The sequence below is a fragment of the Homalodisca vitripennis genome, chromosome 3, assembly GCF_021130785.1.
Source record: "Homalodisca vitripennis isolate AUS2020 chromosome 3, UT_GWSS_2.1, whole genome shotgun sequence".
NCBI classification, from domain to species: Eukaryota; Metazoa; Arthropoda; class Insecta; order Hemiptera; family Cicadellidae; genus Homalodisca; species Homalodisca vitripennis.
Genome location: NC_060209.1, coordinates 5860055 through 5932143, shown reverse-complemented (window position 1 = coordinate 5932143; position 72089 = coordinate 5860055). Strand labels below are relative to the sequence as shown.

The following is a 72089-nucleotide window of genomic DNA, read 5'->3' as shown; positions in this document are numbered from 1 at the left end:
TTAATATCTTTGTAAATAGAGCAACCTTTATAGTTGGCTGGGTGCTCACCACCACATAATACACATTTGGGAGGAACATTTACAGATTTATTACAGCTGCTAGTATCATGATCTGAGCCGCATTTTACACAGCGGTTTTGGTACCAGCAGTAAGCCTTTGTGTGCCCATATCTTTGACACTTTTTGCACTGCACCACATCATTACGTTTGTAAGGGGGCTCAAGTACAATTTTGGCATTTAGTAGGAATTCAATTTTAAAAATGTCTTTGTTGTTTGATGCTGGCTCTAAGTCTACAAAAAAAAATTGACAGTGGATCTTTAGATTTGCTACTTCTAAGGTTCGACACATTCCTAACTTTGTGGTTATAAGCTTCTATAGCTGTTTTAATTTCCTGGGGTTCCGTAGAGAAGTGCATATTCTTAAGCACTACTCTATAAGCTCTGTCACCCTTTATTTGGTATGTATGGAAGTTTACTTTCATGTTAGTTAAATGTTTGACTAATGCGCGGTAGGCTTCAATAGTATCAGTGTTAATTTTTACTTTATCTCTAGCTATGCATTTAAATGAATATGACTCTTTTTTAATTACTTGTTCAATGTTTACCATCATTTTACTTATGTTGACAATGTTGGGGACAAATATAGGTGGAGGCCTCACCTTCGTCCTACATTTGTCGTCATTCATCGTTTCTTCTTCAGAGCCTAGGTTGGCGTTACTCAGCATTTCAAATCTGTTGTGCAATTCAATAGGTCTAGCAGTTTTTGCAACGTTCTCTGTAGGTCTACAAGGTTTCTTAACATCTGAAACGTTGGCTGTTGACAAATGTCTTTTGTTTCTAGTTGTTTCGATTTGCCACTCGTTTTGATTATTGACATCGTCATTAGAAATAGTTTTTCCTGAAATGATGTTCATTGTTTGCTTATTAGAACAATAATTGTGATCATTAGTTATGGTATCAAAATCCAAACAGTTTGAGTTGTTTGAAGGGGCAAATTTTAAGTTGTCCATTACCTTCTCACTTGAAAAACTACTAATAGTAAACAAACACTGAAAACAATTAAAGTTAACGGGTAAGGTTAGTTGTAGGAAAAGTACTGGAAAAAAAAAAGATTACGAAAAAAATCTAAACATTTTTATGTAAATTATGAACAAAAATGTTTTAAGAACTGTTTTATATAGTTTTAACCACTAATTGGGTAAAAAAAACTACATTTTAAATTAAAATAAAGGACACAACACTGAAACAGCACAGCTGGGGTTCACAGTCTCTCTGTTAGTACTCTAATATTGACAGTAACAGTTCATGATTTACAGTATCAAAGGCTCTAGTAAAATCAAGTAACATTAACACAGTCAATTGCCTTTGATCCATTGCTCTTCTTATGCCATCGGTTACTCTAATCAAAGCTGTTTGTGTGCTAAATGAGGCTCTATATCCAGACTGATATTTATATAAAATATTGTTATCATTTAAAAAACTTATATACTTGTTGATACACTAACTTATCTAATACTTTACCTAAAACACATAATAAGTTTATTGGTCTATAATGCTTACACTCTACTGGATTTTTTATTTTAAGAAGTGGTACTAAGGAATATTTCCACTAACTAGGATATACACATTTCTCCAATGAATAATTAAAAATATGACACAATACAAGTTGTATCTCTTCAAAAATTAAATACTTGGTATCCACATGTGAGTTAAATTGACCTAATGTTATTTTGTCGGGCTGCATTCCTTATGGCTTACCAAAACTATTTATATTTTATAGCAATGAATAACAGAGCAATCTAGTCTAATTGACCATTTTGAGAAAAAGTTACAGAATGCAGTCAACAGAATTTGTGTTTCTAGTAGAATGATAAATAGAATAGATGAATTTGAATTTGTACCACTAGCCAGGCATGGTACCACTCCATGAGAGACTGCGATGAAAAAAATTTAGCACCGACATTTAACATGGACTTTTCACTCCATTTAAACTAAGTCATAAAACTAATACATATGATTACGCAATTTTAAATGTATATAACAGCTTTACACAGTGCGTGACAGTACCATGATGAACTGCCGCAGCTCCCACTAATTCAGGTCAATGATTCCATGATTTATTCAGCCATTCAGTACAAGGTGTAGGGTACAAAAAACCAAATATTAAAAAGACCATGCGTTATTGTAAAGTATTTGTCTAAACTCAATATGAAAAATAACAAGATGCACTCCATGCAGGATTACTCGTGAATGCGAGATATTAACTCAGGATTAATTTATATCCAGAGATACAAAATCTAATTCACAAAATTCATTTCACCGTACAACAAATGTCACGTAACTAATGTTTTAATTCATTAAATAATTTATTTTTAAGCAGGTTTCTGAACTTATTTGGAAAATGCCAAACATTCATAAATTTGAAACAGGAAAATAATTTAATCAGAATCAAGGCCGGAGGCATTCGTCATCAGACCCTCTTAAATTTTAAATGTTATCTAGAAGGTTTCGTGATAAGATTTTTAGTGGTAATTAACGTTTACGGCTTTAGGAATACTGTACAGACGGTATTAAATTGCTATCGGCTTCACAGATGTCTTAAAGTTAACTTCATACTTATACTATTATCCCCTTTATCTATATTGAAAAAGTTAATATAAATTACAGTAAAAAGAAACTTCCAAATTAAAGAGCAGCTAGGTATTAGTGTATAAATCAAAGCCTGTAATATGTCGATACAAAAAAACGACCATTGAAAAAGAGGTTTAATTTAGTAAATACTAGTTTTTTTTTTTACTTTAATTTATTTACAATCTGTTTATATACAACAAACAATAAGTAAATTTGATGATAAATCTTAAGGACATGGTTAATCAAAGTTCATTAACCTTAATTAACATAAACATTTAAGAGATTGTTCATCTTTAAAATCGATCAGCTAAGTTTAAGAAATCATGTCTTTTTAGCCGAAATTTATGGTCACTGTTGTCCAGCAGATTAATAGCCAAGTAGTTAGGATGAGAGTTTAATTTGTTTTGATACTTGATGCAGAACTTTGGAATTTCTTCAGTAACAAAAGGGATATTCGTGTCTCTGTGAATGACTTCATTACGAACATACCATGGGGCCTGTAATATCTTTCGGAGAACTTTAGATTGGAAACGCTGTATAATTTCAATATTTGATGTAGAAGCAACTCCCCACAGTTGAATTCCGTACGTCCAGATGGGCTTTAGAACAGTCTTGTACAACAACAGTTTGCTTTCTATTGATAAATGGGATTTGTTCCCAAAAAGCCAATTTAGTTTTGAAAATTTTGAATTTAATTGGAGCCTTTTGTTCCATATGTGTGGTTTCCAAGTCAGCTTCCTATCGAGATGTACACCCAGATACTTAGCTTCATTTCTTTGAGGAATTTGAATGTTGTTTAAAAACACTGGTGGACAGGTGTCATGTTTCAACGTAAATGTGACGTGAACAGATTTAGTTTCATTCACTTTAATTCTCCAAGTTTTAAGCCAAACTGTGATAGAATTTAAGTTAGTTTGTAGAATTTGTGATGCTACAACATGGTTGGAGTGGGATGCCAGTACGGCAGTGTCATCGGCGAATGTTGCTGTCAAAGAATTTTGATTAGTTGGAATGTCTGCAGTGAAAATTAAGTACAGCACTGGTCCTAGTACACTTCCCTGAGGTACACCAGAGTTTATTTCATTCAGATCTGAAAGACAATCATCAAACTTGATTTGAAAATACCTTCGTTCTAAATAAGATTTTATAATGTTGTAAACAGTGTGAGGTAGATGACTTTTTATTTTAAATAGAAGCCCTTCATGCCACACTTTGTCAAAGGCTTGACTCACATCGAGAAATGCTGCAGAACAAAATTTTTTTGATTCCAAATCTTGCCTTATTATATTAGCTACTCTATGGACTTGTTCGATAGTGGAGTGGTGCACTCTGAAACCAAACTGATGATTGGGAATTAAATTGCATTCAGTTATAAAAACCTGAAGTCGTTTTAAAAATAACTTTTCGAATAATTTAGAAGGTATAGGTAGTAGACTGATTGGCCTGTAGGACATTACTTCGTTTTGAGGTTTTCCTGGCTTAGGAACAACAATAACTTGAGCCACCTTCCATTGTGATGGGAAGTATTCAAGCCTCAAAATAGCATTAAATACGAAGGTAAGAAAGAGTATGGCTTTCCTAGGAAGCTCTTGTAGTATCTTACCTGTTATTAACTCATAACCAGGGGCCTTTTTGGGATTAAGATTTTTAATCTCATCATATATTTCAGATGGTTTAAAGGAGCCAATAGGTAGTGAGAGTTGGTTAGGTGAATCAAGAAACTCCTTTACAACATGTCTATTATCAAAGTTGTTATCTACAGGGTATGGTTTGAAAACATTACTAAAATATGCAGCAAACAAATCAGTTTTCTCTCTGTTACTTTTCGCCCAAGAACCATCTGGTTTAGATATTGGAGGAATGGGCACTTGCGGTTTCTTTGTGCTTTTTGTTACTTTCCATAAAGAATAGTCTGTTGCTTCAGTTGGGGAGAGATTTGAAGTGAATTCTTGAAACCATATGTTTTTTAAGTTTTTAAGCAAAATCTTTAACTGTCTTGATGCTCTGTTAAACATTGTTTTATCTCTTACATTTCTAGAATTTTGCCATATTCTTCGTAAGCGAGGTTTTTGAGCAATGTGCTGCTTAATATATATTGGGTAATTGATATTGCCACACGTTGTATTATTAAGTTCAGGCGTTGCACTCCAAGCAGATTTCTGAACAGTATAATTAAAAATTTCCACAGCGTTGTCTATTTCCTCTCTTGTTTTAAGTGATATATTAAGACTTAAACTGTCATTTAACGTTTCACGAAACTTCACCCAGTTTGTGCCTTTATTCGATAAGGACGCTGCCTTTTCTTTCAATACAAATGATGAACTTATTGATAGGATGACCGGAGAGTGATCGGACGACAAATCAAGAGATGAAACAGCCTCCATATAGTTAGGAGAAATACCTCCCGTAACAAAGAAATCAAGAAGATCTGGAATTTTGTTGGGATCTGAAGGCCAATAGGTTGGTTCCCCTGTAGATACGTAACTCAAGTGATTGTCATTCATGCAATTTAACAAATTTCTACCTCTAGGGTTAATCAACCTTGAACCCCACATGACATGTTTGGCATTAAAGTCACCACCTGCTACAAAACGAGGCCCTAAAGTTTCGAAAAATTCGTTGAATTGAAGTTTGGTAATATTGTGCCTCGGGGGACAGTAAACACCAGAAAATGTAAGTGGTCCCATCCAGTCCTCAACCACTATGCTTGTAGCTTGAATATGATCTTCTTGAAATCTAGGTAATTCATAATGTTTTATTTGTTTTCTGATTAGCACAGCGCTACCTCCATGCGCCGTATTGTCAGGGTGGTTTGTAGAATAAAAAGTAAAATTTGGGATTTTGAAAAAATTTAAGTTTGTAAAGTGGGTCTCAGAAATTAACATAATATCTATTTTGTGTATTGAAATAAAAAGTTGAATATCTTGGCCATGTCGGGCCAAGCCATTGGCATTCCAGAGTCCAATCCTATAAAATCTATTCATTTTAGTTTTGATATGACAGTTGTCAATAGGTTAATCAATGTACCTATTTGCTGGGCTTGTTGAGACATCATCATTTCGAACTTATTTAAAAATCCATCAATTATTTGATTCAGATTGTGATTTGCTTCTACATTTGATTGACCTGATGCCACTCTAGCATAAGATAAGGTTGGTGATACTGGTTGAGACTGATTACCTGTTGAATTTTGAGTACGAACAGATATAGGTCTATCTACTTCTCGATCTTGCACTGGAGGAGGAGTGTCTTTTTTTAACGCTGGTCTTAGAGGTGGAAAAGCCTTTTTCTTAATATCTTTGTAAATAGAGCAACCTTTATAGTTGGCTGGGTGCTCACCACCACATAATACACATTTGGGAGGAACATTTACAGATTTATTACAGCTGCTAGTATCATGATCTGAGCCGCATTTTACACAGCGGTTTTGGTACCAGCAGTAAGCCTTTGTGTGCCCATATCTTTGACACTTTTTGCACTGCACCACATCATTACGTTTGTAAGGGGGCTCAAGTACAATTTTGGCATTTAGTAGGAATTCAATTTTAAAAATGTCTTTGTTGTTTGATGCTGGCTCTAAGTCTACAAAAAAAATTGACAGTGGATCTTTAGATTTGCTACTTCTAAGGTTCGACACATTCCTAACTTTGTGGTTATAAGCTTCTATAGCTGTTTTAATTTCCTGGGGTTCCGTAGAGAAGTGCATATTCTTAAGCACTACTCTATAAGCTCTGTCACCCTTTATTTGGTATGTATGGAAGTTTACTTTCATGTTAGTTAAATGTTTGACTAATGCGCGGTAGGCTTCAATAGTATCAGTGTTAATTTTTACTTTATCTCTAGCTATGCATTTAAATGAATATGACTCTTTTTTAATTACTTGTTCAATGTTTACCATCATTTTACTTATGTTGACAATGTTGGGGACAAATATAGGTGGAGGCCTCACCTTCGTCCTACATTTGTCGTCATTCATCGTTTCTTCTTCAGAGCCTAGGTTGGCGTTACTCAGCATTTCAAATCTGTTGTGCAATTCAATAGGTCTAGCAGTTTTTGCAACGTACTCTGTAGGTCTACAAGGTTTCTTAACATCTGAAACGTTGGCTGTTGACAAATGTCTTTTGTTTCTAGTTGTTTCGATTTGCCACTCGTTTTGATTATTGACATCGTCATTAGAAATAGTTTTTTCCTGAAATGATGTTCATTGTTTGCTTATTAGAACAATAATTGTGATCATTAGTTATGGTATCAAAATCCAAACAGTTTGAGTTGTTTGAAGGGGCAAATTTTAAGTTGTCCATTACCTTCTCACTTGAAAAACTACTAATAGTAAACAAACACTGAAAACAATTAAAGTTAACGGGTAAGGTTAGTTGTAGGAAAAAGTACTGGAAAAAAAAGATTACGAAAAAAATCTAAACATTTTTATGTAAATTATGAACAAAAATGTTTTAAGAACTGTTTTATATAGTTTTAACCACTAATTGGGTAAAAAAAACTACATTTTAAATTAAAATAAAGGACACAACACTGAAACAGCACAGCTGGGGTTCACTTTCCGTGTTTTCGTCTCAATTGACGGCTTGAAACACATCTTTGTAAATTGATATATACATTGGAAAACCTTTTTTAACTATATAGTTAACTTGCTCAGACCACTTAAAATTATTACTTAATCTTAAACCTAAATTAACAATACATTTTCTCATAGTTTAATGATTCCTCATTAATTTTTACTGACACTATATTATTACAATCAATGTTATTTAAAATTCGTGAATATACAATAGTTATAGGTTTACATTTTGATACATTAAGATGTAAATCCCATGATTTATACCACCATCTATACACAATTTTAAAATATTTGTTAATTAATTCAACAGCATTATTAATATTCACAATTACTATGAATATAAAGCTGCATATCATAAGTGTACAACATGGTTTTACTAAACACTACCGAATCTCCTATTCTATTAACATAAATGGAAAACAAACATTTGCTGATAAAGTAGACCCCTGGGGTACACAGACACTATTCAATTTCCAATCCGAAAAAATTGCCTTCAGCTGTTTTGGCCCTTTGGTATCTGTCACAAAAGTAAGCACCAAACCACTTTATTGCCATCAAAACTAAAGTTATATCACTCTAATATTGACACTAACAGTTCATGATGATTTACAGTATCAAAGGCTCTAAGTAAAATCAAGTAACATTAACACAGTCAATTGCCTTTGATCCATTGCTCTTCTTATGCCATCGGTTACTCCTAATCAAAGCTGTTTGTGTGCTAAATGAGGCTCTATATCCAGACTGATATTTATATAAAATATTGTTATTCATTTAAAAAACTTATATACTTGTTGATACACTAACTTATCTAATACTTTACCTAAAACACATAATAAATTTTATTGGTCTATAATGCTTACACTCTACTGGATTTTTTATTTTTAAGAAGTGGTTCTAAGAAATATTTCCACTAACTAGGATATACACATTTCTCCCAATGAATAATTAAAAATATGACACAATACAAGTTGTATCTCTTCAAAAATTAAATACTTGGTATCCACCATGTGAGTTAAATTGACCTAATGTTATTTTGTCGGGCTGTATTCCTTATGGCTTACCAAAACTATTTATATTTTATAGCAATGAATAACAGAGCAATCTAGTCTAATTGACCATTTTGAGAAAAAGTTACAGAATGCAGTCAACAGAATTTGTGTTTCTAGTAGAATGATAAATAGAATAGATGAATTTGAATTTGTAACCACTAGCCAGGCATGGTACCACTCCATGAGAGACTGCGATGAAAAAAAAAATTTAGCACCGACATTTAACATGGACTTTCCACTCCATTTAAAAACTAAGTCATAAAACTAATACATATGATTACGCAATTTTAAATGTATATAAGGCTTTACACAGTGCGTGACAGTACCATGATGAACTGCCGCAGCTCCCACTAATTCAGATCAATGATTCCATGATTTATTATTCAGCCATTCAGTACAAGGTGTAGGGTACAAAAAACCAAAATATTAAAAAGACCATGCGTTATTGTAAAGTATTTGTCTCAAAACTCAATATGAAAAAATAACAAGATGCACTCCATGCAGGATTTACTCGTGAATGCAAGATATTAACTCAGGATTTAAATTTAATATCCAGAGATACAAAATCTAATTCACAAAATTCATTTCACCGTACAACAAATGCCACGTAACTAATGCTTTTAATGCATTAAATAATTTATTTTTAGGCAGGTTTCTGAACTTATTTGGAAATTGCCAAACATTCATAAATTTGAAACAGGAAAATAATTTAATCAGAATCAAGGCCGGAGGCATTTCGTCCATCAGACCCTCTTAAATTTTAAATGTTATCTAGAAGGTTTCGTGATAAGATTTTTAGTGGTAATTAACGTTTTCGGCTTTAGGAATTACTGTACAGACGGTATTAAATTGCTATCGGCTTCACAAATGTCCTTAAAGTTAAATTCATACTTATATTATTATCCCCTTTTATCTATATTGAAAAAGTTAATATAAATTACAGTAAAAAGAAACTTCCAAATTAAAGAGCAGCTCATTTTGGCGAGGATAAACCACCTCCGATCTTCGTACCCAACGTTGTAAACGTAAGAGCATTATAACCGCTATTGAAAACTGTTATCCCAAATGACAACTACACATTTAAATGCCTCAGACAAAACAAATTCAAAGTTAATACAACAACTATTGACGGTTATCGGAAGCTGGTGCACAAACTAAAAGAGTTGCAGGTCACCTTTCATACCTACCAAATCAAACAAGAGAAAAGCATATCGCGTGGTTTTAAAAAATATGCACTTTTTCCACTGATGTGTTGCGGACATTAAGATTGCTATTGAATCCTGTGGGTTCCAGGTTCGCAACGTAATGAATATGAGACAGCATAAAACCAAAGCACCTCTTTCAATGTTCTTTGTTGATCTGGAACCAAATCCGTGTAACAAAGATATATTTAATATCGAGTACCTCCTTAATGCAAAAATTACCTTTGAACCACCGCTCAGGAAATCCGAGATCGTTCAGTGTAAGCGATGTCAAAGTTATGGACACACCAAAACGTATTGCTGGCACCCTTACAGGTGCGTTAAATGTGGCCAGAACCATGACAACACGGGCATGTTTGAAATCCAGTGATTACCCCACCCACCTGCGCTCTATGTGAGGGGAACCACCCGGCGAACTACAAAGGTTGTTTTGTGTACCGCGAACTTAAACAAAAATCGTTTCCCCCCCGATCAGACCCAAGGTACCTGAAAGTAAAACTCATGATCAATCACCTCGGGGAGCCCAAGAAGTGGTAAGAACCTCCCAGTCCATCCACTTTTCGAATCCTGCCGGGACGATCATATGCACAGGTGGCATCCAACTCGATGTCCTGAAAGATAACAGTACTCAAAAACGCTTTAAAGTAAAACACTTAACGACTTTTTCAGCAAATTTGAAAAAAATAATGATACAACAGGCTGAACAGATAGGTACTTTAATGAAACCTATTGTCTTCCGTCATTTCGAAGCTAAAATGAATATTTTTTTATAGAATAGCACTTTGGAACGCCAATGGCTTGAGTAACCATACTCAAGAGGTTAAAATATTTCTTGGTCTTCATAAAGTTGATATTATGCTTATCTCCGAAACTCACTTCACAGATATGACACATTTCAAAATTCCTTTTTACTCTCTGTATCACTGTAATCATCCAGATAATACTGCTCATGGTGGTAGTGCGGTAATTAGTTAAAAATAGTATAAAAACACCATGCCATACCTGCTTATATAAGTATAATTATATTCAAGCTTCCAGTGTTGTGATTGAAGACTGGTCAGGTCCACTCACGGTATCTTCTGTGTATACCCCTCCTCGTCATAACGTTTACATACCAGCAATACAGCGACTTCTTCAATACCTTGGGTTGTAGATTTATTGCGGGGGGTGACTTTAATGCGAAACACACCATGTGGGGCTCTCGGCTGTGCAATCCCAGAGGCCGTAATCTCCTTAAGACTATCAACGACAATACTATCAATATTTTTCTACGGGAGAACCGACTTATTGGCCTACTGATCCCTTAAAAATTCCTGATTTGCTTGATTTCTTCGTGACTAAAGGTATTTCCCAAAACGTAACACACGTGTAGAATCTTGTCTTGATTTATCCTCAGACCATTCTCCATTGATCTTCACTTTAAGTTCATATGTCATTACTACAGAGGGTCCACTTTGCGGTTAAGTTCTAAATATACTGACTGGGACCAATTTCGATCTCTTCTTGATGAAAACTTGCATTTTACACGTTTCCTTGAAGGACAAATGGTGAAATAGATGAAGCTGTTGAATTGTTTAACAGGACAGTCCCAGAAGTGTGCTTGGCAATCAACGCGCATCAACGAAATGGAACCACTAATGGCCTGAACTACCCTCTTAGCATCAAGAAAAAAAGATTGCTCAAAAAAGAAGACTTCGTAGGATTTGGCAAAATTCCAGGAATCCCTCGTGATAAAAAACAACTTCAATAGAGCGGCGCGGGGATTTGAAACGTTTTTGTTATCTAACTTCTAATAATGAAAGGTTTTCAGGTTTTTTTACTGCAAGTCTAAACTCCTACAGAAGACACGAAATATCAATGTGGAAAACTACTAAACACATAACTAGTCCAAGAGTGCCCGATTCCTCCGATTTATCTTGCCAGGTGGTGGCTGGGCCAAGAACAACAAGGAGAAAGCTGAAGTATTTCGCTACGCACTTACGCGATGTGTTCAAGCCCAGTGACTCAGCTCAAGCTCCTGACCCAGAAATTGAATACTTATTAGAATCACCAACCCAACTATCACTTCCTGTTCAGCCCTTTACTCTCTCTGAAGTAAACTGAAATAATTGTGAAACAATTGAAGCCGTACAAAGCTCCTGGGTATGACCTCATTACAGGAAGGATTTTAAAAGAACTGCCGAGGAAAAGCTATTATGTTTTTTGACTTTTGTCTTCAACGCAATATTGAGAATTGAGCATTTTCCAGCACAGTGGAAATTATCGGAAAATTGTCATGGTAGCTAAACCTGGGAAGGCCTCCACATCAGGTTAGTTCTTATAGGCCCATAAGTCTATTGCCTGTGACTTTCAAAAAGTTTTTGAGAAGCTTTTTCTAAAACGATTTCAGCAAGTTATTGATAGCGGCAACCTTATCCCCAACCATTCAGTTTGGTTTCCGCCAGAAGCACTCTACCATTGAGCAGATTCATCGTGTGGTCAATGTAGTGAAGGAAGATCTGGAAGCAAAAAGATACTGCTCGGCTGTCTTTCTTGATATCAGTCAGGCTTTTGATAAAGTTTGGCATGAGGGTCTCCTCTATAAATTAAAACTACTAGTTCCTCATTCTTTCTTTAATGTCATCAAGAAATTGTCAAAACAGGTTTTTTTTCGAGTCAAATTTCAAGACGAATACTCCGACCTCCACAAAATTGAGGCGGGGGCGTTCCACAAGGCAAGTGTATTGGGTCCCATCTTCTACACCCTCTTCACATCTGACATACCTGTACGAGCCGATGTCACCATGGCCACCTTTGCTGATGATACCGCTATACTAGCCTCTCATGAAGTCCCAGGAATTGCATCCCAACGACTACAATCTGAGCTGGATGACTTGTCGGAGTGGCTTGTGTGAGATGGAGGGTGAAGGTTAATGAAAACCAAGTCCACCTATGTAACTTTCACAACAAGGCCTGCTAACTGCCCACCTGTCTCTTAATAATGTCCTCCACCCCCCCAATCTGAAGAAGTGAAATATCTGGGTATGCATCTAGACCGAAGACTAACTTGGCGTTCTCATATCTGGCACAAAAGATTATTTTAAACTCAAAATTCAAAAAAATATCCTGGCTTTTAAACAAGAGGTCGAAATTTATCATTAAGAAATAAGTTGTTAGTATACAAGGTGATTTTGAAACCTGTTTTGGACTTATGGTATACAGCTTTGGGGTACAGCCAGTAACTCCAACATCGAAATTCCTCCAACGTTTTCAGTCTAAAGTCCTTCGGAAACATCCTGGAAGCTCCGTGGTATTAACTAATCAATTAATACATCAAGACACCAAAATTCCCACAGTAAAAGAGGAAATAACTCGCTACAGCAAGAAGTACCAAGACGAGCTGTATTTCTCATCCGAACTATCTTGCGATGAACCTGTTTGATAATAGTGCGTCAGTTACACGTCTGAAGAGGACACTCAATCCTGGACTTACCTCTTAGGTTCTAATTTCAAACTTTCTTTGTTTATTTGTGTTAGCTCTATCGCTGGATAGAGTCCTAACTCGTGTTAATTTATTATTTTATCTAATTTACTTATTGTTCTAAGAATGTCTGAACAGATTGTAAATAAAAATTGTCAAAAAAAAAAAAATTACTTGTTACAAGAATGCTTAATACAGAATCGAATACTTAAAGGAATCGAATACAGTGTATTTAAAAAGCAACATTTATTATTTTTATATTATTATAATATATATATATATATATATATATATATATATATATATATAGTATTCATTGAAGGGTTTTATATATATATATATATATATATATATATATATAGTATTCATTGAAGGGTTTTATATATATATATATATATATATATATATATATTATATATATATATATATATATATATATATATATATATATATATATATATATATATATAATTCTTTGAATACTTGAAGAGTATTACTTATATATATATAGTATAACATGGGCCTTCAATGAATACTTGAATATAAATTAATACAACTATAGCTCTTGAATATTTTATTTTAATACTATTAGTTCAAACGAATGAATACTGTAAGTTTGAATTCGATTCTTTTACAGAAATCATATTCACGTCAAAAGTATCCGAATTCATTTTGAGGTATTCGGATATGTGAATACCCAGGTTGTGTTCGAATACTGTTCGATTCTGTATTCGATTATCCCACCAACATTAAAGCAATAAAGCATATTGTAGAGACTATCGGGTAGACCGCAGTGAACAGTGAATAGTGATGTCAATTTGAATAAAAGTTTTTTTGAATTTTGGAAGTTTGAACAAAGCTGCAAAACAATATCTGAGAGCGAAAATGGTAAGATCATAATATTTAAATAGGTTATTCCAATCTCAATTAATTTAAGGCCTTCCTTAACTTATTTATACATGTTAGGTTATTGTTTACAAGTTTCATTCACATGTTTTGTTGATGTTTTGAAATAAAGAAGTGAATAGGATAGAAATATTAATTAAACGAAAGTGAAGAAAGGCAGATAAAACTTAAAAGGGTAGAAAATCCTTTTGGGTATGGTTGTAGGCTCTCGGGAAGGGAGTTTGCACTAGGTAGGCATGTAGGATGGTTTGCATATGTAGGATGGTTGGCTCTTAGCCCTATAGCTGGTAACTACAACTCCTGTAGTGGCAGCTATGTTTGCTTCATTTACAAGCACTTATTCTAGATTTTATCTATACTTTAACTATTGTGTTACTGAATAATAACACAGTAATTGTAGACTCAGCAGATGAGAATCATGACTCATGAGAAACAATGACAAATTGAACAACTGCGATTCAGCTTGTCATTCAAAAGTAATGACTGCCAACTCCAAGGTTAACTAGAAAGGTAGGCCGTGAGGTATATGGCATATAGCATTAAGGTAGAATGGTAAACCCTCAGGAAGGGGGATGGTTCTTCCTCTAGTTATGCCAGAGTACGTGCACTCTGACTAAGTTAATGAGGTTAGGTAAAATTTTCTTGGCTGCAATATAATAAGCGGCCACCACTAGAATAGAACAAAATATTGTTTAGAACAATTCAAATGCTGTCAGTCTTGTTTAAAGTGAAGATATCTTATTTTACCAGGTAAAGTTAGGGGTAGGGTACGATAAGCGGACCCGGACCCGGTTTTTTATATCGAAGAATGTAATCATCGATACCTAGTATTCGCATCTCAAATCCTAGACTATCAATCGATATAAAAGTATCTATAGTCCTCAATAACAATCATATATTTTAAATTAAAATATGAATTTAATATTTACAGTGACCAAACAAATTATTGTAACCAAAATTAGGAAAACTGAAGACGACCATAGTTGCTCCTCTCACAGTTACAGTTGTTTCTTTCCCACAAATTTCACATAATGGGTTTTTCGGGACGAGTCCCACATGTTCAAGTCACGAAAAAAATGTCTTATCATCTTTCAAAGCAATGTCATGTAGTTTTCTAAAATTGACTGCCATTTTTAATAATCAAATGTTACTTATATAAAATTGAAATATTACATTACTAGTATTATTTGAAAGTGTTTACAGCATTTGATACAGATTATTAAAAGTTAATTGTTCAAAATAATTAATCAGTATCGATTGGTTATATCTATGGTTATGATTAAGTAATATCGTTTGTCAATTTCGATATAAAAAACCGGGTCCGCTTATCGTACCCTACCCAAAGTTAGGGCCTCGAAGCCATCTCTAACACAACCTGGGGACCAACAGCTTAAAGGTGACTTCCGAACCAGCATGTTTACCGTGTAAAGTAATAATTGTAAATACTATGCTGCTCAAACTTAGTATAAATAAAGTTAGGTATCAGTGGGGTTAACAGCCGGAATAGCCAATCGAAATTTCAACGTTATTAATGTATTCTACTAATCCTCAGGAACAAATATATATATATATATATATATATATATATATATATATATATATATATATATATATATGGTTTTAGGGGGTGGAAATCCATATTTAAATTACTAAATATAAATTTGTGGCTATGTTTGTGTACTGTGCTTTTTGTTATCTATGATTTTCAACGTTATCTGCTCCCGATAGCTTATCTGAGTGTACTGTGGTCAGAACAGCTTAGTTATTCAATCGTCTCATGCAATACCCTTCATTGGCTGTTAGATGCCATCTATTACATAATCTCAGTGTGTTAACTCTAATACAGTTAAAGTTATAAACCTGTTTGATTGCGGATTACGTGAGCAGCTAAAATATTAGGAAATTAATTTTATTTAAATTTAAAAATTAATTTTATTATTCAGTTTTAATTGGTCATCTTGTTTTTTCAGAGTAAAAGTAGGCTATCATAGGTTCTTTGTGTAATCATGTGTTATTTTTAAATCAAGAAAGCTATTTTTATATGATCGGAAGTTACCACTTGGTATGTAAATACTTAGTATTAGTTGTTTGGTTTTTACATCGTTTGTAGAAAGTTTAGGTAGGTACTTTCTGATTAAACGAAGGCCACCTATTCAAAGCACGCTGCGACTGATGGTAAGGTGATTTAGGTTTACTAACCTAACCTAACCTTTAGTATTTATTATATAACTGCCCACCAAAAGTTGCTAAATCCTGTTTATTATTGGTGGCCTCCTTTTAAAGTACCAAAGTTTAATTCAATTTTCTAAGTAATTTTTATTCACACTGGAAACGAGATTCTTGTTACTAAGCTGTTACAATTGTCCTACTGAACAACACAGTATCAGATTTTAGGGCATGAAAATGATAAATAATGAATTTTAGAACATTTTAGAATTGGAACTACTTTTCTTGCAAGATAACTATTTAGGAAGTTATGGTTAGGTGAATTTACAATTTTTATTTGTGTTTTCAAGTTGTGTTTCCAATAAAGCAGTAATGGCTAGAGGCATTCGTGATCAGACCATTTAAAATTTTATTTTTTTACTAATAGGTACTACATTGAAGGACGTTTTTGGTATGTCACCATCAGCGTGGGGTGCGAGGTTGGTGTACGATCATAACAAGACCACTTGATGCCTATAGAACTATAAAAATATTACTCTGCGCGAGAAAAGTAGTTTCACTTTTAACCCTGCAACTGGCTTTAAGCGATTATCGACGCATTAACTATAGTCTCAAAATGGCACTAAGCTATTTTCGACGCATTAACTATGTCGTAATATGATCTCTCACAGCAAGTCTATTTTTACTTTGTTTGAAGTAAAATATACGTAAATCTAAAGATAAAGATACAAGGTTTCATATTATATCATAAAACGCTCTATAGTTAAGTTAAATCTTTCATTATAAAATTCTAAACTTGGATGTTCACATTTCCGATTGCCATTTGTTTGCGTGATTTCCGAACACGCTAAAATTACCGTATGTTTGTAAAAATTCCCTATCGTGAGTTTATGTTCTACACGATAGTAAGTGTCGTTATTGAAAACAGTGTATTCTTGGCTTTCAGAAACATCTTTTCAATAGCCAGTAGGAAAATAAATGTTTATAAAATAAGCGTTTGAAAAGCTCGTGTTTTGTAAAATCCCAAAATGCCTAATGCGTCGAAAATAGCTTCATTAAATTTTGTTATTTTTGTTACTTTATCGTTGTCTGGAAATAGTGAAAATCATATCAAAACAAAGAAGAAGAATTGCTCTAAGCAACAGTATAATAGACAACGAAGACTATGAACTAGTATTTTATTTTTGTTCTGTTGCGCAATCACCGACTCAGCCAGTACAGAAGAACAACGCATCGCATGGTTGCGGTGTTTATTTCTTTGTTGTTATTACGTCATTGCCGGTATTAGTGTATTGCTTGCTATTTATTTGGATATTTTAGACTTTTCGTTATTTAGTGTGTATAAATAACAGTTTGTTTATTGTTTTTTTTTTTTAATTAGTGAAGTGAAAAATGTAGAGGTTAGGTTAAGTTTTAGCGAATATGTTGGATTTTTGTGAAACTGAAAATAAGCCTATGTTCACATAGGTTCAGTGTTTTATTATTTTGTAGACAATTTAATTTTAATTATAATAAAATTTTGATTTAAATTTATGCAAAGGTATTTATTATAAAAGTAAAAAAAAATTTTACTTTTTCTGAAGGTATTAGCGTTTTATTTCTATGACCATCGCTTGTTTTACTTTTTTAACAAAAAAATAATAGAGATAAAAATACACTGTTGTACATTTTTGTAAACTTCAATAAACGTTCTATCTTTATAAATAATATTTGGATGAAAAGAAAATTGTTAGCTAAAAAAGTTAGGCATTTATTTCACAATTTTGACTTTTGTAAAAATAGAAAAAAAGATTTTGTTGCCATAAAAATATCTTATACAATGTAAACTTCTATAAATATCATATTTTTCTCTTCTACATATATTTATCTCTTAGAAAAAAATATTTGTTCATCCAATAGATTCCAAAATGTCACAATGTTATACATAATAGTGCTATACAAACTTTTTTCAGATTTTGTAGTTTTTATAGATATATTATCCAAAAGTACCAGTAAACTTCATTTACCTAAATATTTTTTTTGTAATTTGTAATTGAGGTATATAAGCAAACTTTTGCATATTTTAGAATTATTCTAAAAATATTCATATTAACTGAGAAGGTGCTATACATTTTGAGAAAAATTTATTCTTTACTAATATTTTTACGTTAATCTGTAAAAAAATAAAAATATATTAAATGATTCAACCTTTAATATTTTTTTGGGAAACTGCATTTATTTCCAAAGATATTGATGTTTTTCAAATGTTTGTATCTTAAAAAATAGATGAGCAGTGATTAAAATACAAAACCCTTACAAAATCACCAAAAAGTGCCTGCCATTTTGGGAAAAATGATGGCCAGTTCCAGGGTTAATGTTCTAAAATTCATTATTTGTCATTTTCATGTACTAAAAACTTACATTGTTTTGTTCAGGAGGGCGATAGGAGTACAATAAAGCAAAACTTGTATTTTGCCGGTTCGGTCGTTAACTTCACAATGACCTAAAGTTGTATTATTTTCTATAATCTAAAATAATTATGTGTATTTCTTTTACATATAAAAATATAGCTTCACTATAATACAATCTTAAATGCCTATAACGTATTTCAGATCGACATTATTGTTCAAAATTAAATCATGCGTATATTATTTGAGCTTATGACTACATGTACTATTTGTTATTAGACTGTACATACATGCATATTATAAATATAAAAAGTTAAACATAACTTTTACAAGTGTTCATATGATCTGAGTTTCAATTTGTAGTTTGTAAAAGAAATGTATACCATAATATTGTGCATGTTTAAACATTTACTAATAGTTCAAGAACCTTAAAACTAAGTTAACTAACTTCTTCATACATGTTAATCCAAGAATTATCATTCCATGCATTAATTTCCTGTACAAACAATATCCTGGGAATTTATAGAACTGAAAAGATTTTGATTCCTAAACCATTAAAAAAACCAAACATTTTTATCAAGTAATTTCTCCTTGAAACTCATGTTCAAACATCCTACGTCTAAAATATTAAAATCCCAATTTTGTTTATAAATTATGATAACTATAGGAAGACTATTAAAATCACAAATTGAAAGCTTTATTTCATGAAATTTCTTTGGAGAAAAAGTTTGATTCTTTGGTATTATCCAGAGGCCACTATTTTTGGAAGAGTTTTTCAGTAAAACTCTTGACAAGCCTATCAGACCCTAGGCATACTTAAAGTACCCACGTTCTATATCTATGAAGCCATTTTATATGTAGACAAACGAAACCTGTAGACTAACATGAACTTCTGGAACTTGACTGAAAACAGACTGAATAGCTTGCTTCAAAAATACCCGCTGAAGAATACTGTGTACACTATTAAAGAATTCATGGACTCCATGAACAATACAATTCCTTGATTCTACTTATTGTAATTTGACAAATTACTGTTATTAATCATCATTTTATAAATAAATACAAAAATTACACTTTCATTAAATGATAAATTAAGTGACAAGAAAGGGATCATTTAAAAATTGTTAAGGAAATACCTTTTTAGTCTACTAGAGCTAAGAGAAATAGAAAAGATGAAGATTGTGAATGAGAAAACAATAGATAATTGTAAAACAATGAAAAAAAAAACAAAAATTTAACCTTTACATTACACATTATGGATATGGTTTTATGAAGAAAGGAACAAAAGGTATTGATTTGGTCGGAAGGTGAGTTTAGGACTATTACTACAGTGTCCGACTTGAAAGAATATCAGGTACGATGAAAAACTAAGTTTGATAATGATGCAATAAAGAAGTGCTTTAAATATTTACAAATCAGTAAAGACATTTAATTGATGTCAACCAGATATATAACTTCCTTGTTTGAGGTATGTTTTTGACAATGGAAGGATTGTGAAGGAAATAGGATTTTTCTAGACATGTGCTGCCATCATTCAGTGTTACAAAACATCAGTAGGTAGCACCTTGTTTCTAGATCTGCAGTCTGACCTCTCCCTCAGGTGAATCATTGAGCATTGTGACACTCATAAGTTAGAAATCACAACAACCATGTTAATGTGTTAATGTAGTGTTACTGATTTTTTTTGTATTACTAAAAGATGGCAAATGTCCGGAAAAATCCTATTTCCTTCACTGATATGTAACATTTTGAGACTAGGTTAAATTATAAAATGTGAACAACAAAAACACTTGATGTATCAAATGATAACACGGTTTAATGATTTTTGCTTCTAGTCTATTATTTATAGGAAGAACACTCTACTTGGTTTGTCATTGTTTTGTCATTGTTTTTTCATGAGATTATACCTTTTTAAAAACTTAAAAGAGTATAAAAACAAATCCTTTGAAGAAAACTTACCAATCAAATCAGTGTTGTCAATCACATTTTCTAGTGTGCGCAGATGTATTATTCAGTACGATGTACTTCCGATCATAACTATAGACCCTCAGTCTCGTACCTTCTTTAGTGTGTACAGATGTATTATTCACTGTGCTGTACTTCCAATCATAACTATAGACCCTCAGACTTCCACCTTTATAGTGTGTGCAGATGTATTATTCACTGTGCTGTACTTCCAATCATAACTATAGACCCTCAGACTTTCACCTTTTATAGTGTGTACAGATGTAGCGTTTAGTACGCTGTACTTCCAATCATAACTATAGACCCTCAGTCTTCCACCTTTATAGTGTGTGCAGATGTGGTGTTTAGTACACTGTACTTCCAATCATAACTATAGACCCTCAGACTTCCACCTTTATAGTGTGTGCAGATGTGGTGTTTAGTACACTGTACTTCCAATCATAACTATAGACCCTCAGTCTTCCACCTTTATAGTGTGTACAGATGTAGCGTTTAGTACACTATACTTCCAATCATAACTATAGACCCTCAGTCTTCCACCTTTATAGTGTGTGCAGATGTGGTGTTTAGTACACTGTACTTCCAATCATAACTATAGACCCTCAGACTTTCACCTTTATAGTGTGTACAGATGTATTGTTTAGTACGCTGTACTTCCAATCATAACTATAGACCCTCAGACTTCCACCTTTATTGTGTGTGCAGATGTATTATTCACTGTGCTGTACTTCCAATCATAACTATAGACCTTCAGACTTTCACCTTTATAGTGTGTACAGATGTATTGTTTAGTACGCTGTACTTCCAATCATAACTATAGACCTTCAGACTTCCACCTTTTATAGTGTGTACAGATGTATTATTCACTGTGCTGTACTTCCAATCATAACTATAGACCTTCAGACTTCCACCTTTTATAGTGTGTACAGATGTATTGTTTAGTACGCTGTACTTCCAATCATAACTATAGACCTTCAGACTTCCACCTTCTCTAGTGTGTACAGATGTAGTGTTTAGTACGCTGTACTTCCAATCATAACTATAGACCTTCAGACTTCCACCTTTTATAGTGTGTACAGATGTATTATTCACTGTGCTGTACTTCCAATCATAACTATAGACCTTCAGACTTCCACCTTTTATAGTGTGTACAGATGTATTGTTTAGTACGCTGTACTTCCAATCATTTAACTATAGACCCTCAGACTTTCACCTTTATAGTGTGTACAGATGTATTGTTTAGTACGCTGTACTTCCAATCATAACTATAGACCCTCAGACTTTCCACCTTCTCTAGTGTGTACAGATGTATTGTTTAGTACGCTGTACTTCCAATCATAACTATAGACCCTCAGACTTCCCACCTTCTCTAGTGTGTACAGATGTATTGTTTCAGTACGCTGTACTTCCAATCATAACTATAGACCCTCAGACTTTCACCTTCTCTAGTGTGTACAGATGTATTGTTTAGTACGCTGTACTTCCAACCATAACTATAGACCCTCAGACTTCCACCTTCTCTAGTGTGTACAGATGTATTGTTTAGTACGCTGTACTTCAATCATAACTATAGACCCTCAGACTTTCACCCTTCTCTAGTGTGTACAGATGTATTGTTTAGTACGCTGTACTTCCAATCATAACTATAGACCTTCAGATTTCCACCTTTATTGTGTGTGCAGATGTATTATTCACTGTGCTGTACTTCCAATCATAGCTATAGACCCTCAGACTTTCCACCTTTATAGTGTGTACAGATGTATTTATTCACTGTGCTGTACTTCCAATCATAACTATAGACCTTCAGACTTCCACCTTTATAGTGTGTGCAGATGTTATTATTCACTGTGCTGTACTTCCAATCATAACTATAGACCTTCAGACTTCCACCTTTATTGTGTGTGCAGATGTATTATTCACTGTGCTGTACTTCCAATCATAACTATAAACCCTCAGACTTCCACCTTTTATAGTGTGTGCAGATGTAGTGTTTAGTACACTGTACTTCCAATCATAACTCTAGACACTGAGACTTCCACCTTTTATAGTGTGTACAGATGTATTGTTTAGTACGCTGTACTTCCAATCATAACTCTAGACACTGAGACTTCCACCTTTTATAGTGTGTACAGATGTATTGTTTAGTACACTGTACTTCCAATCATAACTATAGACCCTCAGACTTCCACCTTTATTTTGTGGGCAGATGTATTATTCACTGTGCTGTACTTCCAATCATAACTATAGACCTTCAGACTTCCACCTTTATTGTGTGTGCAGATGTATTATTCACTGTGCTGTACTTCCAATCATAACTATAAACCCTCAGACTTCCACCTTTATAGTGTGTAACAGATGTGTTATTCACTGTGCTGTACTTTCCAATCATAACTATAGACCTTCAGACTTCCACCTTTATAGTGTGTGCAGATGTATTATTCACTGTGCTGTACTTCCAATCATAACTATAAACCCTCAGACTTCCACCTTTATAGTGTGTACAGATGTAGTGTTTAGTACGCTGTACTTCCAATTCATAACTATAGACCTTCAGACTTCCACTTTATAGTGTGTACAGATGTAGTGTTTAGTACGCTGTACATCCAATCATAACTATAGACCTTCAGACTTCCACCTTTATAGTGTGTACAGATGTAGTGTTTAGTACGCTGTACTTCCAATCATAACTATAGACCTTCAGACTTCCACCTTTATAGTGTGTGCAGATGTATTATTTACTGTGCTGTACTTCCAATCATAACTATAGACCTTCAGACTTCCACCTTTATTGTGTGTGCAGATGTATTATTCACTGTGCTGTACTTCCAATCATAACTATAAACCCTCAGACTTCCACCTTTATAGTGTGTACAGATGTGTTATTCACTGTGCTGTACTTCCAATCATAACTATAGACCTTCAGACTTTCCACCTTTATAGTGTGTGCAGATGTATTATTCACTGTGCTGTACTTCCAATCATAACTATAAACCCTCAGACTTCCACCTTTATAGTGTGTACAGATGTAGTGATTAGTACGCTGTACTTCCAATCATAACTATAAGACCTTCAGACTTCCACCTTTATAGTGTGTGCAGATGTATTATTCACTGTGCTGTACTTCCAATCAATAACTATAGACCCTCAGACTTCCACCTTTATAGTGTGTACAGATGTAGTGTATTAGTGACGCTGTACTTCCAATCATAACTATAAACCTTCAGACTTCCCACCTTTATAGTGTGTACAGATGTAGTGTTTAGTACGCTGTACTTCCAATCATAACTATAAACCCTCAGACTTCCACCTTTATAGTGTGTACAGATGTAGTGTTTAGTACGCTGTACTTCCAATCATAACTATAAACCCTCAGACTTCCACCTTTATAGTGTGTACAGATGTAGTGTTTAGTACGCTGTACTTTCCAATCATAACTATAAACCCTCAGACTTCCACCTTTATAGTGTGTACAGATGTAGTGTTTAGTACGCTGTACTTCCAATCATAACTATAAACCTTCAGACTTCCACCTTTATAGTGTGTACAGATGTAGTGTTTAGTACGCTGTACTTCCAATCATAACTATAGACCTTCAGACTTCCACCTTTATAGTGTGTGCAGATGTATTATTCACTGTGGCTGTACTTCCAATCATAACTATAGACCTTCAGACTTCCACCTTTATTGTGTGTGTCAGATGTATTATTCACTGTGCTGTACTTCCAATCATAACTCTAGACACTGAGACTTCCACCTTTTTATAGTGTGTGCAGATGTATTGTTTTAGTACACTGTACTTCCAATCATAACTATAGACCTTCAGACTTTCCACCTTTATTATGTGTGCAGATGTATTATTCCACTGTGCTGTACTTCCAATCATAACTCTAGACACTGAGACTTCCACCTTTTATAGTGTGTGCAGATGTAGTGTTTAGTACACTGTACTGTACTTCCAATCATAACTCTAGACACTGAGACTTCCACCTTTTATAGTGTGTACAGATGTATTGTTTAGTACGCTGTAAACTTCCAATCATAACTCTAGACACTGAGACCTTCCACCTTTTATAGTGTGTACAGATGTATTGTTTAGTACACTGTACTTCCAATCATAACTATAGACCCTCAGTCCTCCTACCTTCTCTACTGTGTACAGAGAGATGTATTGTTCAGTACGCTGTACATCCTATCATAATTGTAGATTCTCAGGTATGTGCCTGAGTTTTTAATAACTGTTTTAAATTTTACCAAAATTACGGTTTAAAATGATTAAACCTGTCACCAACATAACACCACAGAGTGGGCTTCTTGTGTTGTCATGTGTACTATCAGACACTAATCCTTGTTCTGGTAGTGTTAAGTAAAACTTGATGATTATTTAAGGAAATGTATTATGTGTATAAATATGCTATATAATAGTATTTGGTGAATCGGTAAAATTTCGTACTGTATATAGAAGATGTCCGTCTAAATATCATTTTCAACTCTTAAACTAGATTTAATCAGTAAAAACCAATTATTTTTCAATATTAGTTTTTATTTTTGGGATGAAGCATTTTGAAATCAAAGGTTGAATCCACTAATGAAATCTGTGGTTTCGAAGAGCCTTGCCTAAAAAAATATATTGATTATATATTGAATAAAATTGATATTGGAAAAGAAATGTTATTACTGACTAAACCTAGTTGTAAATTATCATGTATTTGATCAATGCCTTCAATCAAAAACTCTTGTCTCAGTATGTTATTAATGTTTTTTATTTGCAGGGGAAATCAACAAGAACAAGAAAATTTGCACAACAAAGATTTGCTCAGATGAAAAAAATGATAAGTCTAAAGGATGCAAGAATGTAAGTTAATGTCTCTTCTCATTACACCATTTCAACACCAGTTTTTGTCCTGTCATTAGCACATCATGTACAACAGTGGCTCGGTCAGCTGAAAGTGGCTTTTATTTCCAAATCAGCTGTCTCAGTTCAAAATCATTCAGTCATTATGGTTACCATAAGTTATAGTTGGAAATTCTAATTCTGAAAAATATAAATATCGAAATATCCTGCAAAAGGGTTGAAAAAGGTGCTTTGGGATCTCAGAAATTTGTGGTGTGATATTTAACCCCAAGAAACAATTAATTTTCAGTAATCATCAATATCAATACATAGTATAAATTAGTCACTTTTTGTGTTTGTCTGTTTGTGCACTTCTCCACTACTCAACGGATTTTGATATGGTTTTCACTCTCGGCTTCATTTTGAACTAGTACAGGTTCCTACGTATGATACATCAACATTTTATTCCAATCATAGAAAGGAAGGGTTTTTTTCTTTGTTAGAAAGGAGAGACAAATTTTTATAGTGCAAAAATTTATATTTTTGAGCGCTTTCACTGTTAATATTGACTAAACCTTGCTACTTAAAACAAAATAATGTACTAAGTAATTGTCCAAAAGGCCTACAAAAAAGTCCATGATGGCATGCATTTCTATATAGCTATTTTCTTTATCAGGGTAAAAATCAATATAGCACCAAAAACATGCAGACCGCAAATAAACGCTTTCAAATCTAAGTTGGATTTCTAAACACACGTGTGGTTATTTGCTTGATCAGTGCAACAACATAAACTCAGCTGTGGAATCATATATAAATTAAAGAGGAAGTGAAATTAATCTGTTGTATCTGACTCTTTTGGTCTTCAGTAACTTTTCAGTTGTACGTTAGAAATATATTTTCTGTATCGGAACAAAAAAGTAAACTGTCACTACGACACTTGAAAAATCTTAGACAGAACGTAAATTAAAACAGCCAAAAGTGGAAGTTTTTAATTAAGGTTGGTTTTTGTTTATATATATTTTATTAGTCTGGGCACAAGTCAAAATCGACTAAGCCACTTGAAATATCTAGTTAATCTAATCAGACGGAAGTTGACAATTTTTGACCAAATTAGGTTTTGAGACTTATATGCATATATTTTGAATCTCTCAACCATGGACACTGAAATAATAAGTAACTGATATGTCTACTTATGTTTAAAATATTGTAGGGCTCCATCATATTACATCATAAATGCTTTCACTAAGAAAGCTATGGCCTTCAATTTTGAAACTTGTGTGTGAAGCCGCGGGTAACTGATAGTATAACAATAATTAACATTTGGCTTGTAGCATTAACAACAAGAAAACTATGAAATAATCAAAGTTGTTACTGATATGGATTAAACCCTGGATTATGGGTGATGTGTTACAGAATGTAGCCTACATTACTGCAAAACTGATCCATTTTTACTTCAACAAACACATGTGAAATGAAGTTATTTTGTGAAATTATTTGATTCAATTGCAAAACGTTGTTTTAGTGTGGGTTGTTAATTTCCTAAAACAGATATACCACAGTACATTTTATAAAATAATTTTAAACAAGATACAAGATATAACAGAAACTATTTTTTAATTTACTTTAAGTGTGTGGATCATGTATTAGTAGGCAATATGAATTAGCCTGAACAGCCTAAGTTGTCTGTTTTATGCTTTGTACTTATAGGGATCAATTTAAACATATAATTTAACTAATTAGTTCCAATTACTGTATTGATTATTCATGAATAATTCATACTAAAATAAAATGTTAATGTAAAAAAGGAGCCCTTAAATTTTGGTATCTGTGTCCTAAAATTTAAATCTTTCTGCATTTACAGTTAAAAGATATAAGCATTTCACATTTATTTAGTTTATATTCAAATTAATTCGTGTTTCCAAAAATTTTAATAAAAATGAACACAATTAATTGATGTGTTTTAATTACGGAAATTGTTATTGAAAATTTGTCATTACCGTATATATAAAAAAAAACTGTTTCTTCATTTGCAACGTACAAGGATTTTTATGCATTTTTATTTTTAGAGTACAGTGTGTATTTTTTGTTTTAGAAAGCCGGAACTTCGAGTTGTCAAGAAGAAGAAAGCAGATCCACATGAAATGAAAGTTAAAGAAGTGTAAGTAACTGACTTTACATTTTAAGAGTCCTAACAGGTGTTAATGTATGTTGTTCCAGGACGTGTTAATACCTCAAAATTAGTAATTCAGATTCTTGCCGTTTTTGGCTCTCATCTTTCAATTTAAAACTAACTTAACAAGTATAACATATGTTTTTTATCTTCTGGAACTTTATTTGCTTTATATAATAGAGTTATTGCACAACACTGTGTTTTCATCCCATTCTAAAAAATTGCAGAAACGATTATCCTTATCAAACTTAAAGTTTATATCAATTCATTTCCCATAATTCAAAATTGTATTGTATTGAGCTGTAGTTACTGTGTAACCCTCCAGATACTGGGTTGAACTTCCTTAAGGTTAGTCATGTTTAAGTATGTTTGCAAGCATTTAAAAAGTTTTTTATTTAATGTAAATGGTACATATTATATATAATTATTTTCAGGAAAGATCACAAAATAAGAGAATCATACTTATAGGACTTATGTTTACATGGTTAAATATTGCTGAATGTAAGTCATGACAAACAACAATCTTACCTATTATTTCACCAAAGGCATGAAAATATTCAAATATACAAACTGTATATAATTTAATAATGAACACAAATATATTATGGGTTTACATGGTTAAATATTGCTGAATGTAAGTCATGACAAACAACAATCTTACCTATTATTTCACCAAAGGCATGAAAATATTCAAATATACAAACTGTATATAATTTAATAATGAACACAAATATATGATTGGGTTTTACATGGTTAAATATTGCTGAATGTAAGTCATGACAAACAACAATCTTACCTATTATTTCACCAAAGGCATGAACATATTCAAATATACAAACTGTATATAATTTAATAATGAACACAAATATATTATGGGTTTACATGGTTAAATATTGCTTGAATGTAAGTCATGACAAACAACAATCTTACCTATTATTTCACCAAAGGCATGAACATATTCAAATATACAAACTGTATATAAATTTAATAATGAACACAAATATTATGGGTTTACATGGTTAAAATATTGCTGAATGTAAGTCATGACAAACAACAATCTTACCTATTATTTCACCAAAGGCATGAACATATTCAAATATACAAACTGTAATATAATTTAATAATGAACACAAATATATTATGGGTTTACATGGTTTAAATATTGCTGAATGTAAGTCATGACAAACAACAATCTTACCTATTATTTCACCAAAGGCATGAAAATATTCAAATATACAAACTGTATATAATTTAATAATGAACACAAATATATTATGGGTTTACATGGTTAAATAATTGCTGAATGTAAAGTCATGACAAACAACAATCTTACCTATTATTTCACCAAAGGCATGAAAATATTCAAATATACAAACTGTATATTAATTTAATATAATGAACACAAATATATGATGGGTTTACATGGTTAAATATTGCTGAATGTAAGTCATGACAAACAACAATCTACCTATTATTTCACCAAAGGCATGAAAATATTCAAATATACAAACTGTATATAATTTAATAATGAACACAAATATATTATGGGTTTACATGGTTAAATATTGCTGAATGTAAGTCATGACAAACAACAATCTTACCTATTATTTCACCAAAGGCATGAAAATATTCAAATATACAAACTGTATATAATTTAATAATGAACACAAATATATGATGGGTTTACATGGTTAAATATTGCTGAATGTAAGTCATGACAAACAACAATCTTACCTATTATTTCACCAAAGGCATGAACATATTCAAATATACAAACTGTATATAATTTAATAATGAACACAAATATATTATGGGTTTACATGGTTAAATATTGCTGAATGTAAGTCATGACAAACAACAATCTTACCTATTATTTCACCCAAAGGCATGAACATATTCAAATATACAAACTGTATATAATTTAATAATGAACACAAATATATTATGGGTTTACATGGTTAAATATTGCTGAATGTAAGTCATGACAAACAACAATCTTACCTATTATTTCACCAAAGGCATGAACATATTCAAATATACAAACTGAATATAATTTAATAATGAACACAAATATATTATGGGTTATACATGGTTAAATATTGCTGAATGTAAGTCATGACAAACAACAATCTTACCTATTATTTCACCAAAGGCATGAAAATATTCAAATATATACAAACTGTATATAATTTAATAATGAACACAAATATATTATGGGTTTACATGGTTAAATATTGCTGAATGTAAGTCATGACAAACAACAATCTTACCTATTATTTCACCAAAGGCATGAAAATATCAAATATACAAACTGTATATAATTTAATAATGAACACAAATATATGATGGGTTTACATGGTTTAAATATTGCTGAATGTAAGTCATTGACAAACAACAATCTTACCTATTATTTCACCAAAGGCATGAAAATATTCAAATATACAAACTGTATATAATTTAATAATGAACACAAATATATTATTATGGGTTTACATGGTTAAAATATTGCCTGAATGTAAGTCATGACAAACAACAATCTTACCTATTATTTCACCAAAGGCATGAACATATTCAAATATACAAACTGTATATAATTTAATAATGAACACAAATATATTATGGGGTTTACATGGTTAAATATTGCTGAATGTAAGTCATGACAAACAACAATCTTACCTATTATTTCACCAAAGGCATGAAAATATTCAAATATACAAACTGTATATAATTTAATAATGAACACAAATATATGATGGGTTTACATGTTAAAAATATTGCTGAATGTAAGTCATGACAAACAACAATCTTACCTATTATTTCACCAAAGGCATGAACATATTCAAATATACAAACTGTATATAATTTAATAATGAACACAAATATATTATGGGTTTACATGGTTAAATATTGCTGAATGTAAGTCATGACAAACAACAATCTTACCTATTATTTCACCAAAGGCATGAACATATTCAAATATACAAACTGTATATAATTTAATAATGAACACAAATATATTATGGGTTTACATGGTTAAATATTGCTGAATGTAAGGTCATGACAAACAACAATCTTACCTATTATTTCACCAAAGGCATGAAAATATTCAAATATACAAACTGTATATAATTTAATAATGAACACAAATATATATGTGGTTTACATGGTTAAATATTGCTGAATGTAAGTCATGACAAACAACAATCTTACCTATTATTTCACCAAAGGCATGAAAATATTCAAATATACAAACTGTATATAATTTAATAATGAACACAAATATATTATGGGTTTACATGGTTAAATATTGCTGAATGTAAGTCATGACAAACAACAATCTTACCTATTATTTCACCAAAGGCATGAAAATATTCAAATATACAAACTGTATATAATTTAATAATGAACACAAATATATGATGGGTTTACATGGTTAAATATTGCTGAATGTAAGTCATGACAAACAACAATCTTACCTATTATTTCACCAAAGGCATGAAAATATTCAAATATACAAACTGTATATAATTTAATAATGAACACAAATATATTATGGGTTTACATGGTTAAATATTGCTGAATGTAAGTCATGACAAACAACAATCTTACCTATTATTTCACCAAAGGCATGAACATAATTCAAATATACAAACTGTATATAATTTAATAATGAACACAAATATATGATGGGTTTACATGGTTAAATATTGCTGAATGTAAGTCATGACAAACAACAATCTTACCTATTATTTCACCAAAGGCATGAACATATTCAAATATACAAACTGTATATAATTTAATAATGAACACAAATATATTATGGGTTTTACATGGTTAAATATTGCTGAATGTAAGTCATGACAAACAACAATCTTACCTATTATTTCACCAAAAGGCATGAACATATTCAAATATACAAACTGTATATAAATTTTAATAATGAACACAAATATATTATGGGTTTACATTGGTTAAATATTGCTGAATGTAAGTCATGACAAACAACAATCTTACCTATTATTTCACCAAAGGCATGAACATATTCAAATATACAAACTGTATATAATTTAATAATGAACACAAATATATGATGGGTTTACATGGTTAAATATATTGCTGAATGTAAGTCATGACAAACAACAATCTTACCTATTATTTCACCAAAGGCATGAACATATTCAAATATACAAACTGTATATAATTTAATAATGAACACAAATATATTATGGGTTTACATGGTTAAATATTGCTGAATGTAAGTCATGACAAACAACAATCTTACCTATTATTTCACCAAAGGCATGAACATATTCAAATATACAAACTGTATATAATTTAATAATGAACACAAATATATTATGGGTTTACAAGGTTAAAATATTGCTGAATGTAAGTCATGACAAACAACAATCTTACCTATTATTTCACCAAAGGCATGAAAATATTCAAATATACAAACTGTATATAATTTAATAATGAACACAAATATATGATGGGTTTACATGGTTAAATATTGCTGAATGTAAGTCATGACAAACAACAATCTTACCTATTATTTCACCAAAGGCATGAAAATATTCAAATATACAAACTGTATATAATTTAATAATGAACACAAATATATTATGGGTTTACATGGTTAAATATTGCTGAATGTAAGTCATGACAAACAACAATCTTACCTATTATTTCACCAAAGGCATGAAAATATTCAAATATACAAACTGTATATAATTTAATAATGAACACAAATATATTATTGGGTTTACATGGTTAAATATTGCTGAATGTAAGTCATGACAAACAACAATCTTACCTATTATTTCACCAAAGGCATGAAAATATTCAAATATACAAACTGTATATAATTTAATAATGAACACAAATATATGATGGGTTTACATGGTTAAATATTGCTGAATGTAAGTCATGACAAACAACAATCTTACCTATTATTTCACCAAAGGCATGAAAATATTCAAATATACAAACTGTATATAATTTAATAATGAACACAAATATATATGGGTTTTACATGGTTAAATATTGCTGAATGTAAGTCATGACAAACAACATCTACCTATTATTTCACCAAAGGCATGAAAATATTCAAATATACAAACTGTATATAATTTAATAATGAACACAAATATATTATGGGTTTACATGGTTTAAATATTGCTGAATGTAAGTCATGACAAACAACCAATCTTACCTATTATTTCACCAAAGGCATGAAAATATTCAAATATACAAACTGTATATAATTTAATAATGAACACAAATATATTATGGGTTTACATGGTTAAATATTGCTGAATGTAAGTCATGACAAACAACAATCTTACCTATTATTTCACCAAAAGGCATGAACATATTTCAAATATACAAACTGTATATAATTTAATAATGAACACAAATATATTATGGGTTTTCATGGTTAAATATTGCTGAATGTAAGTCATGAGACAAACAACAATCTTACCTATTATTTCACCAAAGGCATGAACATATTCAAATATACAAACTGTATATAATTTAATAATGAACACAAATATATTATGGGTTTACATGGTTAAATATTGCTGAATGTAAGTCATGACAAACAACAATCTTACCTATTATTTCACCAAAGGCATGAACATATTCAAATATACAAACTGTATATAATTTAATAATGAACACAAATATATTATGGGTTTACATGGTTAAATATTGCTGAATGTAAGTCATGACAAACAACAATCTTACCTATTATTTCACCAAAGGCATGAAAATATACAAACTGTACATAATTTAATAATGAACACAAATATATTATGGGTTTACATCTTGATAGAATCACTCAGAGCAAAAATGATGAATGTAAAATGTAAACAATCAGTAATATCTGTCAAATTATGTACTACTTTGTAACATCTAGTCTTTTTTCACTTTCTGCCTCAAAATGTGTTCAGTTCACAAGCTATTACAATTAAAATAAACAATAAACTGAAATATTTAATTAAAAATATAATATGTACATAAATTTACAATTTGATGTGATAAAAAGTGTATTTAGTCAGTAAACTTCTTCCTGAGTCTTCCTTTTTCTCTTGTCTCTGATGGCCTCCAACAATCATACTACATCTACTTAGTTCACTCATGTTTACAATAAAGCATGTTTATAATTTTGCACACAAATAAATTGTGTCCTAAAAATAAAAAGTGAAACATTCATATCTTGAGGTTTAAGGGTAGTTTTGAAACTGTAACTGTTATTTTAAATATTGTATAATAGGTAGCCAAATAAATAGGAAAAATAATACTGTACACAAATCTGATCCCTAACAACTATATTAAGAAGTTCAAAATCTAAAGTTAACCCAAACAATGTAATAAAATAAAAATTGTTAGTTTGCTTAGTTATTTTGTAATTTGAGATGAACTTAAATAATATGAAACCTATTTTCAACTATGTTAAGATTTTGAAAATAATTTACATAAAAGGATTGTATATGTGTGCAACTAATATAACATCACCTTGAATTTATTTATTAAGAATGACACATTCATGTACATTTTATGCATGTCTTTAATAAAGATATTACCGTATTGATGTAATATTTTATTGAAGCTTTGGTGACGATGTCAATGCATTTTAATGATGTTAATGACTAATAAAGATTCTTGATTCTTGATCTTTTTAATTGAGTATTGATTAGGGAACTTTTATAATAGTCTTATTGAAATTCGAGCTCTGATCCTAAAAGTATTAATTACCAAGTAAGTAGGAATCTATTTTACCTACTTATGATTAACAAAGGAGTTGCTTTGTCCAACTCAACAAATAAAGTTCTTTTATGTTGTGCCAACTTTGGTGGTGTAAGAAGAAATTTAAATTTTTCCTCTGATGTGGAGTGCTAGAACTTAATCACAATGTAGGAAGTAAACACAATAAGTGCATGCATATCTAACATAGATGTAGTAAACCACAGACACTAAACAAGATCTCTGTTGGACAGGCCTCAGGTATCCTCAGCTCTGTTCTTCCAGTACAACACCCAGCTGGGGTCCGCCCTACCATATCTAACATAGATGTAGTAAACCACAGACACTAAACAAGATCTCTGTTGGACAGGCCTCAGGTATCCTCAGCTCTGTTCTTCCAGTACAACACCCAGCTGGGTCCGCCCTACCATATCTAACATAGATGTAGTAAATCACAGACACTAAACAAGATCTCTGTTGGACAGGCCTCAGGTATCCTCAGCTCTGTTCTTCCAGTACAACACCCAGCTGGGTCCGCCCTACCATATCCTCATAGATACCAACTTTGTCAACTTTTCCATCAAGAATAAGCTTGACATCTTCCAGAACATGATGGATTGCTTGTATGCTAAATGTAAGTAGATTCATGTAAGTGTTTTGTAAGTATTTGTTAAATTTGTGCTGTATTTTCTTTTAATGAAGAATTTTTACTTTTCAGTGGGCATTGAGGTGAAAATCTATTAATTTTTATAGCCCAATGTTTTTATTGTGCTTGTACTTGAAAGATTATTTTAAAACTGAACCATTTTCTTGTATTTGTTACATTTATTTTGATTGTCAATTCAAGGCCTGCTAAGTAGTCAAATAAATGAGTATCAGCTGGATAACAATTTATCATATAAGTAACAAGGACATAATATTAACTTTGCAGCAAAAACAAAGAAGAACTTATGAAAATTACAGAAAACATAAATTAAATTAAACAATAATTTTATTGATCCTTGGGGATTGTACTTGACAGTAAACTTTTAGCTGGAGGCCACATGTGGAAGGTATCTGTAAAAAACTTTCTAGAGTAATCTTTCTCCTACGCAAACTTGAGTACTGTGTTAATTTTGAAGCATTGTTAATGACCTACTTTGGACTGTTTCATATACACCTTTGTTATGGTACCCGTCTATGGGGCAAACTCCTGGTGCCCCTAAAAAAGTTTTTCTTGGTGGCAAAAAAAGGCAATCAGTCTTTTTGTAATTTTAAAATAATGACTCTTGCTTGTATTCATATATATATATATATATATATATATATATATATATATATATATATATATATATATATATATATCAGAATTTAGTGTATGTTAGAGAAAATATCAACACCTTTATCTCTCATGAGTTAGTACATGATAACAACACTAGGTTTCGATATAATCTTGTAGCTCCTCAAGTAAGACTAACTCGGACCTATAATAGTTTACAATTCCAAACAAACTACCATTAGCAATAAGAGAACTACCGATTAATAAGTTTAAATTAAGGATTTAAACTTGGCTTAAGACAAAAGCTTTTTATTCTATTGACGAGTACATGAAGTGCAACATGTTTTGGATCTGTTACAAAATACATCTGTTAACAATGCTAAACGAATGTTTAATGACGAACTAATTTCCAACTCAAGAAATAAATCTAAGGCTGTCTGGTCAGTCGTTAAAATCTGAATTGGGATTCGGGTCAAAAGGAAAAAAGTCTTGGGACAATTAATTATTGACAATGATACAATATCTGATCCAAATAGAATTGTTCAAGGATTCAATGAAACATTTTGCTTTAGCTGCAGAGAAACTTAAACAAACTTCCAAAAAGTATACCCTATAACAAGGACGCCTCATGAATTCAAATTTTTAACTGTAAAAAACAAAGATGTATCAAAAGCCATAATGAAATTAAAAAATACAAATTCCACAGGATGGGATGATGTTCCTACCTTCCTTATAAAAAAAGTGAATCCCTACATCTGCACCCAACTATGTACATTAATTAATTTCTCTTTTATGAAGAGCGAATTTCCTGACAGACTGAAATATTCGGTGATGACACCTATATTTAATAAAGGAAACAGAGCTCACATTGAAAACTATCGCCCAATTTCAGTTCCCATAGTTTTTTCAAAAATTTTTGAAAGTGTTGTAAAATTCTCAGTTGACTGGATATTTGGAACAATATGACTTATTTCATAAAAATCAATTTGGCTTTAGGAGAGGTCATGGCACTGAAGGGGCCTTGCTCATTTGGTAAATGAGGTTTCTCAAGCCTTGGATGAGTCGCGGGCCACTGCTGGTGTGTTCTGCGATTTATCTAGCGCTTTTGATTGCGTTATACATAACAATCTTATTAAAAAATTGGGAATTTTTATGGTGTGAGAGAATTAAACTGGTTTAGGTCTTATTTCCAATCTAGGAAACAAAAAACTTTGATTAAAATTGGAAGCATAAAATATGAATCTGAATGGAAGTCTGTAAGTAAGGGGGTGCCTCAGGGATCCATTTTAGGCCCAACATTATTTTTTAATTTATATAAATGACCTACAGGAAGTAACAGATGAAGGTTTAATATTGTATGCTGACGATACAACAGCAATAGTAAAAGACCTAAACACTGTAAGTTTGCATTGTGTAAAATCTCATCACTTATCTTAAAATTAAATAATTGGTTCAATCTAAATGGTTTATTTTTAAACAGCAAAAAATCAGAAATTGTTCATTTTAAAACACACCAAAATAAAATCTATTCTTCAACCGTGAATTTCAATGATGAATCGGTAGGTGTATTCTAATACAGTAAAGTTTTTAGGATTATACATTGAAAAAAACATTAATTGGAAACATCATATTGAAAAATTGGAAAATAAGCTGAGCTCTGCGTGTTTTGCCTTAAAAGTTTTACAAAATATTGTGAGTTTTCAAGTGATGATGACAGTGTATTATGGTTATTTTTTTCCTCACATGAAATATGGTATATTGGCATGGGGTTCTTCCCCCAAAGCAATTTCTATTTTTATATTGCAAAAAAGAGCTTTGAGAATCATAACAAAATTAAATTTTAGATCATCTTGTAGGTCTATATTTAAACAGTTAAATTTATTGACCATTCCATCACTTTATATATATGAGGTCTTAATGTATACCCATAAAAACTTACTTAATAATATCACCACACAAAAGATCATGATTATAATACAAGACAGAGAGACAGACTTACATACCCAATCCATAGAACTAAATTATTTGAAATGTCCCCTTATTACAAAGGACTAAAATTTTACAATAAAATTCCAATATCTCTATCCTCTTTGCCTCCAGAAAAGTTCTCTGTAAAATTAAAACATATTTTAATAGAGAAAGAATATTATTCAGAAGCTGATTTTCTAAATGATGCAATCCTTCATTAATTAAATTACCCCCCAACCATATCAAAACATTTTTGATGTATATATATTATTCCACTGTATTTATTTTATCACTAATTGTTTTTAAATGTGTTTTATGTTTTGTAAATTATTTTATTTTAGTGTAATAATAGCTACATCTATCTTTATTTAATTTTAATATGAATTATAATCTGTACCTGTATCATTAGAGTTTACTGTTTTATATACTGGATCACTGTTTGTGCGATTAATATTGATTATTTATCAATGAATTTGTTAATTATGTTTATAACTTTTTTTTAAATTAGGTTTAGTATATTTTAAAAACTATATTGACGAGTCACCTGTTCATTGTAGATTTTATCTACTACATTTTATGTAACATTATGTGACAATAAATTTCTGATTCTGATTCTGGTTAATGTAACTAAATTAGTACTAAGTAAATTAGTTTTTATGTTAAATGTTTTTTCATGACGAAGCCTATTGTAACTGAAAATGTTATTTTAATGGCCAATAAAGATCTTGAATCTATTCTTCCAAATATACAATTCAGTTTAAATTTACAATAAAGTTTGTAGTAGGCATATAATTAAATTTTTTATTTTTCTCAATATACAGGGTGAAGAAACAGAGAAACTGTCAGGACTTGTTCTTACAGTGAAAATAATGAAAAAAGTTCATATACACATAGGTCCAGAAACGTTTAAGACCTCTAGCTGCAGTAATTTTTAAGATATCTGAAGAAATACGCAAAAATTCGGTGTCCAAAAACAAGTTTCATTTAGGTTTCAAGTAGATTAACTTTGTTAAATGTGTAACAAACACGTAAAATTCTTTAACAAAACTTGTAAAGAATTAATTTCTTAAGATAATGATGTAAAATAAGCCAATAAAAATTATACATAAACTTTAAGAAAATCAATTTTTAATTAAATAAATAACGTACCGAAGAATAGACAAAATCGGTTACACTTTTTTTCTTGCTGAACGTACATGTTTTTATAAAACTTTTATTTTCACTTACTATTGCAAAAAAAATAAATGCTAACAAAATAACTAACCTTAGTTTCGTAACTGTTCGAAATTTCCCTCCTTCACAATGCACACAGCACTCTGCTCGACGTAAAATATTTGTGGTGGCTCTGCGAATTATGTCTGGATTGTTTCTTATACTGTCAAATGCGTTGCGAATTCTAACGAGTAATTCTTCCTTGGTATCAACTTTACGTTTATATACCATAGCTTTGATATGTCGCCATAAGAAGTAGTCAAGAAGCGATAAGTCAGGCGATCGTGGTGGCCAGTTGATTGGTCCACCACGCCCAATCCAGTTCAAGAAATTAGCATTCAAATGATTTCTAGCTACTAAAAAAAAATGAGTGAGTTGCACCATCGTGTTGGAAAATCATTTTTAATCTTTTTTGTAAAGGATATCTTTCCAAAAGAGCTGGTAAATCATTTTCAGAAATTGTTTGTACATATTTCCTGTAAGGGTTTCCTTCAAAAACGAATGGTCCTAGAATTTTGTCATCAATAACGGCATACCAGACATTAATGTGAAATCTGTGTTGGAAAAAGGTTTCTACTGGTACCATGTGGATTTTTCTTCGCTCCATAAATGACTATTTTTACAATTGAAGGACCTGTTTCTCGTGAAAAGTTGTTTCATCAGTAAATAAAATTGAATTCACCGTATCAGCATTGTCTAGAAGCCAATGAGAAAAGTTTAACCGTAAAGGGTAATCTGTCGGCAGCAAATGTTGTACCTTTTGCAGGTGAAAAGGATGAAGTCTCTCTTTACGCAAGATGTGCCACACTTTGTTTCTCTCGATAAACCAGTGCGATACGCAATTCGCCTCGTACTAGTACCCGGGCTTCGATGAATATATTGAATCACTTGAAGTTCATCGTTAACGCGATGATGTGCCTGCCGTTCAACCGAAAACGAAATTGTTGGAAATGATCCATATCGTTCTTAAAAACTGAAACACTGAAGAACAGGTTTTCGCATTCGGAATCCGCCTTGCAGGAAATCTTTCCTGATATTCACATCGAGCAGCTTCCGCATTTCCATTAGCAATATCCGTAACAGAACATTATGTCGGCATATTCTTCATTAGAAAATTGAAACGGCATATTAACTTTTATACTGTATCAATATTTACACTTAACTTATCTGTATGACACTTCAATATAAAATATTCAAAAAAAAGTTCGTAATTGTGATTGTTGAACAGCTGTTAGTACTGCCAACCTATGAAAATAATATTTTGGTTACAAAAGTTGTAGAATAACGTAAATTACTTCGCAATTAGTGTTAAGTTTTCAGATTTAATGACACTAAAGTTTTTTTACTAGTATGTAATTCATTAGAAAAAATAGAAGAATGTTTCTATAAATAAAATCTATACATAATTATTTTTAATAATATTTTCAATAATTAACATGTTTTCTCCTAATATTAGGATGTACATTCAGTAAGAAAAAAAGTGTAACCGATTTTGTCTATTCTTTCGTACGTTATTTTATTTAATTAAAAATTGATTTTCTTAAAGTTTACGTATAATTTTTATTGGCTTATTTTACATCATTATCTTAAGAAATTAATTCTTTACAAGTTTTGTTTAAAGAATTTTACGTGTTTGTTACACATTTAACAAAGTTAATCTACTTGAAACCTAAATGAAACTTGTTTTTGGACACCGAATTTTGCGTATTTCTTCAGATATCTTAAAAATTACTGCAGCTAGAGGTCTGGAACCAATTTTATTCAATTTTTCAGTTCAATTTGCATAATATACATTAAATTTTACGTCCTGGGTAACGCCCAAAATAATTTAATAGGGCTCCCTTTTAACGGTGGCACTGAAATCTGGGCGAAATCTTTCACCCTGTATAGCTCGCTAACTAAGCGTTTTGGACCTATGTGTATATGAACTTTTTTCATTATTTTCACCGTAAGAACAAGTCCCTGACAGTTTCTCCGTTTCTTCATGGACACCCTGTATAAATTAATACTAAAGTGGTAGATAACATACATTTAATAGTGGAGTATAGCTTATATTTAAATATTAAATAATTTACTCTAGTATCTCAAAATTAACAAATTGTAGTTTTTGCTCCTGTAAGTAAGTTAAGTTACATGTATTGAATAAAAACATGTGAATTTGAAAATAGTTAAATACTTAATACTGAAAATAATTAAAACATTAAACTTTGCATACAATAACTATACAATAAAACATAACTTTGTTTTAACATTTGTAATTGAAAATCAATTACGTGTAAAGATTATTAAGTCTGGTTAATTTATTTATATTAAATATGAAGTTTCTTATAGGAAAATCTGTAGTAAATATAAACCACTAGTATTAACATATAATCATATTTTTAATAATTTCTTAGAATTCAGATACTAAATTCTTTTTTAAGTAAAATATGGATTAGAGATGAATTTCTGTATATAATGCAGTTTTAAACTTTAGACACATATTGAAAGCAGAGCCTCAGATGTGCAGGCAGCGGCTAACCTGGTGCCCTCTTAAATCAAGATTGACGATCATAGAAGTAATTTGGTAATTTAAAATTGGGTTTCAGGATACTACAAATGCAGTGAAAATGGAATTCAGTTTGATATTGGACTGCTTTTAACTTTCAAACTGGTAATTGACATTATAATGGCGTTCTAATTCGTTTTACAAGTGGCAACTGACATTATAATATCTACATTGTAAATTATGTCTTAATTTTAATACTAACATTTTATATACACATAGTAATATATCATTAATGTTTGAAAAAATCCTTATATATTCTTACGTATAAACTGTTTGATATTTAAATTTTCTCTTTTATTGTAATCAACTAAGAAAGTACTTTTCTATTCAAATAGATTGTAATAATACTTTTAAATTCCTTTAAAAAAAGGAACATCCCTGAGTGTGCAGTGGGCTTGGAGACAAATCCTCTTAAAAGCACAATTTTTATAAGAACACCCTGTAAGTGAATACAGTTACAATTTCAAGCGTTAATTACAGAAGCATATTGTTATTATTTAGTTTTTGTGGGACGGTTGTTGGTGACAGCTCCATAACAACAGCATGTTTATGGGAAGTTATTTTCGACTAGAGCTTTTGTTAAAATGTAATCCATTCCTATTCATAGTGTAGTTTTTAATCAATTATGTAATAAATTATTATCAAATACAATTTTTCATTGCGGATTAGCCTTTTTGTATACAAAATATGATTGTTATCTTGGTATATTTGCAATATGAACTCTGGAACCAGGATAACTTAGTTTAGAATTGATCTAAAATTACTTTTAATAATAATTTCAAAAAGTAAATATGTGTTGATGAGCCATTCATTGTAATAAAGCAATCAATTGACTGTATTAATAAAATAAACAATGAAAATCATGAGGAAATGACTAACTTATTATAAAACATTTTTAATTGTTACAGACTATTGGTGATTCTCGACTTTCTTGTGAATGTTTTGTGGTGGACATGTTCGTTAAATAACTATCGTGCTAAATTTGAGTTTACAACATTGTCTTGTATCTTACACCTCAGAATAGAAAATATTTAAGACAAAACTATATTTACCAGAACATTGAAATATAATATTTAATTTGTCTGCCAAACTCTTTAAATTTATTATACTGTCTACAACATCAATACTAAATAGTGTAGTACAGAAACATTCTTCTCTGTGTTAAATACACTTATTGATTACTCTAAGAAAGTTAATATTCTGATATACATTTATTATACTGTCTACAACATCAATACTAAATAGTGTAGTACAGAAACATTCTTCTCTGTGTTAAATGATATACATTTATTATACTGTCTACAACATCAATACTAAATAGTGTAGTACAGAAACATTCTTCTCTGTGTTAAATACACTTAATATACATTTATTATACTGTCTACAACATCAATACTAAATAGTGTAGTACAGAAACATTCTTCTCTGTGTTAAATACATATTCTGATATACATTTATTATACTGTCTACAACATCAATACTAAATAGTGTAGTACAGAAACATTCTTCTCTGTGTTAAATACACTTATTGATTACTCTAAGAAAGTTAATATTCTGATATACATTTATTATACTGTCTACAACATCAATACTAAATAGTGTAGTACAGAAACATTCTTCTCTGTGTTAAATACACTTATTCTGATATACATTTATTATACTGTCTACAACATCAATACTAAATAGTGTAGTACAGAAACATTGTTAATATTCTGATATACATTTATTATACTGTCTACAACATCAATACTAAATAGTGTAGTACAGAAACATTCTTCTCTGTGTTTATTCTGATATACATTTATTATACTGTCTACAACATCAATACTAAATAGTGTAGTACAGAAACATTCTTCTCTGTGTTAAATACACTGATATACATTTATTATACTGTCTACAACATCAATACTAAATAGTGTAGTACAGAAACATTCTTCTCTGTGTTAAATTACATTTATTATACTGTCTACAACATCAATACTAAATAGTGTAGTACAGAAACATTCTTGTTAATATTCTGATATACATTTATTATACTGTCTACAACATCAATACTAAATAGTGTAGTACAGAAACATTCTTCTCTGTGTTAAATACACTTATTGATTACTTACATTTATTATACTGTCTACAACATCAATACTAAATAGTGTAGTACAGAAACATTCTTCTCTGTGTTAAATATACATTTATTATACTGTCTACAACATCAATACTAAATAGTGTAGTACAGAAACATTCTTCTCTGTGTTAAATTTATTATACTGTCTACAACATCAATACTAAATAGTGTAGTACAGAAACATTCTTCTCTGTGTTAATCTACAACATCAATACTAAATAGTGTAGTACAGAAACATTCTTCTCTGTGTTAAATACTTCTGATATACATTTATTATACTGTCTACAACATCAATACTAAATAGTGTAGTACAGAAACATTCTTCTCTGTGTTAAATACACTTATTGATTACTCTAAGAAAGTTAATATTCTGATATACATTTATTATACTGTCTACAACATCAATACTAAATAGTGTAGTACAGAAAACATTCTTCTCTGTGTTAAATACACTTATTGATTACTCTAAGAAAGTTAATATTCTGATATACATTTATTATACTGTCTACAACATCAATACTAAATAGTGTAGTACAGAAACATTCTTCTCTGTGTTAAATACACTTATTTATTATACTGTCTACAACATCAATACTAAATAGTGTAGTACAGAAACATTCTTCTCTGTGTTAAAGATATACATTTATTATACTGTCTACAACATCAATACTAAATAGTGTAGTACAGAAACATTCTTCTCTGTGTTAAATACACTTATTGATTACTCTAAGAAAGTTAATATTCTGAGTTTTTGAATGTTTATGTTATAAATAATCTGGGAGTTGTGATATTTTAATTTGAAACAATGCGATAAGAACATTGACATTTACAGTCTTAGAATTTTAGATATGAAGAAGGGGACAGATATCAGTTCTCAAAACATGGTGTTTCAGTTTTTATGTAATAATGGCAAAAATAAAAAATATCCTAAATATTTTTATTTTTTGGGATAGGGAAATCAGAATTAATGTTGGAGTTAATTTGTAACACCTACACGTGATGGGTCTTCTGCCTTGTTATGAGCATTTTAATGTGCAGGAAGGAGTAATTGGTTTGTCCATGTCGTGTTATAGGGATTACTGTCAATGTAATTGAGATTGTTAATAATGAACATGCAGTGAAGACTGTATTCTGTTTAAATAAGAAGAAAGTGTTATCATAGAGTAACCGATTGTCTATATCCCAGGTATTCCGTATGTGACTGACTGCGTGACGGGAGAACTGGAGAAGTTGGGTCAAAAGTATCGAGTCGCCCTCAAGATACTGAAGGACCCGAGGTTTGAGCGACTTCACTGCTCACACAAGGGCACTTACGCTGATGATTGTATCGTCCAACGAGTCACTCAGGTATGTGAAACAATTGTTGTTATGTTGTAATAAAGCACGAGTAAAAGAATATTATTATTATTATTAAATCAACTATACATAAATTGTGAATAATCATTGATTTAATAATGAAATGTTAACACATTTAATACGGAGCTCGGGTATAGGTCAGGCTAGCATGCCTTTGTATAAGGAGCCCAACCTATACTCGGGCTCCGGTATTTAATTAAATACGTTTAGGTTTTCAGTAAAAACATCGGGTTTTTTTTTGTTCAGACCATTTCCTCTTATATTGTTTATATTTATACGTCTTTAAGACAACTAACAGTTGTGTAGCTGTAAAAATAGTATTTTGAACTATTGCACAGCTGCTTAGTTACGTAACTGACTGGCGACGCAGTGATGCGAGCATTGTTGTTGTCTGGAGTGTGTTTGTAAACAAAGTTTCACTATTACTGAATAAAGTGATAAATGTTGGTTTAGTGATGGTTGAGTTTATTTTTATAGGTTTCGTAGTGATACAAGTTTTTATTTTTCTTGATCATTGTGTAAAATGAACCAAAACCATTTAGACAAAGAAACGGTGCGTATGATACAGATATGCTGTCAGATTGGAAGGAGGATGATCCTATTTGTAATGAAAATACAAGATCATTTGTGATTCAGTTTGAAAGAATTTTGGATCAAATTTATGATTCTGAATCGGAGGGTGAGTTTCTCAACGACAATGATCCTGATCCAGATTTTGAGGTTAGGCCTAGTGATGAAGACGTGTTTTGTCATTAAAAGGCATATTTTCTAAACCTCTATAATTTTATATATACTATGTTAGGTTTAAACAATGTCTTCATAATTTAAAAAATTTTTAAAAATCACAAAAAATGACCAGTATAGTGAGTAAATTCATTGTTATAGGCCTAGGATTCAATGTGTTAATAACAATTCTATCAGGACTCACCCAAAACTTAAGTATTGATTTGGTTCATGTTTGCATAATTAGTAATATAATAATGCTTTTTTTGCAGCACAAGTGTTACATAGTAGCAACTAATGACAAAGATTTGAAGAGGCGTATAAGGAAGATCCCAGGAGTGCCAATCATGTACATTTCCCAGCACAGGTAGGACTTTATTTTATATACTGTGGTTTGTACTGTGATGGCAAATATTCTACTTCTAGTCAGTAAAGCCTTCTCTAGGAGTGACAGACCTCTGGTTATTTTCCTTTAGGGCAGAGACACCCTTGAATGATTTGATGGTTGGCAGAGATATCCTTTGTCTCCTGATTTCATGATTACCTCACCTATAGTTTGGTAAGGATTATACACAACCGGGGAAACTGCTGCACACAACTATTCCTAGTGCCTACAGAAGGCCAGATCTAGTACCATTATTCTGTCATCTTGTCCTAGTTATGAACCTCAATGTACAAAAGGTTGGATTCTCTGTGCCCACCTCGGAATAAACATTTGTAAAATGTGATTTAACAAACTTTTATTGTAATCAAAATAACAAAGAAACACTATGAGAGTCATATGCTTGTAGTTTACATTGGCTAACAATCCACTCACCAGTCAGCATTTGTATACATCTGATGCTAACTCAGAGTGCTAGCCCCCACCAGAGGCTTGCCTAAAAGGGAGTCCAGAACCTTTAATTCTCTGGGTCTTTATCTGTAGCTGGTGATGTATCTTTTGGGAAATGGCCTCTCTCTTTTCTATCACCCAACTCCCTACCTCTTTATCACATCAAGCCTCAAGTTGCCATTGAAGTGCGTGACATTGATTGTTGCGTTGAAGTTGAGGAGGATGTCAAGAGCAGCCATTGTGAAGGAGGTTGGAGCAAACGCGGGAGAAGTCAGGATAAGCTTATCTAGACCAAACTTGCGGGAGCAACGGCTTGCAATGGTTGAGCTTGGTGAGCGTACTGCCACCCATCTTGTGGACACCGGTCGTATCAGAGTGGTATGGTTAGGTGTACTGCAGAGTGTAATCCTGTGTGACAGTTGTTCGCTGTTTCCAGTGTTATGGGATCGGTCACTATCAGGCTAATTGTAAAGGCCCTGACCAATGAAAAGATGGTGTGTGCCTGCAGTGTGGAGGTATAGGTCACTTAAAGAAGGAATGAAAGGCCAATCCACATTGTATTCTCTGCAAGGAGAATAATGCGAGGTCTGCTGATCTCAAGCATCTCCCGGGGACTGGAGCTTGCTCAGTGTTCAGACAGGCTTTGGTATAAGCAAAATCTAAAAAAATACGATGATGCGTATTCTACATGGAACCGAACAAGACTTTTGCAACGGAGGTATTTGTGCGTAATATTGTAGTCTCGAGGGGGGTATGTGTGGACTATACTGGTAGCGATCATTAGCTTTAGGATCAACCGAAACTATGATCTTTTGTGGCGTTCTGCGAGCTCATCACCCACTGGTTGGAACATGAGAAAATATTGTACTTAAGAGATTGATGGACCATTGTAGCGACATAAGTTACTGACGACAAGACAACATGGTTTCTTAAAAGGACGATCAACTACTACTGCAATAATTGAACTTGCCGAGTTTATAATTGACCACCTTGAGAAAGGAGAACTAGTTACAGGTATTATGCTTGATTTTAGAAAGGCATTTGATTGCCTTGGCCATAAATTTATTTTAAACAAACTTGACAACCTGAGTTTCAGAGGTCCTGTTCTATTAACTGGTTTAAGAGCTACCTTGAAGCCACTTATTATAAGCAGAGCCCTTTGATGTTTATCTTATTCACAAACGACATGTCATAATACCTGAACGGACTGTCATATGTTTATGTATGCAGATGACACCAACCTTCTGTCTTCAGAGAATTCTGCTGACCAACTGGCAGTAAGCTCATATATATATATAATTGAATATGGCTTATCAATACTGCCACACAAATGACCTAGTGGTTAATACATCAAAGACAAACCAGTTAGCATTTTGCAGAAGACGAAACCAAGCTCCAACTCTTCCAGAATTTTAAGTGAAACCACAGGCCAAATTTGTAGGAGTGACTATTGACGAAAATATGTCATGGACATATGTTGATGTCCTGTGTAAGAAATTGAATACAAGCCTTAAAACATGGTACATCTTAAAATGAATAAAAGCCATCTGCAACAACAAAATCACCATACTTTGCTGTATTTGAAACACACATACAATATGGCATAGCTATCTGGGGGGGGGGAACATTTCAAGGGAATCTACAAAGAATTCTGCGTCTTCAGAAGCAAGCGATGAGGATCTTAAATTGCCTTGGACCAAAAGACACCTGCAGAGGATCTTTTACAGACCTCCGAATTATGACCGTGATATCCCTCTATATCCAGGAAGTTATATTACATATTGATGGAAAAACTTATCTTGAGCAGCTGACTTCCATGACTACCGCACCAGACATGCTGCAGACTACCATCTACCGGCACACCATCTCACGCTGTACCAAAAGAAACCGTTATATGGAGGCCAGAAGCTGTTCAACCTACTACTGGCAGAAATGATGTTCTCATAGGAAAGAAGCTAAAGAAATCGTTTAATGAATGGCTGACTTCAAGACCCTTCTACACAACGGAAGAATACCTCCGCTGGGTTGGTTAAAAAAAGACCTTGTATTTTAACTATATAAACACAACTATATGTACTATTGTGGAAACATTATTATTGTACATATTGCAAACAGACATGAAATTATTGTAAATTGACTCTATACATTTCTCAAATATATTGTAATAAAGAGTTTCTGATTTCTGGGAAAAATGAAGTGCTTTCGGAGGTACTCGAGACAGGTAAGAATGAGGTACTTACTGGGATGGGGCAAGCACAGCTGAGGATTTGGTGGAGGCAACCATGTTCTAACACTCCTTTACCTGTATCACACTCAAAGTGTTTTCTCTAATGGGCTATTGAATAGCCAAATGGTTTCCACTTGGAAATAAATCAACAAGTTTTTACCACAGTGTGAAGCAACATCACTGTTCCACATGTTCTGTCTTAATGCGCAAACAAAAATTCATGAGTACTTAGTACAGGGTTTGATATGTAACTCAAATCAAATCGTTTAATTGCAGTTGACAATATACATTGCATAGCAAACGTCAATTTTCATACCTAATTTTTTTTTTCATTCATCCCACATCAAGGCCACATTTAAACTTACAACATTCAAACATTCACTCCCCATTCATTCCATGCCAATTACGCCCACTTTTGGCGTTGTAGTCAGTTTCCTCGTCGCGTGGTCTCCCAGTTGAATGCCAGAAACTTATCAACACTGTAGAAAGCGTTTGACGCCAGGCAGAGTTTGATACGAGTTTTTAACACCTTGCAGGGTGTCCAGCAGCCTGAAAATCGGGGAGATCGTGGAATTATGCTTGAATTTTTCCTGCTTGAATTAGGGCGGGAATTATGCTTGTATTTGTAGAAAAAATGGGAGGTTTGGAGGGAGTAGTTAGAGTTAAGTTAGAGCGAACAAGGGAAAGGTTTTAGTAATGAGACAGAAGTAGTAAGGAGTCGAGTGAGTAAGTTAGTAGAGGTAGTAGTGAGCAGCAGAAGAGCAGAAGGTCATAGAGTTCAGTAGTAGAGAGGCGGTAGAAAGGTTTGAAAGTTAGAGCCGTGGAAGTAGGCAAAGAGTTTTTATGAGTATGAAGTAGAGAGAGTTTAGTTTTTAAGTAGAGTTAGATAGTTTGTTAAGGGGGAGTGCGGTACCAGCGACACTAGAGTTTGTAGTAAGTTTAGTTAGAGAGTTTGAGAGAGTTGAAGATTGAGAAAGTGAGTTAAAGTGGAGAAGTTAGTTGCTTAGAGTTCAGTTAGAAGTTTAGTACAGTAGATAGTTTTAAGTTCCGAGTTAAGTGGAGGAACTAAAAGTTTAGGTTTTTTTTTGCAGTTAAGGAGTTCTTGAGAGGCAGGGTGGAGGTGTAAGTTTAGTTAGTGTAGAGTTTAAGTTTTGTGATCTGTTTAGAAGTTATGAGTGTTAAGCAGTAAGTAGTAAGAGTAGTTCAGAGTTACAGAGGAGACCAAGTAGAAGAGAGTTTTAGTTTGCAGTTGTTGCTAGTTGAGTTTTACTTTGGAGTTTAAGTTAAGTTAGTTTAGTTTTACAGTTTTGAGGTAGTTGTAGGAAGGAAGGAAGAGTGGAGAGTTTGGAGAGTTGAGCGAGTAGAGCAGAAGTCATTAGAGCTCGAGAGGCAGAGAGGCAAGAAAGTGTAGTTTTGAGTAGTTTTGGTTTTTTGTTTTAAACGCCTCGCTGGCCGTTACTAATGCAAGGCGCCACTGCGACCGTCCGGCCTTTTTGTGAAAAGTCGGAAATACACGCAATCAAATGGACACTCGCCCACTGCGGCCGGCCCGGCCTCGGTCGGCTCTTCGGGTGCGTTTGGGCCGAATTTTCCCCGGGCTGGACGCGGGACCAGTCGACTGGGGGGGTTTGTCCATGTGATTTCGTGTATTTCGACTTCACAAAAAGAGGCCGGGCCGGCCGCAGTGGGGCGGATTGCTAGGCTGGAGTGAACCGGGCTCGGCCGCAGTGGACGGTTGCGAGGCGGAGTGAACCCGCGGCCCGGCGCGTGGACGGTGACTAGGCGGAGTGAACGGCCTGGCCTTATTTGAGAAGTCGAAATCACGCAATTAATGGACACACCAACTGCGACCGGCGGCCACGGTCGGCTCTTCGGGTGCCGTTTGGGCCGAATTTCCCGGGCTGGACCGGACCAGTCGCATGGGGCGGGGTGTCCATTTGAATTGCGTGTTATTTCGTACTTCACCAAAAGGCCGGGGCCGGGCCGCAGTGGGCGGTGCTAGGGGCTGGAGTGAAAACCCGGCCCGGCCGCAGTGGACGGTGCTAGGCGGGTGAACCGGCCTGAGCCTTTCCCCCTTCTTTGTGAAGTCGAAATTACACGCAATTAAATGGACACACACCAACTGCCGACCGGCCCGGCCTCGGTCGGCTCTTCGCTGCCGTTTGGGCCGAATTTTCCGGGGCTGGGACCGGACCAAGTCGCAGTGGGCGGGTTTGTCCATTTTGATTACGTGGTATTTCGACTTCAACAACAAGGGCCGGGCCTGGCCGCAGTGGGCGGTGCTAGACTGGAGTGAACCCGGCCCGGCCGCAGTTAGTGACGGTGCTTGGCCGGAGGTGAACCCCCACCCGGCTTGGCCTTTTTGTGAAGTCGAATAACGCAATCAACATGGACACTCCCCAATTGCGACCGGTCCGGTCTAGCCCAGCCCTGGACCCGGTCGCAGTGGGCGGGTTTCCATTTTGACTCGTACGCATTTTGACAGAGTATAAAAAGTCCGGGCTGGGATGGACCGGGCGGTCGCAGTGGGCGCCGTGATTAACAGAATGAAAGATATTGAAGCAACAGTTCGATTATGTTCACATCAATGTGAAGATTGACAGAATACAAAGGAAAATTTGGGAAGTAACTCGCTCTCGTTGCAGTTAACGCTAGCGCCAACAAAGGCGTTGATAGTAGGTTTTGACGAGAGATGTTAGCATTTTATATGGCTTGTTGTTAAAGTACTAATTTTGAAGAGTGGCTAAATAACCTACGTGGGACTATATATTGTATTTATAAATTATTCGCTTGTTGACGAGGTTGGCAATTTCTTTTGAAACATAGTGGATGAATATTAAATGTTTCAATTTAAGGTAATCGGAAAAAGTGAGTCATGTGATCAATTTGGTGTTCAATACGTTGCCTATAGGATTTATTTTAATTTATTTTGAGATATATAATTAATACATACACTTTTTTAGTAATTAGTGTTTATTTACCTTTTGCTTGTACTATTAATGGTTGTTACATTTTAACTTAATGTCAATAGCCTTATTTGTTTACATTAATTTGTGCAATGAGGTAAAGGTGCAATACATCGTTAGTAATGCAATTGTTACAGTTTTATAATTTCACAATTATTTTCTAAAGAGAGTAAAACTTTTTCTCGTGACTTATGTATTTTTCTAACACAAATAAATTGTAAAAAGGGTTCAACAATTGAATAAGCCCAAGTTTTGGACCTTAACTGAGTTTAATCCTTTTTTACAAAAAGAGATTAATATATTTTTATTTAATTTTACAAAGGTTTTTAATTTTTTTTTTGTTTTTAGGAAACTTATTCACCAAAACACTAACTAACCCTCAATCTGGTTTAGAATAGTATTCGGTTATGATGTTGAAAGTGTAAGTAAAACTTCTTTAACTTTAAAGTTAAAACTGTTTCTTTACTTCCTGTGTTTTTGAGGGTTTGTTTTCAGTCTTCAAATAAAAAATCGAAATCATTTGGAAACCTATTTGGATATTAAAATGTATTGTAACAAACTGTTACAATATAAACATTAAATTAGGCTTTTGGTTACTTATCATAATTTTTATTGGACTACAAACGTTTTTTTTACTATTTTTTTTAAATAGTAACATTACGCTGAAAATTCATTTTAACTAAATTAAATGCCCCATTAAGACCGTATTGTTTAAATAATTAAAATAAACATATTTTATAGGTACGTTACAGTTTAAAGTTTCTTGAACACAAGGAAGTTCATTATAAAGTTATAGGTTATGGTAAAAAACCCTCATTTACTGTAGATTTTCAACAACGAATTATAAAATGTTGTTAATAATGTCATTAAGGACATTAGTATTTAAACAGTAGGGCCTGGTTGAGGCATCGTTCTAAACTGAACGGATGTATTCTTTTTACGCAGTTATTTTAATCATATCACATGCTGTTATTAGGCGTACTTATGTTTGAGAAATCTTTATTGTATACATGGAACGTAAACACTATTTCGGTGACTTGATTTTGGCTTGTAAAAATAGTTAGGTTACCGATAACGAGCCAAAAGTAACTGCGCGTATAGCCTTGGACTTTTTATAAATTGAGTTGAAAACCTTGAAATGTACTGGGGAATTTTAGATTTGGTCAATTACTGGACACCCTGCATGGGCGTTGAGGCATTTTTAATTTTGTTCGGCAATCTGTTTATAAAATGAACACTTGCCTGCGAAGGCAAATGTTCATAAACCACCGTTCTGTGCATTCCTGAACGGTAGTTATCTCTGCCTCTTGTCTCATATTCATGTATGTCTCGTCCACTGGTTAAGGCACATTTAGACAAACAATATAAGGTTGTTTCTAAGATGTAGAGACATGGCAAAGTCAACAGTTGCAAATTTTTAAATGCTGTCCTGCACGACTCTCTGAAGTTTAAATTAGCGATAATGCGAATTGCTTTTTTTTTGTAATTTAAAAACTCTCATAAAATGGTTGTTTGCACAGACTCCCCACAAAACGATTCCATACGAAAGGTGGGGATAAATTAGCCCGTAGTACGCCGTAATCAGTACCTGACTCGGGCAATATTTTGCCAAAGATCTTAAGACATAAACTCCTGAGGATAATTTGGCACAAACATAATCAATGTGATTTTTCCATGTCAACCCTCAATCAAGGTGTATTCCAAGGAGCTTTGAAGAATAGACTTCATCCAATAATGTATCTGCAACCATAACAGCAGGACCTCTTTCAATATCTATAGAGCGCATTGAAAAGTTTAGGAAATTTGATTTTGATGAGTTTATTTGAAGATTGAGGCTTGAACTTGCAACCAACTGATACGATGTCGAGATCACGTGATGAGCCTACACATGTGTAAAAGTAAAGATGTCTTATTTTACCAGGCGAAGTTAGGGCTAAGAAGCCCTCTTTAACACATAACCTGGGGACCAACGGCTTAAAGATGACTTCCGAAGCACCACCAATGGCCGGGCAGGCGGACTGCTTGCTAGGAGAGGATCGCTCAGTGGTCACCCATTCAAGCAGCAGCCACGCTCAACGTTGTTTGATCCTGTTATCTTGCGATAACCGTACTATAGTTGACAGTATCTATATATCAACGCATACTTCACCAAATTAAATTCAGTCATTTACTTGTGTAAAATAAAGCCCATATACTATAACACATCCTGTATGTATAAAATCTTTATTTCTGCCTGGTATCACATTAAATAGTCTAAAGCACAAATGTTTTTAAACACTATAAGCAGTTTAAAAAAGTTTTATTCTTTCAAAACTTTTGTCATTTTCTAAGGTTGTACCATTTGCAGTTCTATATTACAGCCTGTCCCATTTCAGTTGCATATAATTATAAAACATGTATGATATTATATCTTGAAGAATGAGGTTTAATTAATATTATTATTTACAGGTCTATGAAGCAAATTGATATGTTAAGTTTGATTTTTTTATTCATTTGAGTTGGACTTTTTTTATAGAAATCTTGAGAAATGAAACTTATTAATATTGTGTTTCAGGTACACCATCGAGAGAATGCCTGATGCGTATGGTGCTCCAAAAACGTGAAGTTCACCAATTTGTTATACATTTAACTATTTTTACAAATAAAGTATGTTTTAAATTTATTGATTTTTTATTTATATTTTGTTAATGAAACAAAACTATGCTTATGTGTGTTTGTACTTATGAGGATGAAACATTTCAAGTGCTCTGTAAAACAATGTTTCTGCCAGTAATTGTGTGTGTGCATGCTATGGGAGCACAAACTCGACCAATACAACAAAAACTCAGGTCTTCACAAAGACCCCTTCTGTTGTAAATGGAAAATATAGACCCACATCAACTTCAGTGCTCTGTGTGCTAACAGGAAATCATTCATTGGGAATGAAAATTGTAGAAAAATTAAACCATAGAAAGCTGCAAAAAAGAATAGAGACTAGGGAGGAGTGTATAGAATTGTGTGACCATTGTGTTTTCATTGAATAGATCTTTAAAATGACATGTTACAAGATAGTGGTTGCAATTTGAAAATTTAAAGTTACCTCCTACCCTCCTTTGAAAAGGAAAAGTATGGTGAAGGTTGTACACTGATATCTCAATCCGTTTAGAATATGTCCAGGCTTATCAGGACTAAATTTACACCCTGTTTATATCCTTAACTGTAATATAAAGAGAAGACTGATTCATCAACGCCTAGCAAAAAGTATGAAAAATAGAGACATGAAATTTGGTACATACGTTTATTTTGTATCCTAGTGCAGTTGGCATAACACGTCAACTGCCGCCTGGCATGGCACGCTGCGGCTGACACAGACCTCAAACTAACGTTGCTCAGTCCTCATTGGCTGCTCCAAGGTCATGAGCCAAATAGGATCCTCCCACAATTGCACTCCCTGGTGGTCCCTAAGGCACAGGTATTTTCTCGCCAACTTCAGGACTCCACCCTACTGGCCTTTAAAGTTACAAACATTCTCATATGAAATGCATTGCAGAAAATAGATGTTATTATTTGAAAGAGCCTGCCAAATATAATCAACTGTTCTTTGTGTTGTCACACAATCTTATGTTTAATTCATTTATGTATCATACCATTTAAAATTTCTTTAGATTTATAGCTTGAAAGGATAGAGTAAGCTTAAAAGTAACAACACTTCTTATTTTAACATTTTCTTTTATCACTGTTGAACACAGAGGTTATCCAGATAATAATTTTGGAAGATTTAGTACAAATAAACTCCGTAAATTTCAGGAAATATTAAGTATGCAGTGATTGATCAGTAGTATGTAACGCACATATTAAAAGATAAAGTTACTAGTCTATCTAAACTTTAAGGCAGATTTAAAGACTCATAAAACCCACCTTTAGTTGTCTTTAAACAGTAATAGGCTCTCAGATCTGTGTATGTATTTTATCGAGCATGAACTTATATTTATTTATATTTAGTGCATTATATTCTTCATGTCAAGGGCAACTACACAAACTCTGCCATGCCTTCGGAAATATAACTTAAAACTTAATCGAACCATACATGTGCAATGCCTAAAATAAAAGCCATTCACAATTTTGCTTAACGCCTTAAGGTATTAACAATTGACATTTAAATACATATATTTAAAATATCCCTATTTTCATTTCAAAATTACATAGAGCCCCATCAAGTAGGTTAACTTAAAAATAAGGATTTAAAATAGGATTCCTCCACAATGACGTAAAATAGTTCAATTGTTACTGAAATCATGGGAAATATTCAATCATGGGAGAGAAATTTGAGTTATTCCAAGGGTACTAATACAAACTATGGGTAGGGTACGATAAGCGGACCCGGTTTTTTATATCGAAATTGGCAAACGATATTACTTAATCATAACCACCGATATAATCAATCGATACTGATTAATTATTTTGAACCATTAACTTAAATAATCTACATCCACAGCTGTAAACACTTTCAAATAATACTCGTAATGTATATTTCAATTATTTATAAGTAACATTTTATTATTAAAAATGACAGTCAATTTTAGGAAACTAAACGACATTGCTTTGAAAGATGATAAGATATGTTTTTTTGTGACTTCAACATGTTGGACTCGTACCGAAAAACCCATTATGTGAAATTTGTGGGAAAGAAACAACTGTAACTGTGAGAGGAGCAAATATGGTCGTCTTCAGTTTTTCTAATTGTGGTTATAATAATTTGTTTGATCACTGTAAATATTAAATTCATATTTTAATTTAAAATATATGATTGTTATTGAGGACTATAGATACTTTTATATCGATTGATAGTGTAGGATTTGAGATGCGAATATTAGGTATTGATGATTACATTCTTCGATATAAAAAACCGGGTCCGCTTATCGTACCCTACCCCAAACTATTCACTCTCCGGCTTAAATACACAGCTCTTTAACCTTACATTTAAACTGGACCAGGATATTTGAATATCACTTAATCTAACACTGGCAGGCTTCACTCCAGCAACCATTCAGTGTAATCTAGATGAAGAGATGTTCTTATTGTTTCATCAGGTGTACAACTGAAAGCACTACCATGTTTTAGACATTATTCCAAACTACAGTAAGAGCAAATGAGTTTTGTACACAAACATGATGTGAAGGGTTGATTCAATGTAAATGTTGAGTTTAGCTCCATTTCACCTTCCGCTTAATGCAGCATCTGCAATCTGTCACTGTCACAGACTGGACTACTGGAATTATTGCCTGTCTGAAGAGATCTAAAAAAAGACGGTAATGTAGTGATGGGAGAATCGAATAGTATTCGAATATATCCAGAGTATTCACATATTCGAATACTTCAAAATGAATTCGAATACTTTTGAAATGAATACAATTTCTCTGGAAGAATTGAATTCAAACCTGGAGTATTCGTTTATTCTGACAAATAGTATTCAAATAAAATATTCAAGAGCTGTATTCGTATTCATATGAGGTTTAAAATGAATACATATAGGGAGACTTTGAAAAGAATAATTTAGGGGAGAGTCATAATTTGAAAAAACAATTACAAATTTTAATACTTGAACAAATTTATAATTATTCAATTTAAAAAATACATATTATTTAAGAGTTACAGTTGTAAGTAATAAAGACAAATATGGATGTTTATTTCATATTGTTGTGTAAAAACAAAATATTATTGAAGTTTTCTGGCTTTAGTCTATTTCTACGGTAATTAGTGACGAGACCTGCTGTGGAAAATAGTCTTTCAGGCGGAACTGAAGTAGCAGGCAAACAAAGATATTTCTTCTGAAGTTCGTATATCATGGGTATGACTTATTTATACGAGGCACCAAAAGCCAAAGGCACAAAAAGCAAAAGTATTCGAATACATATTCGGGTACAGGGGTGAATTCGTGACAAACAAGTGAAATAACCCAGGAACAATAGATTGCGGGAAAGAAGTAAGACCTGTCTGTTAGAAACGCTCAGCTGAGCAAAAGTATTCGAATACAGGGGTGAATTCGAATTCACTGTATTCGATTCTTTTAACTATTCGATTCTCCCATCACTACGGTAATGAAGATATTCAAAACAAACTGCATCGTTCAGACATCAGAGACACCTAGACCACAAAATAGGTCTGCTTGGTTTACACAGCAGCCATCCAGTAAAAAGATGTGTTCTCATTGTCTCAGTTGTTCATCTGATGACTCATATCACCTGCATACTGCACATTTGGTCTGTGAAGTAGTTTGTAGTATGATTTGATATGAATTTAATTTTAACCGTAAGTTTCTGTGAAAGTTTTGTTTACATATGTTGTCATTCATTTTTTAAAGTTTGTTAAAGCCTTTCTTAAGATCGCACAGAGTGAATTAACGTGTTCCTTTGTGGTTGTTAATATTAGAATTTAATTAACTTTAAAATTGATCAAATTCTCAAACGAAAAGATTTACTATTGATATAGAACCTAATTTATACACTGTCATTAAATAATGGACTCGCTGGAACAGTTTATTCAACAACTTCTTAACTAGTATTGATCCTGCTTCCTCTTAACCAGAGAAACTGAAGATTTTAATCAATCACATATCAGACATAGTAATGTATGTGTGTTTAAAAGCTGTAACAGCACATAAAACCATAGATGATTTCATACCGGATTATTTATTTTATTAGTGGTTTTCATTCTATGGTAATTCCCCAATGTCTTTTAGAGAAGTCATTGTTAACTCTTGAATAAGTTTATGGTTAGGCTCACCTTGAACTTGCAAACAACCCCTATCTTTCAATTTAGGCCTACAACCTAAATGGGTTATTGAATGAACCCATTTTTATCTGTCTGTAGCACTGTACAACAATACTGCTTCTTCGTCATTACTGACTGGAAATATCACAGTTTAGCCACGGTACAATTTTACAATATCCAGCACTACACTACGGCAGGTCAAAAAACATCATCTCGTTGACTGACTGGTGGACCTAGATGGTAATGGGAAGAGAAATGACACTTCCACTAGAAATCTGTCCACATTTAGTGTACATTGACATGTCCTACAAATTCGCGGAGACCCTCGGACGTCCATAGAGTTCACGGATACCGGTGTGAAATGATCTTAATGGATATAGCAATAACGAGATATGTTGCCCCTTACAAAAACAGTGTGCGTCTCTGTTAGGCCACTGTTCTTAAAAAAAAAAAAACAAAAATGGTACATCCCTGAGAAAAATAAACTATCCCATAATTTAGAGTATCTCGCCACTAAGGTTAATACGATAATTCAAACTTGTTTATATATATGTTTTATATATATAAACACATTGGAGCTTTAACTTTAAGCATCTGTCACTATCATGATTTTGGATCATGTCTATTAAAAGTTAAAAAAATGCTCTAGTTCTTATTCTTGTTCATGTTTCTTTTATTTTTAAATTTAACTTAAAGCTCCTAATTACAATATATACTTCCCGTCATACGAACAATGTCTTATACACTTTATACTATCAAAATAAACACTGTTCGTCTTTGAAAGCATTGTATTTTGGTTGTCTTTGAACTATATGCCAGTGCCATTCTGATTTTTCCTCAACGCTTTCTTTATTTTCTTGTCGCTTTCGCCTTTTATTCGGCCGTCATCAAACAGTCGTCCGTTCGGTTGTGATGTTGTGGTTGTTGTAAATGTGCAAAATTGGGTTTAATTCAAATTTCTTAAAAGTATGATGAGTGATAACTGTCCCAAATTAAGCTTAAGTGTGTATTTGTGTTTACGTGAAAGTGATATTGTGTGTTTTAACTTTGTGTAATGTCAATTCATATGGTATCGATAAGGAACATTGGTCGTTTAGGAGGTAACTACCATTATAACCTAAATTTTTAATTTCTAATTGCCGTAGACATAGTCTAGTGTGATAGATTTTTGAAATTGATATATTCAATTTCCTTTATACATTATTAAAACATTAACGTATTAATTTCATACATGCTGGAAGATAGAAAGAATGCGTTATCAACGATGCACTAATCTGTTATAATATAGTAGCCTATTCTATACTTAAAATAAAGAACTGCAACTAGATATGCCTACCCACAAACATATCATTGGTTTGTAATCATATTATTAGTTTTAACATCTGAATATTGTCATTCAGGCTGAATAAGTTCAGATAAAGTAATCTTCCTAGTTAGGCTGAAACAAACAAATTAACTTACAAGGTTGGCTTTTATGTCTGATTAAGATAGCCTACTAGTATTTATAAGGGAAATTGTGAAAAGAAAAGTCCTTTGGAAAGGTGAGTAGTCTAGACATAAATTTTAATAATAAGGTTGTTATTATTTATTTATATGACATGATTTAAATCAATATTTGGGCAGAGTATGAGCGGACCTGGTTTTCGAATAACAGAACTATCAATCTAAAGTACTGAATTAAAGTCTCATGTTTGAAATTAATAGTAACACTTAAACGTAATGTCATTAATAATGAAGGAATCATAACCATTAATTGAAAACGTTAAAATTAAGAGAAGTAATAGGAAAAGTGACATTGAAATAATAAAAAAATCATTACAAGAAAACTAATTTTGAAACCGAGGGGTACGGTCCAATAAGCGGACCCGGTTTTTTATATCGAAGAATATAATCATCGATACCTAATATTCGCATGTCGAATCATAGACTATCAATCGATATAAAAGTAATAACAATCATATGTTTAAATTAAAATGTGAATTTAATGATAACAAATAATAAATGAACATAACCAAAATCAGGGAAACTCATAACTTTAACTAAATGAAACAGAACGAAAACGTTTTTACTAAAGTTGTGTCCACCATTACCTTCTTTTTTGCATCTGAAGACGACCATGTTAGCTCCTCTGACAGTTACATTTGTTACCTTTCCACAAATATCACATAATGGATTCTTAGGTACTAACCCAACATCCTGAAGCCATAAAAAACATATTTTATCGTCTTTTAAAGCAATTTCGTGAAGCTTCCTAAGATTGACGGCCATTTTAATACACAATGTTACGTGAAATTTAAAATATTACCTTAATTGTATTATTTGAAAGTGTTTACAGCTGTTCATATAGATTATTTAAGTTGTTAAAAATAATTCATCAGTATCGATTGATTATATTGATGGTTATGATTAAGTAATACAGTAGAACCCCTCATATCCGGCCTCGGTTTTACCGCACCTCGGTTTATCCGGCCACTTCCCGGAAGCCAATATCGAAATTTATTTACCACGGCTTGCAGACGCGCAGTTGCACGCACTAGTCTCCCACGACTCTTGCGTTATTTTGGTGTATCTATTTTTTTTACATTTTCCTGTGTTGTCCTCAGTTGAGGTAATAGGTTTTACCTGTAAACAGTTCGTTTATTATTTCCAGTGCGGTTAGTGTACAGTACAGTACAATTGTTTTGTTTCGTCAAGTGCTGTGTACTGTAGGTTGGTTTATCCGGCCGAATCGTTATCCGGCCAGGGGCTCGGTCCCGTGGTGGCCGGATATGAGGGGTTCTACTGTATCGTTTGCCAATTTCGATATAAAAAACCGGGTCCGCTTATTGGACCCTACCCAAACCGAGTAAGACAGTAAATCATCTTTTAGTATTATATTGTATAGTTTTCTAAGGCTATTATCTTTTTTTTTTTTAAATAAGAAGTTGCTTATAAGAACGAATTGTATTTAAAATATCAAAATGTGGTGCAGATGATTTAGTTATCATTCAAATATAATATCTACTATTTATTTATTTATTTATTTATTACAATGAACGGCAATACACGTTTTTACAATATTTGGTTTTACAAAATTACATCCACATCATAACTATAAATTAATCAGATCAACAAAACAGCTAAAACAATAACAAATTAACAGTAAACAACAAGAACAACAATGATCAATTAAATATATAATATTCTTAAGGGAAAACGTAAGTAGACTATGTATAAATGTAACAATAATAGAAGTAACAAGAATAATTTTTTATAACAGTGACATCTGGCTATGTAACAATAAACTAATGAAGCTCATGCAGTATATTGGCTGCCCTCCTCCTAAATGATGACAGGGGCATCCCAAAAAAATCCAGATCTGCAGAGACTGCATTGCCAATCCTCATCAATCTTGGAATAGCGCTGTGGTAAAGGTAGTTTGTCGAGAGATGATGGATGGTAAACAGCTGGAAATGTCTCGCCGACCGAGGAACGTGGAAATCAATCATTGGAAGTATCTCGGAACAATCAATGGTGTTATTAAGAATTTTGTAAAGGAACATCAAGTCAATGAGCGTTCTTCTTGATGAAAGAGTTGGTAAATTTAGACAACGCTCCATTGCCTGAATGTCAACCTCTATGTATCTGTATCCGAGCTTGACTCCAATCATCCTAATAAATCGTCTCTGCACAGCATCCAAGGATGAACAATGTCCAATCTGATGAGGAGACCATACAACAACTGAATACTCCATTATTGGTCGGACCAGAGCAACATAAAGAGTCTTGAGAGAAGAGGCAGACAATCCCCGCCTACAAATTCTATTGACAAGCCCAAGTGTTTTAAGAGCTTTTCCACATACATTTGATATATGAGCTCCAAAATCCAGATTTGCAGTCAGAAGAATGCCCAGATCTTTAACCTCCGTAACTCTTCTTAATGTGACATTTTGAAGTATATAGTTAAATTGATGAGTCTGTCTGGATTTTGAAAATGTTATCACCAGACATTTAGTAGGGTTTAAGTCCATGCCATTGAGTACACACCATTCCTCAATCTTCATGAGATCCTCTTGTAGACGAACCAGTTGTTGATATGATGCCACTTCCCCGAATAGTTTTACATCGTCAGCAAACAAAAGGAAATCTCCTTCAAGATTCATGCCAATATATGCCAATACTATTGGTTGATTATATCGGTGGGTATAAATTAAATATTGTTTGATAATTTTGCGGCCGCTTATTGTAGCCTACTCTACCTCAATATTTTTTTAAGAATTGGGGTAGATTTTAATAAGCGGCCTACATTCGTTATTCGATCACTATTATTGAATGATTTTATTCGTAGGATAATTCGACATTACAATTTATTTTACTCAGCATATGATTTCAACTTATTAGTTTTAGTAATTGGCGATGAATATTAGGAAAATATGTAAGATATTTCTCACAAGTGACGAGATTTGTTTAAGTGGCTTCAACATGTGGGTTTGGCTTCTGGTAACATATGGAGAGAATTCTTTCCTACCAATTACAAAAGCTATTACTTATTGATTTCAAGCTGGGCAAGTTATAAATATTGTAAGGTTTCTTTGATATCTAAGTCTAGGGCATAGTTGGTTTTGTAATGTTATATTAACATTTATGGTTTATAAATTGTAATGTACGAGACTCTTCTTATTATGGTAATTTATTATAACTCTTATTGTGTACGATTTTTACATATCAAAGTTGGATAATATATTGAATTGTTCATTAATAGCAATTGAATACCGTAACAAGTGTAGGCCGCTTATTAAAGTCTCTCCAAGAATCGTAATAAAGCCTAATGTATCAAAATAAAATAAACCTTTTCTCTATTTAACATATAACAAATTATCTAGACCATTAACCTGGTTTTTGGTTAATCAAATCAAATAATTTTTATTGTCTTATGGCAGTTACATGCAGTGATAAGTCAAATTTCGTCAAATGCCTCGTCAAAGAACTATTAATAAGTATTAATAACATATATTAAAATAATTTTAAGAAGGGGCAATCATTAAATAACAAAGCAGAAATAAGATCCTTGTGGTTCTGTAGACTAGCGCACGTGGTTAAAATAGTAACTTTAAAACTTACATACCTAATATTATAAAATACTCAATATAAAAATAATTAATATAAAACAGTAAAGAGAGCAATATTAACAACAGTATTTAACAATCAAATAAATTAAAACAACACATAAATAACAACAATAAAAATTAACGAATAAATTAGTGTTAAAAGAGGCTAATGAATAAGTATGGCTCATAGATAACAATGCTGGCTGGCATGAACCTAACAAAGTAACAACAATATAAATTTTAATGAAATAACAAAACAATAACAAACTATTAAATTAAAAGGATATATCTTGACATGTCAGGAAGTCAGTCAAAGAATAAAATGGGTTCCTCAAGAGCCAGGCAATTAACTGATTTTTAAATGTCTGCATGTTAAATACTTATTAATGAGTTTACTAAACTTATTGTAAACTCTCTTTGACATCACTGTATGACTCATCAAAGTTTTGCTCAACCTACAATGACTAAAAGACAGATTATTTTTTACCTCTTGTGTTATAATTATGAACATCTTCATTAAACATCAAAACACGGGATTTTTTTAAGAGCATAAATAACAAGATGAAGAATGTAGAGATTAACAACAGTAAGTTCTATGAAAATAGGTTTGCAGTGGTCAAGGGATTCAGCATTAGCAAGTATTCTCATGTCTTTTTTTTGTAAAATTAATATTTCATTCGAGTTTCCCCAGAATAACAGACCATACTTTATAATTGATTGGAAGAGGGCAAAGTAAACCATTTTGAGATAATTGATAGTGACAAGGGGTGTTAATCGCCTCAAGAGGTAAATTACTCTGGACAACCTAGGTAAAATTTGGTCTACATGACTTGACCATGTAAGCTGATCTATGTATAGGCCTACACCTAAGAACTTAACACTAGTTATATTAACAAAGTTGGATTGAGGCATACTAACAGGCCTTAGAGTTCTGTGTTTTAGCGTGATTTAAGTAAAAACCATTTGTTTGAAACCATGCAGATGCATCAGCTATAACAGAGTTGACAGTGTCACTGTGATCGTATATGTTATCACTATGATTAATATAAGAGGTATCGTCATTATATATAAAAATTTTTGACCTAAGGAAGATCATAACTATAAAATAACAACTTTCTTGTTCTAATAGTCCATAATAGACCAGTTTTGACAATTCTATGCTTTTGTATTAGTTTATCCTCCTTAGAATAAAACACTCTTAGCTAACTTACCTTCAATATTCCTAATCTGTTCATGTCATCAATATCTGCTGGTCCAACCGTACCCCTAAAAAGTCAGCAGATCTGAATTGATGTAATTTTGTCTTGGTCTGTCTGAATGCAAATATAATGTTATTAACAGTAAAGAAATGGGGTAGATTTTTAAAATTTTGATTTGATTAATTTTTTAAATTATTATGATTAGATCCTTATACCAGTAATGTAGTACTGTCAGCAAAAAGAAATACATTTTCTTCTGATATTGTGTCAGCTGTGTTATTACTATATACTAAAGATTAAAGACGCCCTAAAACAGACCCTTGGGGTACACCACTTGTTATTTCTCTTGGGGTGGATAATTTTGATGTGATAACTCTTATTATCCGGCACACACCTTGTATCAAAATTTACCTGTTGAAATTCATAACGTGGGCCCTTGCAGCATGGCGGTGTATAACAATATTAATACTAATTGGCTAGTCTTTGCTGATAAGCATGCCGTCGAAGTTATGATAACGTCTGTATTCTCTGAATGAGGCCTAATACAGATCACACCGGACATTTAATTAATTTTTCTTTTCTTTACGCTTTCTTTACAAAGTGCATGAGAATATTTCTGTGAGTGTGTGTGTGTGTTCAAGTTCAAAATCACTTTATTCAGGAAAAATACAATACAATTTCATACATTGTACACTGTGTGTGTGTGTGTGTGTGTGTCTGAATGCGAGAGTGCGTGCGCTGCATGCTATCTTTGCAATAGAATAATACTGTTTTTCTATATTTAATAATTTTATGCTCATATGAATTACGTCATAGCTCAACTTTGTTTTAGTATATTTCTACAGAATTTTTAGCAGTGTTGTAGTGTCGTGTAGATAATTCCTATTGAAGCCAATTTTTCTTCGAATGATATGATTGACACAGTTAAAAGCTGTGGAAGGGTTACCAAACAAACTTTTAACCGCCTCTCTCGCCTCGATTGAATTAATACAATCATTAAAAAAATCAATGACAATTCAGGTAAATGATGATTTCTGAATACATACCGTCTTTTGCAAAGAATTTATGAAAAGCTTTTTTAAGCTCCTCTGAACAGCTTTTTTTAACAGTTTAAAAACTTGTTAGGTGAGAAATCGGATGATAGTTCCTGATATCTGTTTTATTGCTTATTTTATAATGGAGGTTTTATTTTGTAAATATTAAAATGTTTAGAAGATTTAAGAAAGGATCAGCTATTTTCCCCTACAAAACTTAAAACACATTCATGCTGATGTCATCTATACCAGATTGATGCTACCTTAATGAGCTTTGTATTATTCCCACTACCTCAAATAGATTTGTTTTACCTCCTTGGACTGAGTTAGTTTTTAAACAGAACATTGGTCTAACATCATCACCTCTGAGTTAAGAACATCCCTGGTCTTCCATTTAGCTATACAACAGGTATTAGATTGTATCTCTTTTGGATTGTTGTGCAAATTAATCTTCTAAACTAATAAAGTATCTTCAGTGTGAAGGACCTGTAACGCGACCGATTTGGGGATCTTATTGGTATCCGCTGCCACCACCGGATGATTCCGGAAAAAGAAATAAATTTTTTTGCAACAACGTTTGAATTTTAAAATACTGTTTATTAATGATTAATTTATAAAAATTACACAATTTAGATTGGTTAAAAAGGGGGAGAGCACTTCTGAGTGAAATAAAGGATTGGATTACATTATTGAAAGAATTTAGAAAATTTTATAGTAGAGCTACAGAGAATTACATGTCTACGAGTCTGAGGCCTGATCTCGACTGCCTTCCAGCACACGCAGGTGCTGAGTCTGCATTGTCAGCAGTCTTATTGCTGTCCTACTCAACAGTGCTGTACACTTTACAATTATTATGTCTTCAGTTACATTTTACTAAATGGATGAAATTTTTATATATAACCAAATAAAGCATAATTTCTTAAATTATTGTTAATATTGGGTTCGGGTCGCTACAGACCAGTATTTTTTTTGACATTTGCCATTGTTTAGTGATGAAAGAAATCACTGGTGGGGTAGTACTACTGAACAATGACAAATGTAAAAAAACCTTTCATTGTCCAAAATAAACTTAAAACAAAGAATCTTCTTTTCAAAGAATATTTTGAGATGATATGCACCTTGTGAAATGTACCTTTCTTCAAAACAAGTTACAGGTGACATTTAAAATTTTAAAAAGGATCATAATAATTTCTTTTTTATAAATTAATAACCTGTGTGTAAACTATCCAAAGCTGTGTGTAAGCTTATTTATTGAAATAATTAAGCTTTAAAAGTGCATTTCATTTTTTTCTATTATGAGCACATTTTACATATAAAAGAGGACTATAACAATTTATGAAGACGCATAACATCGTTATTATTTACAAGACCTCATTTTAACCTTAATGTTGAGTATACCCACTCTTTACTATTACTTTACTACTATGTTTAAACCATTATCAAGTTATCAAATTAAAAATATCAAAAGAACATTTTTTATCTAAAAAAAGTTGTTATAGATATAATTTACTCTACTGTTGATGACTATATTTATAATTAATTACGCAATGACAAACTGCTATATATTTAGCCTTGGTTTTTTTTCAAAAATAAACATTTTTGTTGGTAGTGGTATTTTAATAGTTTCAGTGTATAAGATTGACGATGCTACGTTTTTAAAATCGGTTTCTATTTGTGAAACAATTTTTTTTCAGTCATCGATGAGATTTTCCAAATCTGAAAGATGTACTCTTGAGTTACAAAGTAAGTGGATGAAGACAGCTGTTTTCTCAGTCGTTAATATCCTACATGCTGGTAAGGTCTGATTTAAAATTTGAAACCCAGTAAAGTTTTGCACATCATAAAGTAAAAATATTATTGTAAAAATACTATGGGTTATCATCTATTTACTGAGACCCATTTATTGTACTGGTAATGCCATTTGATTACTCTGCAAACAATTGTTATAGAAAGAAAATTCTTTTATTTACTCATATTCTGGCTTTTTTTATCACATTATATATTAAAATAATTTTATCTATTGACCTGTTGAGAATGGAATATCAGCATGACATTATGGCCCTTTACTCAATACAAGAAGTAGGTTACATTTAAGTAAGACACACCCAGCTGTCAATCTTAATCTGTCCAGCCGAAGCTCTGATCTGTGATTGCTTTTAACTATATTGGAGAGTAGATGTACGATAACTGTAATGTGTATACTGTAGGCTTCTTTCTGTTACAGAAGTAGTATTATAACGTTTTGTGGGTTGGCTAACTTTGAAATTAGTTAAGATACAATTTGAAATTAAATCTAGCCTTTTATATCTACTCTTTAAAAAATACATTAGTATCAGTTCATAATTCTTTAATTTGTATTTATGTAATAAATCAGACCATCAGCTGTATCGAAAATACTCCAATCACTCTGAAAGCATAAAATCCAGATATGTAAGTAATTTTCAGTTCACCAGATTTTATTAAGAACTACTGTTAATAATCCTGGGTTTCCATTAACTTTAATTTGTTTTTAACATAAATAAATCTAAAACATTGAGAGTGGGTTTCTTGAACAAAAACATTCTCTAACCTGCTAACCACTGCTCGATTGTCAATACTGTTACTCTCCACAAAGTCAAGTGGAAAGTTTGAGTGAGATTCCTTGATTCTTCTATCATATTATTTTATTCCTCATTACCTGAATTATAACTCCAAGAATCTGAATTTTAGCTTCGGGTAATACGATAGCTAATGTTTGACTAATGGATCCCAGATTTTTTTAAGCATTTCCAGGAACATACACAAAAGGAAGAGAAAGTAATTTTGATGGCAGTGTACTAATAATACTGACCCTTTTCAATTTATCCCAATTTCACTTGTGTGTAATGGGATAAACATACTATTTGATAGATTTGTTAACAGAAAAAATGTAGGTTATTGTGAATTTTCAGTATACTGATTACAAGAAACCAGATATAAACTCCATCTTCAACACTATGTTCTTAATTGTGCTTTTTAACAGTAAAGAAGCACAAAGGTGCTAGTGTTTGTAAGGAGCATTTCTTGTCCAGTCATCTGTGATTCGGTTTCTCGATTTTGAAGTGCATTGCGTGGAAGTGCTATTTTCTTGAAACACATTTGAGGAATAAACACCTTCTACTGAGGTTCAAAAGCCTAAATGAACTATTTTCAAATATTTTACTTTTTATGTTCTAAGATTATTTAATTTGATTTCCAATTTAAAAAAATTATCTTTTAAAAAGTAAAAAAAATATTAACTTCATTGAGTGGTTGTGAGTGCTTCTTAAAAATTATTGAATAATATAAGTTCAAATATATGTTTTGGCTAATTTTTTATAATCCTTTATAGTCTTTTTTCTATAAGTCCATGATTTAACAACAGTTTATAGGAGTAGATTTTGTTGTATATTATTAGAATGTCATTACCATCCTTCTGCAAGGTTTTTCCTGTTAGTTTTTTTTTATGCTGCAACCTTTATCAAGCTTATGCTTATCGGATGTTCTAATTTATTTCATGATTAATGGGTTTAGTTGTGTTTTTAAATCTTTTTTAATTTTCAAATTTTTTTTGTCAAGAGATGATGCAATTATTTATGTATTGTATAGGTTTGTAACTATTTCGTGATTGATGTTTTTTGAATTGAGTTAAATTAGTTTTTATAAATATTTGGTATTTATTATGAAAAAGTCTAATTTGAAGTGAAAAATAAAAATGAACTGTGCTGCCTGATAAACTGACAAAAGACTGACTAGGCCTTATGAAAGAAACACCCGAATTATACCAAAAACTATTTGTTTTTATCCCTTGGATTGATTATTTAATTATTTCTTTGTAATCTCGATTCATCAAGGACAAACCCGTAGTAAAGGGGGTTGAGTGCTTAATGCCACCAGAAGATGTATCAAATGCAGAGAAAGAAGCCATCCAATACAAAACTCAAGGCTGAGTTTTAATTGTGGCACAACAGCTTCCAAAAATTGCAATTGATGTGTTGAATGTATGTGACAAGGACTTGTTTTCCAATATCCACACATTGTTGAGAATTTTGTGTACCACCCCTGTGACTACAAGTACTGCTGAGAGGGCATTCTCTACATTGTGTCAGCTGAAGTGACCAGTTCAGAGATAGTTGCTGTACTAAAAAAAATCAGATGTCTGGATTTTTTGTAAATTCACAATTTGTGTTTATACTTTTGTTCCAATTAAATATAGTTTTTGAAAATCAAAATAGTATTTTTTTATTTCCCAAATATTAATATTATTATGTTATGTTGCATAATGCAATTGTCCTAAAATAAAAATGTTACATGTTATATTATAATGTAAAAATAGTATAGTATAATATTAATATTATAATTGTATAAAACCAAAACCACATCAGTTATTCTAAATAACTGACCTTACTTTTTAATGAAATGATTATGTAATGCAGTCCTGCAACAGTAACACTATTTATACAACGCTTAAAATTAATACATTTAATGGGTAAGGCCCCCCTAACCAAAAGTTTGGGTGCGCCCCTGAGTTCAATACATATCTACAAGAAATAATGAAAAATAACCTATGTTAAAAAGTCATTTATGTGATGTGAGCAGATATAAACTAATGCCATTTTACAAATGAACTTAATAAAAATATAAACTTTTATAAATCATAAATAGATAAATCTAAAATTGTTTGTGGTTTTAAAGAACTAATGTGGACAAGCTTCAATTATTATAACAGTTAAGGTTATATTTTTAGCAGTAGAAAACTTACAAGACAGCTTTCGCTGCCCCCCCCCCCTTTCATATTGGTACTTGGAAGGGTTAATGACATGAGAACTGGAGAGATGTAGCCAGAAGCCAGGACAGTAGCAAGTCTAGAGTGTTGGCTGGTGTCTGGCCAACAGCCAGCATTGCTGGAATCTAATCAATCTGCTCTTAATGGCTTTTTTTGTGACCTGTGTTGAAATACAAACCACAACCTCTATGAAAAATCTCTCTGTTTTGCATCCTCTTATCTCTTGCTTAATTAGGACCTAGAATAGCCATGCAATTTATGATTCTTGGTAGTGCAGTTTTTGTTAGTGGCGGGCAGCCCTTTGAGCTCTGTGCTGTTATTGAAACAAATAAAACAGCTTATTTTATTTAATATAAAAATACTCTTGTATATACAAGTGGAATATAAAGTTGTTTCAGTCAAGAATGTCATGTCCTCAGATTATTTGCAAGAAATTAGAATTACTAAATTGTGCCAAGACGAATGAAACAATTTTGTTAAAGTTGTAATCAAACTTAATTGTAGTAAAGACTACACTTGCTGACTTACTGTCTGTTAGAGTTGTTATTTGCCACCTTTATGATTTCAATTTCATTGTTTTACAGAAATCTTTATTTAATTTATTATTACTGTACAAGAATTTTAATATAGATCTGCATTGTGCCATTTTTTATACCATTTATGTGCAAAAAATGTTGAATGTTTATTAAAAATAGATTTTGAAAGTTCTTTAGGAATCCTGTTTTTACCAACAAAAACACTTGTAAGCAAATATAAAAGTTTAAGTAGGTTTAAATCTTAAAAATTAAATTATTGGTTTGTATCACCAAACATGCATATTTTTTAGTATTCAAGTTTTTTTTTATATTCAAATAATTAAGTACATAAGACATTTTTCAGATTTAAACTAGTTATAAATTATGTATAATACATAACATTAATTATGATTGTTTCATTTATTTAAATGTATTACATCTCCCATAATTATTTAAAGACTATAAAATGAAGGCAGACAAATCTTTTAGGTTTTAAGCATTATTAATACTGTGGGTGAAATCAAGGACGTTGCTTGTAGAGTTAGCTCCTAAAGTGTTGGTCTATCAACATACGCAAAGAAACATAAAAGATTTTAAAAATTAATAAACACATTTTTTTTGTATCAGTAGACCGTGAATATTTTCAATAAAAAAAACAACATCGTACCATGAAAGCAGTACTTTGTGTAGCACATGTATTTTGTTTACAAATAAAAATAAAATGACCAACATTCAAGATAAAACTTAACCACAGTATGAAGTTATAAAGCATTTTAATGTTAGGTTTACTCAAATTGTGTAAAAGTTCAATTCACTTTCAGGATACATATCCAACAAATGAACTTGAACTTACTGTATTTGTAAGATAATATCTCTTCAGATATAACAAAATAACACAATCTAGTGATAATCATGTACAACTAATATGACCAAACCATTATGTTTTACTGCTTCCGATATGATTCATCCTATATATTCTCAATAAAGATGTTGGCAATCATGATGGTGGTGAGTCATAATTGTTGTTTGTAACTATTATAATGATATAATTAATTGTTATTTTAGACTAATGGACTATACCAATATAATACAAATCATCTTTAACACCTTCATTCTTTTCCTATACAATTTCTAAAACCAATTTCAAGTATATTGGTGGCTAAGAAGTCGGATGACTCATTTATAGTTGTGATGCTATCTGGGACATGTCATCACCATATCTGTCAGAGATGGTATGCAAGCTAGGGCTTCAGAGAAACAGAAACAGTAGTAGGCCAGAATCTATGACACTGACAGGCCAGAGTCCATATGGTGACCAAGTGTGTGTAGTCAGTAGTGTGTAGTGTGGTGTGTGGGGCAGAGTGGCTGTAACCAGATATGAATGAACAGAGCTCACCAATCACCCCGGTATTAAT

At 32.4% G+C, this 72089-nt stretch overlaps 1 protein-coding gene across 2 annotated transcripts; it reads left to right on the top strand.

Moving 5' to 3' along the window:
• The first annotated feature begins 13646 nt into the window (after positions 1–13646).
• On the top strand, positions 13647–53968 carry LOC124356557 (rRNA-processing protein FCF1 homolog). Of its 2 annotated transcripts, none has more exons than XM_046807628.1 (7): positions 13647–13807; positions 25113–25195; positions 27267–27332; positions 34580–34728; positions 44389–44549; positions 45554–45648; positions 53861–53968. In XM_046807628.1, exons 1-7 carry the CDS (start codon positions 13805–13807, stop codon positions 53907–53909), a joined length of 606 nt encoding a protein of 201 aa, XP_046663584.1. In that variant the 5' UTR covers positions 13647–13804; the 3' UTR covers positions 53910–53968. The 2 variants fall into 2 exon arrangements, with proteins under 2 accessions (XP_046663584.1, XP_046663585.1); XM_046807629.1 differs by lacking the exon at positions 13647–13807 and adding an exon at positions 15662–16000.
• Positions 53969–72089: the final 18121 nt, after the last annotated feature.

Bases quoted from the DNA above. Each gene is read 5' to 3' on its own strand.
- LOC124356557 (XM_046807628.1), top strand. The intron at 27,333-34,579 runs GTAAGTAACTGA...TCTGTTGGACAG, and splicing joins GAAATGAAAGTTAAAGAAGT to GCCTCAGGTATCCTCAGCTC. The intron at 34,729-44,388 runs GTAAGTAGATTC...TCTATATCCCAG, and splicing joins GGATTGCTTGTATGCTAAAT to GTATTCCGTATGTGACTGAC.